This window comes from Schistocerca americana, chromosome 11, assembly GCF_021461395.2.
Source record: "Schistocerca americana isolate TAMUIC-IGC-003095 chromosome 11, iqSchAmer2.1, whole genome shotgun sequence".
Taxonomy (NCBI): Eukaryota; Metazoa; Arthropoda; class Insecta; order Orthoptera; family Acrididae; genus Schistocerca; species Schistocerca americana.
This window is the reverse complement of record NC_060129.1, coordinates 90374974-90447062: the sequence shown is the minus strand read 5'-3', so window position 1 is coordinate 90447062 and position 72089 is coordinate 90374974.

Genomic DNA, 72089 nt, shown 5'->3' with positions numbered 1-72089 from the left:
GTCACGCAGGGGAGATTCATCGACTTGAGTTGTATCCTGTCTACAGACTCCATTGCCGAGAGGGTGACCTTTCTACCACATTTGTACCCTATGCATACGACGTGCATGTCGAGCTCTAAGTTTGGGTACACTCTTCTTGGGTCTGCACCCATAGCTCTTTGTGCTGCCTGCAGCTGCATCGTGCTGGTAGTAGTGCTTTCCTGTAGTATTTGTTATGAAAGTCCTTCTTGTACAGGCATGGCACTGTTTATTGTACTAGCATGTGGGCTGTTGTCTAATACTGGGCTGCGTTGATTATGTCTGGTCAGCCCACTGCCACTGGTCGCCCAACATATCTTTCCGCTTCATCAGTTTGAGTAGGCCCCCAGATGAGAGAGGAGGAGAAGCCAATAGGAGCCTGAGAGACTTTCTTTTTTTGGCTCTCCTGGTCTCAGTGACACCATCAGCCATAATCTATTCTGCAAATTAGGTGCTGTTCCAACATTTTATATGTTGGGCAATTTGTACCAAATACACCACAGGTATTTTTGCCCCTATGCATGCATGGTACACAGACGCCTGGTTTATTGTAGTTCTTCTTAATTGGTCCTCAGCTTTGACTTTGACCATGCAGGCTTCCTGCTACAGTATTTGTGTATATGATCTATGTCTCCACAATTGTGGCAATGAGGTACCATGAGGTATACCAAGAGGTAATGTTTGATGTGTATGGCATGGAACCCTACCTAATCCTTTTCCAGAGCTGTCAGTTTCTTCCACAGGGCCCCTGAGTCCTCCATGACACGATGGACTACATGTCGGTCCCTAGGTCCTGTCCTCAATCTTAGCTTTAAATCTTTCATAAAGGTATTTATGCCCATGTCAGCTAATAACTTGTTTTTATCATCCTCTGTATCAACATCCCCTATGACTACATTTTTAGTTGCCTTAACTCTATTAATTTTAATTTTTTCTCTGACCAGATTTACTGTAGTGGCGAATATCTCCTGAACTTTCTTGACATCTTGGCCAGGCATTAGTCTTAAAAAGACTGCCGTGTCCGACCATTTGCAGACCTTGACCATGGTGTCCTCCATTAACTGGGCCTTTTGTCCTGCTTGTGCAACCACGCCAGCCCATGTTTTGACTGGTTGACTTTTTAGTCTTTCATTTTCCTCTTCTAGCTCCTCAAATCTGCCTTCTAACTTGGCATTTACAATTGCCCATGCCACCAGCTCATTTTTGATGGCCCATACTGCGTTCTGACTAATTTTACTTTTTAATATTTTGATTTAGGAACAGTGTTATCCTCGTACGCCTATCCATGATGCTATCCTCCATCGCCTGACCCAGGCCATCTTGTGGCGAGGGAGGGGCTAGCATTGAAACCCTTATGGGCGCACCAGAATCGCTTGTCTCTTCAGTATTCATCATTTCTTGGCAAGCGAAAAAGATTGGGAAACACTTCTCTTAACCTGGACCGACTCCTCTGGCATGGGTGGGGGGGACTGAACTGCAGCTCCACCACCGGCCTCGCCTGTAGACCGAGGACCCCTCAGCTGCCGGGTTCAGTGCCTTGTTAGCAGCACACTTGTCCCTTCAGTACTTGGTCACCGCCGATTTCACTCGTCCTGCATCGGCAAGTACAGCCCGCAGTCTGTAGAGGCGGACGCACCTCTCGCCCTTCGACCCCTACTGGCCTGAGCTTCCACCTTGCGGCCAACGACTCACTCCCACTCAGGTGGTGGGCTGGTCACGCAGTCGTTCGGGGGTGTGGACCCATTTAGCCTAACCCTGGCTGTGTTACCACCCCGTGGGCTTGGCGGAACACGCCTTGGAAGACAGAGGAGTGGCAAGGCACACTTGCCGACTTGGGGTAAGATTTCACGACAGCAAACCAGGCCACCAGCAGCAGAGACACAGATGGTGGCACATCCCTGTGTTCTGGGGAGCAGCAGCGCCGGGTGGGCGCAGCACGCCACAGCCAAGGCCAGCAATGGCCCACACCGGCCCTACACTGCCACTCAGCCCAGAACCCAAAAATGACAGATGTTGTGTCCCTTTTGCGCCGCTCCCCCTGTGCCATGCACCCTTTGCTTTCGCCTTGGGAGACTCGTAATGTCGTCCAGGACGTGAGGAACTGCAGCAGCCAGGCCGCAGGGTTCCGGAATCGTCGTTACACTTACCCTCATACCCTCGCCCAACTGCCGCACTCTACTCAGGAGAGACAGTAGGTGTGCTTCTCGTAACGCAGCTTTTCCTCCATCACGCACCCTCGGCTTTCGCCTCAGGATGGGGGCGCTTAACGTCCCACCATGACGGGAGTTTTACATCCTTCCTTGATATCTCCTGAAATTTTGCTCTGCGGTATGGGACCATCTGCTAACTGAGTTGGTGGAAGACATCGTAAAAGTTCAATGAAGGGCAGTGTTGTACTGTCGAAAAATAGTGGAGAATGTCATGGATATGATCTACGAGTTGGGATGCCAGTAATTTGTACAAAAATGATTTTTCTAATGGCGAGAACTTCTCACAAAATTTTAGTCACCACCTTTCTCCTCTGAATATAAAAGTATGTGTACGGTGCAGCTGTTTGCAAAATCACAGAAATACACTCGGAAAAAGTAAAGAACGTTACAAAACTAAAATATATTTAATACAGACGAAGAAAAAGATACAGGTAATTCTCAGAAGACGGACGTAGATGTTCTACATAATAATAAATGCGAAACACCATTCATGTCTTCCATTCTCTGCTGTGTAAGAGGCTGCAGACATCAGAATGTAGAGCAATAACTTTCACCAGAATGACGGTTATTATCTTATCCCTAGGAGACGATAAAGGAATTCGCCAAATTATTGCCGGCCGCTTTGGCCGACTGGTTCTAGGCGCTTAAGTGTGGAACCGCGTGACCGCTACAGTCGCAGGTTCGAATCCTGCCTCGGGTAAAGATGTGTGTGATGTCTTTAGGTTAGTTAGGTTTAAGTAGTTATAAGTTGTAGGGGACTGATGACCTAAGATGTTAAGTCCCATAATGCTCAGAGTTATTTAAACCATTTTTCAGCCAAATTATTAACATCACAACTTGTGGAAACAGCATTCGAGATAGGTCGGTAATGTACAGGATGTGGCAGCCACCGACCCCTTGTCTGGTAGCACAGTGGTAGTCAGTTGTTTCTGAAAACGACGATGGAGATATTTCTTGTGAACTGGAACATTTTTTTTTTTCAAAAATGAACATGGACGGAATGTCGAGAACGTATGACACAAGAACGTCATCGTCAGGAACTTAGTTGCACGTTGTAACGGAGTTTGAGGCCCAGAGCAGTTTTCGTGGCACATCATCAATTTTCCATCACTTTAATTGTTAGGTATGTCATGCTGTCGAACCACAAACTAGTGACCTGAGGATAAATGTGGTTACGATGAGACTCGATGAAGAATTTAGCCTCCAAGATAGTTCAGCAGTTTATGTGGTGGGGCAAATAAAAGTGGTCCACAGAACGGAGTTCCAGGGTAAAAAGAAACACAGCAGGGGAAAGGAAATACAGCACTAACCAAACTGTGGCAGATACCATGAGTGACCACCGTCCACCTCTTGGCACTTGTGGGTCCTGGTCATTCATTTGCTGAAGGTGGACCGAAGCTGGACAGCTGGGACTGCTGCAGTATCATCCCAAATGCTCTGCTGCAGTTCTTGAAGACTATGGGGGTTGTAGCGACACACCCTAGACTTGAGGGCTCCCCACACAAAATGACTGCACAGTGACAGGTCAGGTGAAATGGCTGACCTCCGCTAACAACTCTTTCACACGTGACTCATGGAACTGGATGGTTGTATGGGCAGCTGCTCCAGCCTGTTGAAACTGACTGTAGGTGTTTACCTCCTACGTTAGTGCTGCCAGAAATGATTTCAAAATGTTGGCAATGTAACGCCCCAAAGTGAGACTCTGATGAAAGGAGATGGGGCTAATAACGAGGCGCGCAGACGTTGCACACCAAACCCGATCGTTGTGATAATTCAGCTGTGTTTTTTGGAAATTATGCTGATTCTCTGCTGCCCAGAAGCTGTGATTCTGTGAGTTGACATAACCACTCGGTTGAAACTAGGCTCGTCAGACATAAAGAATGTATCCATGTCCAAGCCATTCATTGTTATCTCAGCTAGTCACAAAACTAGTGGTGCGAACAACAAACACTCAGTAGTGATATATGTGCAGGCCCAGGTAGAGTATTCGTCAGCATGATCGATGTGTCATTCCAGTCTCTTGCAACAGACGTCGGATTAATTTGGTAGGATATTAAAGCATTTTCTGCTGAATTACAATCACATTTCCTGGTGTCTGTGCATGTTTCAGAATGTTTTTGATAGTGTCTGAGGCCATTTTTGGACTGAACGTTGCGTGGCGTTTCTTGCTGGCACTTTGAGACCATTAAACTTCTCGACAAACAACTGATCACACCATTCCAATGCCTTTTTGTCACGTAACTTTCCACAACGGACACCAGCTGCTCTTCTGTGAGTACCGTCGTCTCCTTTGCACTGCTCCACTCGCACTGACACAGCTCGCACTGCGCTCTGCACTGGTCTGGATCACGTGGCCGGCACATACGTCACAGGGTGTTGTTATGTGCACACGTTCACGTCCAATCGTATCCAGTCGTCCGCGCCATTTTTATTTGTCCCTGCCTGTATATTACTGGGTTTGCTTGCATTTCACGTATGATGCCCAGACTGGAATGGAATGAGGTTAACTCGCGGCTCGAGGATGAAGTGAGATGGAACAGCTGGAAATTCATGTCGAGTGACTGAGAGATGGACACACTGAGACTGCAGTTTTATGTCGATTTCTTCCCCCAGGTTCCAGTTCTGGATTTCGCCCCGTATTACTGTGTCTGCCCATACCCCATGCCACAGATTTGTTACTTGCCGTACTTTTCCTATTATGTGAGACATTATTGACAAAATTCGTTGCAAGAGTCTGATGAGAAAGATAACTTTAAAGGTGAATATTATTAGTTTTTTTAAAATTTACCATCAGATCAAGGGCAGTAATGATATTGGATAAAGTAAATGAAACAAATTTTACATCTGTTTACTTACTGAATGGAAATAACTTGCATCCTCATGCGCTACCCCTAGTGTGACAGTATCGTGGTGCTGTTTTCCAGCAGGACAATGCTCGCCCACATATTGCGCGTGTCTCTGTGAACGGGCAGTGTCGTGTTGAAGTATTCCCTGACCCTGACGGAATGTGTGTGGGACAGCCCGGACGCCGGCTTCGTCCCAGTGTCAGCATCAACAGCTGTGCACCTGTTGCCCCAGGTGGGTACAGAGCGACTCCATGACACCCATCCCAGCAGAGGCGGTGGAACGTCACACTGATAACTGGGCTCATATGCCCACATCTCTGTGAATTTGACTCGATCTTGCAATTACGGAAGTTACAACGATTATCTCCCTATAGAGCTGAAGTTTCATTTCGTTTTCTCCTCCCCTTCTTGATATTTAATGTCTTTTTTGTCAGGTAGTGTATTTTATTATAATTGTCATTATTAAAAGTGTAGGCTTCTGTGGCACATTAAAAGTGAGTACAGATAGGGCGTGATACTAATGGCACGTAATATATCCAAGGCTGTGGCGAGAGGGCTAGAGACAGTAGTAAGGTACGACCTTTAGAACTGCAACCTGGGGGATGTAATAGATATAAATTTGTTTTGGGAAACACAAGGAATAGTTAAGGTAAGAGTGCTGGTTATCGCCTTATTTATTTAACTATCACGAAACTGGGCATGGTGTATTTTAAAGTACTAATTAGACCTTAAGTCTTAGATATAATTGATTTGCATATTCAGGGAGAAATAGTAAGGTTAACGACATGTGGTAACATCTACAACGACATCTACATCTATACTGCAGAAGCCGTCTTGCGCTGTGTGGCGGAGGGTACTTTGCGCAACGCTGTCACCTCCCCCTTTTCTGTTCCAGCCGTGTATGGTTCGCAGGAAGAGCGACCACTAATTAACCTCCTTCTGTGCTAAGATCTCTCTACTTTTATCTTCGTGGTCTTTTCGCAGGATGTATGTAGGAGGAAACAGTACGTTGGCTTCCAGCCAGTCTCACTCTGGCGTCTCTCTCACCAGCGACTATTTTGTGTGTTGTTCGCCGGCCGGAGTAGCCGTGCGGTTCTGGGCGCTACAGTCTGGAGCCGAGCGACCGCTACGGTCGCAGGTTCGAATCCTGCCCCGGGCATGGATGTGTATGATGTCCTTAGGTTAGTTAGGTTTAATTAGTTCTAAGTTCTAGGCGACTGATGACCTCAGAAGTTAAGTCGCATATTGCTCAGAGTCATTTGAACCATTTTTTTTTTTGTGTGTTCTTCCACTTCAAATCACTCCATAAGCATAGCTCCTAGATATATTACGGAAATAACTGCTTCCGGTGATTGTTTCGCGCTCATGTCGTCATACGATAAAGAGTCTTTCTGTTTACGTATTGCCAGTACATTACATTCGTTTATGTTGAGCGTCAGCTGCCACTCCCTGCACCAGGCGTCGATCCTCTCCAGGTCTTCCAGAATTTCGCAGTAATTGTTTTATTAGCGACTTCTCTGTATACAACAGCATCACCCTTGGAAATCTCATGGAAATTCTGGCGTTACCTACTAGGTCATTTATGTGATAAAAAATAAGTTATTTAGCACTATTTTGGACCATACTCGAAATTACTTTGACACCTGATGATTTCTCTGCGTTAAGAGTGTCATGTTGTGTTCCATTTGCTAGAAACTCTTCAGTCCAGACACACAGTTGGTCTGATAGTCAGTACGAACGTAAAGCGTGGTTATAATTACAGTGCAATTACTCGTAGAGGTCCAGTGTGGGCTGTAATTACCGTATGGTCACCAAAGTTGGTGGACATTCTAATGCCTTATCACAGAAATGATTTACGCTGGAAAAAAAGTAGTTCCAGTTTTGGCCATCAGGTGCAGATCTGGTGCTGTGAATGCTAGAAAGAAGTAGAGAAGTTTATCTTTCATTTTCTTTAGGGCCAGCAGCATAATGAATGTCTGGTAACGACATGATTATTAGAGCAGATGCACCGAATAGCTGCCAAAAATCAGTAATCTTTATTTACGATAGACTGTTTCGGCTCTATCGCATTTTCAAGTACGTCTAGATTGATGTGACGTCCATATTGCGTCGTTAGTGAACTGTTTTAACTGCAACTGTTTTATTAAGGTAATAAATGATGTCAACACGTTGAAAATAAAATGTTAATAGAGATGACAGTGGTTTGACATTTCCACTCTTACGCTGATATATTAGCCTCATACAAACAATGTAAAGCTGATTTGCACCGGGTGGGCAAAATCGGAATTCCGGAGGCAGCGTTAAGCAGATCCTTCATGGGTTCAACGACTTGAGTTGTTGTCCCATCTTGCATGAAAAGAGTGGTTTCCGCATTAATGCATTAGCATATCTACCAAATTTCGCTGCCATGGAATAATTACAGCCAGTACTCGCCTCCATGAGCAGATGCATGTCAATTATAATCCTCTGGGATATTAATTTCTACTGACACCCACTGTGCAGAACTGTGGTGCTGGAGCCAAGTGTGAAGTTTACAGGTTGTAATAAAACTAGCGAAATTATTCATATTCGGCAATTTCGGCTCAAATCGTCAAACCAAAACGTCAAGAAAAGTTGTTACGATGTTATTGTAATATATACTCTGAAACCATAAAAATGAAGTAATATGCATTACAAATTCATTATATTATATTAAAAAATAGTCGATCCACTATATCCATGCAGTACCCAAATGGCGAAAAATGCAAACATTTATAGAACACGCACGTGTATATAACTTCAGATGCTACTGATTATATATAACAAAAAAAATCATATTGGCGAGAAAGAACAAAATTAAGTATTTCACTTGTAATGCTGTATTATTGTGTTACATACTGTGGTGCTGCGTCACAAGTGGCACGTGTTCTTCCAGCAGCAAAACGCTCGATCACTCACTGAACATGTCACACAGCTCCAACCTTCCGCTGGTTATTCAGTTTCCTGAACAATGTACAAAACATAGAGGGGACACCACAAGCAAACGTAACCCAAAACAAGCCTTATCGTCTGTTGAGGGATCCTTATGGTGCAGGATGAAACAAAGCCCATTCTGTTTGCTCCTCCACTACGTCGTCACTAGAACGTGTGCTTCCAGCAAGACAACGCGACTGTACTCACTGCTTTCCACGCTCTGCTATCAGAAGTGTTCATTACTTCGGCTGGCGGTGACATACCCGACCAAGACTGAGTACCGTGCTGTGCGAAATCACAACCAAAAATTGCACCAGGGTAATGTTGAAATGATACAGTAGTGTGCTGTATACATCCTGTCGATTCCGCTGAAGATTCTGCAACACGTTTACTTTCAGCAAGACGACGCGCTTTTACTAGCATACTGCGTGAAACTGATTCTCCCTCCCACGAATTCCTAAGATTTTATGGCACAGAGATAAAAGATCAGTCTTTGGAATCAAATAGTCAGCACCTCTTAACATAAAATGTTTACGTACTGATTGTGGATGAGACGGCAGGAACCTTACTGAGTGTATCTGTAACCGACAGTCACATATCGTGGTGATTGAGGTAAAACGGAAGTCAGTAGGAGCATCCAGCCTGATCTGCTGCCTTTGGTACATTATCAGCTTTACCTCATCTCCCATACTCTGTTGCAGTGATACAGCCGACGTAATGCTCATTATGCCCCACCCTGAAGACATGCAATACCACTTTAATATATCATGCTATGCGGAAACGTAAGGTCAAACGAAGCTTGGTGTTTATTAAGGAGACGCTGAATTGTGGAGAACATAAGAAGCGTTAGCCTGTACAGACCCTGCCACACCGGTATCTACCAGCACGACAATGTGCCTCACTCATAGGTCCAGTTGTGCTGAAGTATCTCAGCAAACCTGGTTGTGACATCTAAGAGCTAATTCAGGTAGCGTGTCTTGTTCAGTTGTAGCCACAGGTAACCCATGAGGCTTGTTCATGGCACACAGAAGAGAGCAGGATACACCAGACCTGTTCCAACTCCATTCCTACAAAACAAGCTGATTTAGTCTTTGAACAGGACGACACCCATCTGCTCAGTTTTTGTGTTACACAGATCTGCTCTCCAAGGAGTTCATCTGACCCAGACATACTGATATATTGGCGTTTCATGCTGGACAGAATAATAAGCCAAAATAACCAGTGGTGTTTGGTCGGGAATCACACAATTCGCAAAGTACAACAAGCCTGGTCTGCTGCCTTTTGGACAACTATACTGGGATGTGTTGTTTCAGCAAGACAGCGCTTACTGACTAACTTTTTGAATCACACAGCCGCTCTAATGCAGATGTTCCTCATATCCTGTGTTACTGGTTAAAGGATCAGTTTCTAAATATCCTTTGTGGCCAACTGTAACTTAAAATAACCCATTTCGTCCGGTGAGGGAACACTAAACTATGGTGGATTCTTCCAAGCTGTACTACTGTGCTACTTTTGGCGGTGGTCTTTGAACAGGACAAGACATTTATACACTTTCACTACACTCCAATACGTACCACAGTTCCCTCGGTAGTAACAAATCAGATACACTCTCAGCCGCGTGGCTTGGGGAACTTAAACATGAAACGATCCTCCTGTGTCTGAGGAATTACTGAACTCTGCAGGTGTCCAGAGTGATGTCCTGCCTCTGCTGGGTGTTCCACAAGAACACCGGCCTTTCCGTAGCTTTCTGCGGTAAGTGGCACAAATTGTTCTAATGTCCATCAGCTCCACTGGCAATGACATGCAAGCCTAATTTTTTAGTATCATGTTTTAGAGGAACCATTAAGCAAACAATCACTAATGATTGATCAATGAATAATACAGCATGGTTAATGGTACGTGGTAACAACCTTAACGAATGTATCTACTGTTTTTTTTGGCATATTTAGCGAGTGTGTGTGACAGATAGATACCATTGTACGCACATTAATCTATCTTACTTCGTTCTCGAGGTTCCTACTTCAGACTTGCAACAGTTTCAACGTAAATGTAGCACATATTGGCACGAATTCCTTTTCTGTAAGGTTACCTAATTGAATTTCACGCCAGCCGCTGTGGCCGAGCCATTCTAGCTGCTTCAGTCCCGAACCGCGGTGCTGCTAAGGTCGCAGGTTCTAATCCTGTCTCGGGCATGGATGTGTGTGATGTCCTTAAGTTGGTTAGGTTTAGATAGTTCTCAGTCTAGGGGACTGATGACCTCAGATGTTGTCCCATAGTGCTGAAAGCCATTTGAACCATTTTTTTGAGAATTTCACGAAAACAACTTCGTCCTTCTTCCAAACACTGCGGTTTGAATGCCACAACCACCTCTGTTATTTCTGCGTATGCTCAGTCCTAGCACTCCTTCTGATTTTGCTCCGTACCCGCTGTCATGGGGTCTCCAGGTGCTGCAGCAGAAGCCTACATCTACATCTACATCTACATGGATACTCTGCAAATCCCATATAAGTGCCTGTCAGAGGGTTCATGGAACCACCTTCACAATTCTCTGTTAGTTCAACCAAGTATAGCGCGTGGAAAATTTCCGTGCGACCTCTGATTTCCGTTATTTTATTATGGTGATCGTTTCTTCATATGTAGGTCGGCGTACACTCCTTGAACATCCATATTCAGGTTCAGGTTCTTCCTGTCGTTCAAAATCAGCATATCTATACATTGAAACGTCGTGCATTTCTGTATCATCCCCATTACATTTCTGAATTGTTACGTTATACACCGAAGAGCCAAAGAAACTGCTACACCGGCCTAATATCATGTAGGGCCCCCGTGAGCTCACAGAAGTGCCGCAACACGACTAATGTCCGCATTAGATCTGGGGGAAATAACACCATGAATCCTGCAGGGCTGTCCATAAATCTGTGAGAGTACGAGCAGCTGGAGATCTCTTCTGAACAGCACATTGCAAGGCACACCACATATGCTCAATAGTGTTAGTTTCTGGGATTTTTGGGCCAGTGGAGATGTTTAAACTGAGAAGAGTGTTCCTGGAGACACTCTGTAGAAATTGTGGACGTGTAGGGTGTCGCATTGTCTTGCTGGAATTGTCCAAATCCGTCGGAATGCACGATGGACATGAATGAGGTGATCAGACAGGATTCTTATGTACGTGTCACCTATCAGAGTCGAATCTAGACGTATCAGGGGTCCCATATCAGCCAATAACGGCACACACCCAACACCATTACACAGCCTCCACTAGCATGAACAGTCCCCTGCTGACATGCAGAGTCCTCGGATTCATGAGGTTTCCTCTATACCCGTACACGTCCATCCGCTCGATGCAACTCTTACCTTTCATTTTCTTTGGTTGATAATACTAAGTTTATGACGCTAGTTAAGTCATTAGATGCAAGGTATTCTTCGGCTTCCTGGAGGACCCTGACAAAAAGACTTAAATTAAGGACGTTTTTAGCAACATACTGGCTGAAACAAAATATCAGTACAACGAAAAAACCAGACAATGTGGGATATTTCACTTTTTTATTCACTTGATAGCTAGTTTCGAGCCAGGACCCATTATCTTCCTTTTACGAGTTGCCACCCGCTCAGGATAGATATTATAGCGACTATGAGGCAGTAGAGCGACTGCTGTCAGGTACGTAGGTTGTTCTTGAACGTTAGCCAGATTATCCGAAAAACAGAACCAGAGGCGATTCTGATCGGCACGCATGAGAGGAATCAGGCATCACATCTGGATAAAGAGGTAGGACATCCTGGCCACCAATCGGCTTAATGGGAGTAACAGGAGAAAGTCGGTAAGAGGTCGTAGGAATGGGTGACTTAAATGGAACAGACAAATTTAGAGGCTTCGCAGTTTTTCTGTTGTTTAATCATTGCAGCACCAGAAATCCCAACGACTTCCCCACGCCTATATGTTTATGGAAGATGCTAGGAACACACACCAGCTATCTCAACTTCCTTTTTCGCACCATCGATCCCACCAGTAGAGCAGGAGTCAGCACTACAGTATATAACAACCAACAGACTCACTTCAGGGAGCGCTGTGTGAGGAGTAGATGGACCCAACTGCCCTCTGTCCTGTATACGACATCTCTTGTGTTGCACTGCAGACACAGCCAGTCTGCTAACAACAGCTTCACGACCCTGCAACGAAGTTCAAACTGAAAAGTCAGGAGCAGGTAGATGTGCATTCATCTGTTGCTCCATAGCATCTGGCCAAGACATGGCAACAATCTCGTGGGCAATAGAAACGAGATCAGCTAACACCAATTTTGACGCTGTCCCAAGGAGGACAAATATCCTCCACTAGCATATTAGATCAGAGGTGGCCACTTTAGGTGATGGGAAAGAACGTCGCTACTTCCTCATTACATGTTGTATGAATGCGGTACTCACAAAACTGTAGGTGGGAAGGAGTATTGTTCTTTACTACCATCTCCACTGAACGGCTCCTACTGTAACTCTGTGAAGGATATTGAGTGGACTAGCGTTCACATCGTATACGCCTCACATCACTCTAAGAGACCAAAGTAAACTGTTGTTACACACAAGGACACGAAAACGCTGAGGGAAAGCTGTCCAGGTATGCACGTTCTGTGGTGAGGCAGTAAACTGGCGACCCTCCCACCTGGTGCTCGATGCGGAACTACCCTTGGACCACGGCAGCAGAAATATCATAGAAGAATCTATACCTTATGACGTCGCATTTGCAAGTCAGATTTCACTGGTCAATGTGTTGCACTGGAACTGTTCACGATTTTCTGAGTGACTATTTACGCAACTTGTCTATAGAATGCTTTGGCAACAAATTTCTCTGAACATTATTCGACAGTAGTCATTCATTTGATGTTCACAGGGGGCGTTCATAGAAAATACCAGCTCTGGAAAATGAGACAAGTCAATTCCCAGGTTTGGAGGTGTGGAGTACTGTAGAGGGATACAGTTCCCATGTTTGGTCAGTAAGTAGCGACAGAAGTATCCTTCTGTTGTACACTTTTCTTGTATGATTTGTACTTGCAGTTTTCACCTTTCTTTACAGTCGAGGCGTAGTTCTGTGTATTTTAGTGAGTTAGTAATTTGGATAGCATATTTCCATGAGGCAGTAGCTATGAGGATGAAAAGTGGTTGTCTGTCTTATACAATTGCCTAGGTTTGGGAATGGCTAGATTCGAGGTGTGTCTGGTTAGCATGGTTGAGGTGGGATGGTCAACACATTGGAGGAAATGGACAGGATGTCTGAACCCGGCCGCTCCTAGTGTTTCCATAAACAGTACATCTTCTTGTCAATAAGAGTAGGGTTCACTTGGAACTTCTCCTTCATTGACTATGTTCTGCAACTTATCCACTACCTCAATAAGAGCAAATTTGTCATCTTTGCAGCTCTTAACCTTCTGACTACGTCTGTGTGTGTGAGTGTGTGTGCGTGCGTGTGTCCAGGGTGAGGGACTGGTGCCCGTACCACTAGTATAGACAGAACACTACCGCCTGTTACTGCTCCAACCCAGCGCAATGTATTAATTTTCATCGCTACAGTAGTCATTGCATTATCACATAATGGGTAAATAGTTCTTTATTTCTTTCTTTGTCACTGTGTTGTATTTCTATCGAACTGCAGATGGTACACCGCTTTACTGACTGCTGTTCTCATCTGAGAGTGCGTGCTTGCGTTTAGTTTTTGGAGCGAACGTGGAACGCCACACTCACGTTCAGGAGAAACTGGAACAGGAAATACGAGCTAGTCGCACAGAGAAATAAATGAAAAAAAATGTGAAGCTTCAGTCACAAACAAACACAGGAATAAGTGCCAGTGTCCTACCAACTATTTAATTGACATTCAAATACACTCCTGGAAATTGAAATAAGAACACCGTGAATTCATTGTCCCAGGAAGGGGAAACTTTGTTGACACATTCCTGGGGTCAGATACATCACATGATCACACTGACAGAACCACAGGCACATAGACACAGGCAACAGAGCACGCACAATGTCGGCACTAGTACAGTGTATATCCACCTTTCGCAGAAATGCAGGCTGCTATTCTCCCATGGAGACGATCGTAGAGATGCTGGATGTAGTCCTGTGGAACGGCTTGCCATGCCATTTCCACCTGGTGCCTCAGTTGGACCAGCGTTCGTGATGGACGTGCAGACCGCGTGAGACGACGCTTCATCCAGTCCCAAACATGCTCAATGGGGGACAGATCTGGAGATCTTGCTGGCCAGGGTAGTTGACTTACACCTTCTAGAGCACGTTGGGTGGCACGGGATACATGCGGACGTGCATTGTCCTGTTGGAACAGCAAGTTCCCTTGCCGGTCTAGGAATGGTAGAACGATGGGTTCGATGACGGTTTGGATGTACCGTGCACTATTCAGTGTCCCCTCGACGATCACCAGTGGTGTACGGCCAGTGTAGGAGATCGCTCCCCACACCATGATGCCGGGTGTTGGCCCTGTGTGCCTCGGTCGTATGCAGTCCTGATCGTGGCGCTCACCTGCACGGCGCCAAACACGCATACGACCATCATTGGCACCAAGGCAGAAGCGACTCTCATCGCTGAAGGCGACACGTCTCCATTCGTCCCTCCATTCACGCCTGTCGCGACACCACTGGAGGCGGGCTGCACGATGTTGGGGCGTGAGCGGAAGACGGCCTAACGGTGTGCGGGACCGTAGCCCAGCTTCATGGAGACGGTTGCGAATGGTCCTCGCCGATACCCCAGGAGCAACAGTGTCCCTAATTTGCTGGGAAGTGGCGGTGTGGTCCCCTACGGCACTGCGTAGGATCCTACGGTCTTGGCGTGCATCCGTGCGTCGCTGCGGTCCTGTCCCAGGTCGACGGGCACGTGCACCTTCCGCCGACCACCGGCGACAACATCGATGTACTGTGGAGACCTCACGCCCCACGTGTTAAGCAATTCGGCGGTACGTCCACCCGGCCTCCCGCATGCCCACTATACGCCCTCGCTCAAAGTCCGTCAACTGCACATACGGTTCACGTCCACGCTGTCGCGGCATGCTACCAGTGTTAAAGACTGCGATGGAGCTCCGTATGCCACGGCAAACTGGCTGACACTGACGGCGGCGGTGCACAAATGCTGCGCAGCTAGCGCCATTCGACGGCCAACACCGCGGTTCCTGGTGTGTCCGCTGTGCCGTGCGTGTGATCATTGCTTGTACAGCCCTCTCGCAGTGTCCGGAGCAAGTATGGTGGGTCTGACACACCGGTGTCAATGTGTTCTTTTTTCCATTTCCAGGAGTGTACTTATGTAACGATATGGCACATAAAATCTTGTCCACTAGCGTAAATTCACTTGTTTTTCTTCAAGACCAGACCATGATTTCCATATGTCGTCAAACATATGTCTGCAACCCCTTGCACTCGTACTTAGACTAAACATATTCCCCAGCAGGTGAGACATTTTAATTGACAATCAATTGCCCGGCATTGGCGGATAAATGCAATACTGCAGTTCCTGTGTTGTTCATAAATACGTTGGAATGTTTTCTCGGACATGCACGCGTCCGTATTTGCATGCATGTCCGAAAGGACATTACAGTGTACTTCTGAAGAACACAGGTAGAGCAGTATAGTACTGGCCCACGAAAAGCTCTCGTGCGAAACAAAAATATTGACCAATATTTTAGTCACACTCTTTAGTTTGTTTACGTCCGTAGGACATGTTTGTGGTCTGAGGGAAAGTCTGTATAGTTCTTTGTCATTAGTAGAACTGGAAATTATGAATAATGTGCCGCAAATTGACTTGCGCACCAGGATGTAACGTATGGATGGTAATATCTGTATGTAATGCTTTCAGGTGTACCTAGTGACGTAAGGAATTTCTGATACCTCCAACCATTCATTGCTTGCTTTTCCGATTTTTTTTTGCACTACCTCACACTTCCTTCGGTTACCTACTTAACGATTCCTTGATATCTGAGGATGTATCCTGTCAATCGATTCCTTCTATTAGTCAGACAGTTGCTCTATTGTTTCCTATCAGTTCGATCCTGTGCCTCTTCATTATATATTCTATTTCGCCATCTTATCTTCAGAATTATTCTGTATCACATTTCAGATTCTGCTACGATGGGAGCATGACAGTTGTATTTTCTGCTTGCCATCATCTGCCCATAACACCAACGTATGGAGGGCGTGTAGGCTAATGTTGCAGGGCCAGACCTTCTGACACTCATCTGCACTGGTCCCCTCTAACTAAAGAACAGGCAGCCCCCCTCTTCGGGAACCATATTTTGGTCTGGCTGCTGTATAGACGCCCCTTCCACGTTGTTGCATCTGCAGTATGGCTGTCTGCATCACTGAGGCACGCACGCCACCCCAGTCTTGCATAGCCTTGCTGCTAAACAGTGGAGGTGGAGGTGGGACTAGACTATTGTAGCCTACGCTGTCCAATATTTTCCTTGCTTCATAAATGACATGAGGGTATCACAGGCTCTCTATATTGTCCCTTGCACTGATAATCGCCGGGTAAGATTGTCTATACGTCTACTGAATCCTTTTAGTCTTCTGAGTCTTTCTTCATATTCTTATGTAAAATTTATAAATTACGTATTTGTATCTCAAGGTATACAGACAAAACAGAATGAAGCGATTACCAGTGGCTGTAGATATTCCGTACGGAGCAAATTTATTTTAGATTCTTTATAGGTATTTTGTATGAAGCCCTTGTCGACACAGACAGTATGCAAACGAGAACATTTCGTATCATACATTTAGATGCGTCTGTGGATGAATTGTCGCATCAGAAATGAGCGATTTGTGTTGTGTAATGGTTTTAGACATAGGTATTTCACATAACCCCTGGAAAAGAAATGAATTGGTGTCAGGGCCAGAGCTCTAGCGGGCAGGGAACGCAGTGCCGTCATGGCAAGGACGACGGATTCAACGTTTTGGGAGGTGCTGATCCTACAGTGTGCAGCGGCTTCCGATTCAGAGTTCTTGCATAACGATGGAAATTCTGAAGTTAATTTTACATTGTCTGTAATGCTTATCAATGTACTGGTAAGTGTTAGCTGCAGTCATGTGTCACCGCTGTAGTGATTTTGGGTTGACCCGTACGGTGGGCCCCAAACTGTACGGTCTCGGTCCGTGTCGCTGGCCTCGCACGCCCTGCATTATAACGCCCACAGCCGCGCTGTCGCAACCGGGACTCAGTTTGGAGCACAAACAGGATTTCAGCTGACCGCAAACCGCTAGCCGCCTGCGGTCACAGCTGGGATATGACGCCAGCACACTTGCCTGCTCTTCCCACACACACGCACGTAAGAAGCTGGAGTATTCCTGGCGCACATCCGCAGCGATCTCGTTACGCAAATACGCGTTCCTGCGTCAGTGGCTTGCCACTAAAGGATAAACATGTCCTTAAAAGGCAAGTGCGTCTATACTGTATGGAAGCCTGTCTGTAGCACATCCTGACACTTAACACTAGCTTTAAAATGGTTATGAATATTCCTAGTTAGGTTTGGAAAGTCATTTACCAGCTTCACTGACACATATGTAAAAATATGAAATATGCATTTGAGTATAATTAGTCCAGGACATTGTTCAGTTAAGCAAGTAGCACCAGTGTTTCTTGATCGTATCATATAATTGCAATCAGCAGAAGTAAATTTTATAAGATTGTTTTGAGAGACGTTGTACTCAGAAAATGGAAGCATTATATTATTATAAAGATTTTTAATTGTTGCGCCGGCCGAAGTGGCCGTGCGGTTCTAGGCGCTGCAGTCTGGAACCGTGAGACCGCTACGGTCGTAGGTTCGAATCATGCATCGGGCATGGATGTGTGTGATGTCCTTAGGTTAGTTAGGTTTAACTAGTTCTAAGTTCTAGGGGACTAATGACCTCAGAAGTTGAGTCCCATAGTGCTCAGAGCCATTTGAACCATTTTACTTGTTGCACCTTATCATATTTACCATGTTTTAAAATTTCACAAAGGTTCCAAAATTACTTTCCGTTTTATTTGTGTCCTTATCAAAATATCAAACCAGAAACACGAGCTTTTAACATATTCTACGTCTGTTGACTCATCAGTGAGAACAGTGAATTTAGTGTGTCTCAGTTTTCTTGGAACTTCGTTCTGCGTTGTTATGGCTCTCTCCTATCACATTGTTTACGATCTGGAAACATTCAGTTCAACGCAGTTGAGTAGCATCTGAAAGTTTAGAATCAGGGAAACAACTCTCGACTACGTCCTCCAGCTGATTTACTACAATCAAAAGAAGACTGTTCTGCCACGAATCCTGTCAAGTAAACATTGGATGATTGAACGGTGGAAACACGCTGTATGGAGTGACGAATCACGGTACAGAATGTGGCGATCCGATGGCAGGGTGTGGGCATGGCGTATGCCCGGTGAACGTCATAGGCCGGCGTGTGTAGTGCCAACAGTAAAATTCGGAGGCAGTAGTGTTATGGTGTGGTCGTGTTTTTCATGAATGGGGCTTACACGTCTTCTTCTTTTGCCTGGTACTATTATAGCACAGGCCTACATTAATCTTTTAAGCACCTTCTTGCTTCCCAATGTTGAAGAGCAATTCGGGGATGGTGATCGCATCTTTCAACACGATCGAGCACCTGTTCATAATGCACGGCCTTTGGCGGAGTGGTTGGACTAAAAAATCGTCTCTGTAACGGACAGGCCTGCACAGATTCCTGACCTAACTCATATAGAACACCTTTGGGATGTTTTGGAGCCCGTGCCAGGCCTCACCGACCAACATCGATACCTCTCCTCAGTGCAGCACTCCGTGAAGAATGGGCTGCCATTCCCCAAGAAACTTTCCAGAACCTGATTGAACGTATGCCTGCGAGAGGTGTCATGAAGGCTGAGGAAGGGCTAATACCATATTGAATTCTAGTATTACCGATGGAGGGTGCCACGAACTTGTGAATCATTTTCAGCCAGGTGTTCAGATAGTTTCTTAATGGAAAAAATAAAAGGTATTCATATGATGTGGGCTATAAACTGAAAGTAATAGCGTATGCAGAAGAACATGGAAACAGAGCAGCTGAGTGGCATTTCAGCCGTCCACCGTCACACCATCTTGGTGTGGGCTGTCTTCCAAGGAACAGACTGGGTCCTCTGGCCCAGCTGAATCAATCGTTGGCTGGAGATGGTTATGCTCGGGTATTTGGTGAACATTTGCAGCCATTCATGGACTTTATCTTCCCAAACAACAACGTGTCATGTCACCAGGACACAATTGTTCGCTACGGATTTGAAGAACAATCTGGACAGTTAGAGCGAACGATTTGGCCACCCGCACAGCTCTACCGCTCGTTCCTCCGCACCCATGACCGGGATACTCTCACCCGCCACTGGCAATTACAGCAACACATCTGGAAACTCCTTACAACAAAAAAACGCCGGGACTGCTCCAAAGGCAACACCGCCCCTGGTCATGATGGCGTCATCTACCACCACCTCAAGGAATCCCCCACATCCTTCCTGTCTGTCCTTGCTACCTTCTACAATGTCCTCCTCTCCACTGGATTTTACCCCGACCTGTGGAAGACTTCCCATGTCCTGCTGTTCCCTAAACCTAACATACCCCCCTCTGATACATCTTCCTATCGTCCCATCTGCCTCACCTCCATGTTCAGTAAGGTCTTTGAGACCATCCTCTCTCACCGTATTCACCGCCACCTTAACCAATACCACCTCCTTCCCCTTACCCAATGTGGATTCCGGCCTTCCTTCTCCGCCAACGACCAGGCCCTTAACCTTACCAATCTTCTTTCCCTCCAAATTAACTCCCGTTGCTCTGCTATCTTTGTTTCCGTTGATCTCCAGAACGCCTATGACCGTGTCTGGCATCCCGGGCTCCTCTTCAGATGTATGCTCTCCCCATCAACTTCATCCATCTCTTTGCTTCCTTCCTCTCCCATCGTCCCTCCTATGTGACTATCCACAGTTCCAACTCCAGTACTTTCTATCCCTCTGCCGGTGTGCCCCAAGGTTCTGTCCTTTCCCCTCTCTATCTCCTGTACACTGCTGATATGCCCAAACCTTCCCCACCTGTTCATCTTCTTCAGTTTGCTGATGACACCGCCATCCTAGCCCTTTATCCTATCCTTCAATAGTCCCAACATACCCTCCAAACCCACCTTGACCAATTCACCACTTGGTGCAACCAGTGGTTCCTCCGTATCAATCCCTCCATGACCCAGGCGATGATCATAGGCCGCACCACCTACTCCTTCCGCCTCCATGATTTCTACCTCACCATTTATGGTCGTCCTATCCACCTCACTCCTACCCTCAAATACCTTGGCCTCACAATCGACCGCCACCTCACCTGGACTCCCCATCTCCTTACCATCCAAAACAAACCTCACAACCGCCTCCGCCGCCTGATATTCCTGTCCGGCCGGACGTGGGGTCTGCATCCTTCCACCATCCTTCACACCTACAAATCCTTGATCCGCCCCATCCCCTGTTATGCCAGTGTAGCTTGGATTTCCGCCCCTCCCCGGTTCTATGAAGCCCTCCAAATCCTCGAATGCCTTGCACTCCGCCTCGCCTTCCACATCCACTTTCCATACCTCATGAGCATCCTCTATGACCTCATCCCCCTACCCCACCTTCTCCTTTTCCTTGAACACATCCGCACACTATGTATTGTCCGCCGCCTTGATCCCCCTCACCTCCAGGTGTCTCCCTTCCTCTCCACCCCCAACCAGTTGCCACACCTTTACCATTGTGTCCCACCCTCTCTCCATCTCCACACCATCTCAACTTCCACCGTCTACCCCTCCCAGATAATGAGCTTCGCCCTGACATCTACTCTTCCTACCAAATCTAACCCCATCTTCCTGCCTCCTCCTCAGGGCTCCCTCTCCTCCCCCTTCTTCCTCCTGAGCGGCTTCCCCCTCCTGCTTCCCTCCCTCTATTGTGCCCTCTTTCAGTGTCTCTAAACTCCCTCCTGCCCTGTCTTCCCTCTTCATCTCCCGCCACACGTATCTCCTGGACTCTTCATGTACCCACTGACACCCCTATTCTCTTCATCCTGCTGCTTCCCCTGCTGCCCCTTGCTCTCCCTCCTTTTCCATCCGCTCTGACCTTTCCCCCGGCAGGTCCCACCTGGCAGTTTTATTCTTCATCGTGTGTGCTACAAGTGGGTTTTAAGTATGTTGCTCTGGAGTTTTTTTTAATACTGTGGCCGACTTTTAACCTGTGCATGTCCATTCAGTGTCTTCTCTGTGTTTTAAGCATCGCCAACTGTGTTTTTTAACTTCCTGGTGACTTTTTTAACTGTCCCCTGTGAACGTCTCCTTGTCAGTCTAATTTTATCTCCATTTTCTCCCTTTGCTCTGTTTTATGTTCCCCTTTTTTATCGCCTTATGTATGTAACATTTTCTTCTTATTTTAGTTGTCATGTCGCTCGGCTGAAGAACGGCGGATTGTGCCGCTGACAGCCCTCCCCTGCCCATATGGGGCAGGGGAATGAAATCTAAATAAAGCAAAAAAAAAAAAAAGTGCCCAAACGTCAGCCAAGTGCGCAGTACATAGGAGGGTGGACCAAAGCGCGCGAGAGGCTGGTGTAGCCGACTCGGACAAGTCTGTTACAGTAGACAAATACATTGGTGACTAAGGAAAACTCACTGTACATCGATGCTTTCAGGTCCGTTAAGCATAAACTATCAAACCGATTACGTGACTACTTATAACAGGTCGACCAAACCGCCCTCACACCGAGGTGAAATAATGTTGAGGTGGACTGATACAAGAAGGTGAAAATGAGCGCTTATTTTTGTTTTGAAATGTTGGTTTTAGTCTATAGCCGCAGTTTGTTTATTTTGCCTCCCAGCTACCAGTTGCGGTACACACTACCATCCTCAAGCCATCCTCTGGCACGCATTCGTGACCCTCACTTCCGAAGTAACTGTCAGATTTTTGTATTTGACACGTTACATCTACTTGGGAAGTAAACGTAACCAGTAGCAAAATAAATAAACTGCTACTGAAGACTAAAACAAAAAAAATTCAGTATTGTATTCGTCGTTGTTCGACTGACAGTGTGTGAGGAATATGTATTTTTAAATGTAAATTGAGGTGGAGGGGGAAGAAAGGAAGCGGGTGGGAATGGGGTACTGATGTCAGCTGCATCGAGGCTTTATGCAGAATCAGCGGCGACGAGTGGAAAGTGTGTGCCCTGCCGCAGGCCGCCTCAGCGCCACTCTGCGACTGCTCTGAGTTATCTCCACCGCTTCTACAGAGAAGACCGACAAATACGAGAACCACCCAAAACAATACCGCTGAGGAGGCAAGAAACAAATGTAGAATTTGCCCTTCATAATTCAGGACACTTACAAAGCATTAATGTAGTGAAAGGAATGTACGGCCGACCTCTCCAGACTGGATGTGTTGGGTCAGACTAACTCCCAATAAGCGTGTCACAAGTGCTGATGCCGTGACATCACAGACGTGTATAACCGCGTGAGGCGTGCAGCGACACAGCAGTTTTCTACGGCAGGTGCTTTTTACGTCTGCTTATACCTGTCAGACGCTGGTTACGCCGTGATGAGTTTTCGGCACTGTGTATGATGGAACTGTTTACCAAACCACAGAAAAACACTCGATAAAGTACAGAATGTCAGAAAACTAAAATATATTTAATACTAATGAAGAGAAAGGGGCAGGTAATTCTCGGAAGACGGACATGGATGTTTTGTTCAACAAAAAATGCGACACGCTATTCATGTCTTACATTTTCTGCTGCGTAAGAGGTTGTAGACATCAGAATGTAGGGCATTGGCTTTCACCTGAATGACGGTCATTATCTTACCCCTAGGAGACTATAAAGTAATTCGCCAAATTATTTACATCAAAACTTGAGAAAACAGCATTCGGCAATGTATACGGTGGGGCCGACACTGACCCCTTGTCTGGTAGCCCAGTGGTAATCTGTGGTTTTTGATAACGACGATGGAGATATTTCTTGTGACCTTGAACTTTTTGTTCATATTTAACACGGAAGGAGTTTCGAGAACATACGACATAAGAACGTCATCATCAGAAACTTAGTTCCATGCTGTAACGGAGTTTGTGGCCCAGAGCAATTTTCGTGGCACATCATCAATGTTGCATCTCTTTAATTGTTAGCTATGTCATTCTGTCGAGCTACGAACTAATGATCTTAGGATAAATGTGTTTATGATGAGACTTGATGATGAATTTAGCCTTCAAGATAGCTCGCCAGTTTATATGGTGGGGCAAATAAAAGTGGCCCAGAGGACAGAGTTCCAGGGTACGAAGGAACACAGCAGGGTGAAGGAAATACAGTACTGACCTGTCTGTAGCAGATGTCACGAGTGACCACCGTCCACCTCTTGGCACTTGTGGGTCCTGGTCAGCCAGCTGCTGAACGTGGATTGAAGCTGGACCGCTGTGATTGATGCAGTCTCATGCCAAATGCTCTGCTGCAGTCCTTGAAGGCTATGAGGGTTGTTGTGACACACCCTAGACTTGAGAGCTCCCCACGCAAAATGATTGCACAGTGACAGATCATGTGAAATGGCTGGCCAGGTACGGTCGTGATGAGACTGAGACACATGACTCCTAGATTTGGCTGGCTGTATGGGCAGCTGCTCCATCCTGTTGAAACTAACTGTAGGTGTTTACCTCCTCCGTTAGTGCTGCCAGAAATGATTTCAAAATGTTAGTAACGTAACGCCCCGAAGTCAGACTCTGATGAAAGCAGATGGGGCCAATAACGTGGTGTGCAGACACTGCACACCTAACCCCATCGTTGTGATAATGCAGCTCTGTTTTGTGGAAATTATATGGATTCTCCGCTGCACAGAACCAGTGATTCTGTGAGTTGACGTAACCACTCAGGTGAAACCAGACTTCGTCAGACATAAAGAAGCTAATCACAAAACTGGAGGCACTAAGGGAACTCTGCTGGTTTTAATGCGCGAACAACAGACACTCAGTAGGGATGCATGTGCAGGCCCAGCTATATTCGTCAGCATGATCGACGTGTCATTACAGTTTTTTGCAACAGGCGTCGGATTGTTTTGATAGGACATTAAAGGATTTTCTGGTGAGCTCCATTCACATTTTCTGGTGTCCGGGCATGTTTAGGAATGTTTTATGACTTGTTCAAAACAGATACTGTCTGAGGCCATTTTTGGACTGAACGTTGCGTGGCGTTTCGTGCTGGCACTGAGACCATTAAACTTCTCGACAAACAAGTAACCACACCATTCCAATGCCTTTTTGTGACGTTACTTTCCACAACGGACACCCGCTGCTCCTCTGTGAGTACCGTCGTCTCCTTTGCACTGCTCCACTCGCACTGACACAGCTGGCCCCGCGCTCTGCACTGGTCTGGATCACGTGGCCGGCACATACGTGGTGTCTGCGTCACATTCACCTCCAATCGTATCCATTCGTCCGCGCCATTTTTATTTGCCCCTGCCTGTTGCTAGCATTTTACGTATGATGCCCAGACTGGAATGGAATGACGTTAACTCGCGGCTCGAGGACGAAGTGAGATGGAACAGTTGGAAATTCATGTCGAGTGACTGACAGATGGACATACGGAGACTGCAGTTTTATGTCGATTTCCTCCCCCAGGTTCGAGTTCTGGAGGTCACACCGTATTACTGTGTCTCCCCCTACCCCAGGCCCAGATTTGTTAGTTGCCGTACTTTTCCTAGTATGTGGGATATTATTGCCAAAATTCATTGCATGAGTTTTCGCGCTCCAGTTATTTTTTCAGTACAGTGGTTTACTTTGGTTAATTGTATGTTGCGAACAAATGAGATTAATTATTATTATACTGGAACTGGCTTCTTATTAAATGAACAGTTTTGTTACTGTAACTCAGTAGACGGCACAACATATCCACCTCTCCTACAGTTATCGTAAAAATGTTCTGAAATTATTTCTGTTGTCAAAAATAATGAAGTTACCGTACGGAATGCTTAAAGAACCTCAAACCTTGCAGTGGATTTTTCGTCAACATTAATTATTAATCAGTGCCATGGCTAACACTAGAGCGTAAGACTATCATTGTTAACCGGAAAATGATTTCTCTATAACTTTTACGAGCCCATAATTTTTGCTTAGCAAGGTTTCCTTTTGAAACATGAAAGTATTTTAACTTTGATACTGTTAAAGCTTACAATATTAGCAGCCCGCGTCCGCCTGTGAAACAGAACGTAAAATCTGCTGCTTTGTACTCCGATCTCGAACTGTTGTGAGAAATAATTTTAAATGCACTTTTCGCCTGACCGCTTATTGCCGTATGATTGCCCTTACTATCAGATCTGAATCTGCCGCGGCGGCGGCTCGCTCCGCCGTGTCTCAGCTCTGCACCGCAGACACGACTTAAAAAGCTGAAAGTGTCGCAAATAGATGTGTAAATTACCAGGCAAGCTTTCTAATAGTACCATACGAATTGTCATTAAACAACATTTAAAACTCGAATAACAAGTTCACACACCATTCTTTATACTCAGCGCCCAATAGCGTCCTGCTTACAATCTTGACAAATGAAAGCTAGCTACGTGTTAAACATAGCGTCACAGATTCCTCCTCTCTATGTGACTCCAAGAAGACGACAACGACAATATTATTCTTACACTACTACTTATAAAATGGCTGATTGTCATGAAATCTTTGAGTTTTTCTTTATTAATTCTTTTCTGTGGCGGTTTCAGAACTCGCCGACACAGATATTATTTCGGAAATCCACTACTTAATCCTTTACAAATACAAAATATATCATAATTGTCCCTATTCTATTACTATTCAGAGCTCACACACGTAATCAGTGCCTGTATATACATAAATAAAATTGTAGTTGCACAGTTATAAAGTATGTTTTACGTGGAAACGTTATAGAGTCTGATGTGAAAGATAACTTTAAAGGTGAGAGTGAATATTACGAGTTTACAGCAGATCACATGTGGTGGTAGTGGAGGTAAAACGGAAGTTAGCAGGAGCATGCAGCCTGCTCTGCTGCCGTTCGTACATTATCAGCTTTACCTCATCTCCCATACTCTGTTGCAGTGATACAGCCGACGTAATGCTCATTATGTCCCACCATGAAGACATGCAAGACCTGATTAATATATCATGCTGTGCGGAAACGTAGGGTGAAACGAAGCCTGGTGTTTGTTAAGGAGACGCTGAACTGTGGAGAACATAAGAAGCGTTAGCCTGCACTGACCCTGCAACACTGGTATCTACCAGCACGACAATGCGCCTCACTCACAGCTCCAATCGCGCTGAAGTATCTCAGCAAATCCGGTTGTGACATCTAAGGGCTAATCCAGGTTGCGTGTCGTGTTCAGTTGTGGCCGAAAGTAGCCCCTGAAGCCTGTTCACGGCACCCTGATGAGAGCAGTATACACCAGACCTGTTCCTACAAAACCAGCTGATTTAACCTTTGCTCAGAACGACACCCATCTCCTCAGTTATTGTGTTACACGGACCTCCTCTGCAGGGTGTTGCTCAGCTCACCTGTTGCAGACATGCTGATTTATGGGCGTTTCATGCTGGACAGAATAATAAGCCAAAATAACCAGTGGTGTTTGGTCGGAAAACACAGAATTTGCTAGATACAACAAGCCTGGTCTGCTGCCTTTTGGACAACTTTACTGGGATGTGTTGTTTCAGCAGGACAGCTCTTATTGACTAACTTTCTGAATCACACAGCTGCTCTAGCGCAGATGTTCCTCATATCCTGTATTACTGGTTAAAGGATCAGTTTTTAAACATCCTTTGTGGCCAACTGTAACTTAAAATAACCCATGTTGTTCTGTGAGGGAACACTAAACTGTGCTGGATTCCTCCAAGCTGTACTACTGTGCTACTTTTGGGAGTGATCTTTCAACAGGACACTTTCACTACTCTCCATTACATACCACAGTTTCCTCGGAAGTAACAAATCAGATACACTCTCAGTCTCGTGGCTTGGGGAACTTAAACATGAAGCGATCCTCCTGTGTCTGAGGAATTAACGAACTCTGCCGGTGTCCAGAGTGTTGTCCTGCCTCTGCTGGGTGAGTAGGCGACGATGTTCCACTAGAACACCGGCCTTTCTGTCGCTTTCTGCGATAAGTGGCACAAGTTGTTCTAATGTCCATCAGCTCCACTGGCAATGGCATGCTAGCCTAATTTTTGAGTATCATGTTTTAGAGGAACCATTAAGCAAACAATCACTGATGATTGATCAATGAATAATACAGCATGGTCAATGGTACTTGGTAACAACCTTAACGAATGTATCTACTGTTTCTTTGCCATATTTAGCGAGTGTGTGTGACAGAATAGATACCATTGTACGCACATTAATCTCTCTTACTTCGTTCTCGAGGTTCCTACTTGAGACGTGCAATAGTTTCAACGTATATGTAGCACATTTTGCCTCGAATTCCTTTTCTGTAAATTAACCTAATTGAATTTCACGCCAGCCGCTGTGGCCGAGCTATTCTAGCCGCTTCAGTCTCGAACCGCGGTGCTGCTACGGTTGCAGGATCGAATCCTGTCTCGGGCATGGATGTGTGTGATGTCCTGAAGTTGGTTATGTTTAAATAGTTCTTAGTCTAGGGGACTGATGACCTCAGATGTTGTCCCATCGTGCTGAGAGCCACTTGAACCATTTTTTTTGAGAATGTCACGAAAACAACTTCGCCCTTCTGCCAAACACTGCGGTTTGAATGCCACAACCACCTCTGTTACTTCTGCGTATGCTCAGTCCTAGCACTCCTTCTGATTTTGCTCCATACCCGCTGTCATGCCGACTTGACCAGGTCTCCAGGTGCTGCAGCAGAAGTCTACATCTACATCTAAATCTACATGAATACTCTGCTAATCCTATGTAAGTGCCTGTCAGAGGGTTCAATTCTCTGTTATTTCAATCAAGTATAGCGCGTGGAAAAAACAGCACTTATATATTTCCGTGCGACCTCTGATTTCCCTTATTTTATTATGGTGATCGTTTCTTCATATGTAGGTCGGCGTACACTCCTTGAACATCCACATTCAGGTTCAGGTTCTTCCTGTCGTTCAATATCAGCATAGCTATACATTGAAACGTCGTGTATTTCTGTATCATCCGCATGAAATTCCTGAATTGTTACGTTATACACTGAAGAACCAAAGAAACTGGTACATAGGCCTAATATCGTGTAGTGTCCCCGGGAGCACAGAGAAGTGCTGCAAAATGAATAATGTCTGAATGAGTTCTGGGGGATATAACACCATGAATCGTCCACGGCTGTCCATAAATCCGTAATAGTACGAGGGGCTGGCGATCTCTTCTGAACAACACGTTGAAAGGCATACCAGATATGCTCAATAATGTTCATGTCTGGGAGTTTGGGGCGAGTGGAAGTGTTTAATCTCAGAAGAGTGTTCCTAGAGCCACTCTGTAGCAATTGTGGACGTGTGGGGTGTCGCATTGTCCTGCTGGAATTTCCCAAGTTCGTCAGAATGCATAATGGACATGAGTGGCTGCAGGTGACCAGACAGGATGCTTATATACATGTCACCTCTCAGAGTCGTGTCTCGACGTACCAGAGGTCCCATATCACTCCAACTGCACATGCCGCACACCATTACAGAGCATCCATCATCTTGAACAGTCCCCTGCTGATAAGCAGGGTCCATAGATTCGTGAGGTTGTGTCCGTCCATCCACTCGATACAACTCTTACTTTTCATTTTCTTTGGTTGATAATATTAAGTTTATGACACTAGATAAGTCACTAGGAGCGAGTACTGTTAAATCAACGTTGTCTCGAAGTCACGGAAGTTATTAGCAACATACTGGCTGAAACAAAATATCTGTACAACGAAAAACCAGCCACTGTGGGATATTTCACTTTTTTATTCACTTGATAGCTAGTTTCGGGCCAGGACCCATTTTCTTCCTTTTACAAGTTGTTACCCGCTCAAGGAAGATGCGTTGCTTATAGCGATTATGAGGCAATAGAGCGACTGCTGTCAGGTACGTAGGTTGTTCTTGAACATTAGACAGATTATCTGAAAAACAAGTTGAACCAGAGGCTCTGTCTTGCAAATCTGATCGGCACAGATGAGAGGAGTCAGGCATCACATCTGGATAAAGAGGGAGGACATCCTGGCCACCAATCGGGTTAATGGGAGTAACAGGAGAATGCCAGTAAGAGGTCGTAGGAAAGGGTGACTTAAACGGATCAGACAAATTTAGAGGCGTCTCACTTAATCTGTTGTTTAATCATTGCAACACCAGAAATCCCAATGACTTCCCCACGCCTGTATGTTTCTGGAAGATGCCAGGACACACACCAGCTATCTCAGCTTCCTTTTTCGCACCATCGATCCCACCAGTAGAGCAGGAGTCAGCACTACAGTAGATAACAACCAACAGACTCACTTCAGGGAGCGCTGTGTGAGGAGTAGATGTACCCATCTGCTCTCTGTCCTGTGTACGACATCTCTTGTGTTGCACTGCGGACACAGCCAGCCTGCTAACAACAGTTTCACGAGCCTGCAACGAAGATCAAACTGAAAAGTCAGGAGCAGGTAGATGCGCATTCAGCTGTTCCTCCATTCCACCTGGCCAAGACGAGGAAACAATCTCGTGGGCAATAGAAACGAGATCAGCTAACGCCAATTTCGACGCTGTTCCCAATAGGACTTCAACCCAAATATCTTCCACTAGCAATTAGATCAGAGGTGGTCACTTTAGGTGATGAGAAAGCACGTCGCTATATCCTCATTATATGTAGTATGATTGCGGTTCACACAAAACTGTAGATGGAAAGGAGTGTTGTATTTTACTACCATCTCCACTGAACAGATCCTACTGTAACTCTGCGAAGGGTATTGAGTGTACTAGCGTTCACATCCTATACCCCTTCACATCACTCTAAGAAACCAAGGTAAACTGTTGTTATCTTCTGGCCAAGACGATGTGCTACACTCGAGGACACGAAAACACCGAGGCAAAGCTGTCCAGGTATGTGCGTACTGTGGTGAGGCAGTAAAATGTCGATCCTCCCAGCTGTCGCTCGATGTGGAACTATCCCTGGACCACAGCTGCAGAAATATCATAGAAGAATCTATATCTTATGACGTCGTATTTGCAAATCAGAATTCTCTGGTTACTGTGTTGCATTGGAACTGTTCACGATTTCCTGAGTGACTAATTACACAACTTGTTTATAGAATGCGGCAGACGAATGCTTTGGCAACAAATTTCTGTGAACATTATTCGACAGCAGTCATTCATTTGATGTTCACAGGGGCCGTTCATAGAAAATACCAGCTCTGGAACATGAGACAACTCAATTCCCAGGTTTGAAGGTGTGGGGTACAGTAGAAGGATGCAATTCTCATGTTTGATCAGTAAGTAGCTACAAAAGTATTCTTCTGTTGTACGCTTTTCTTGTGTGATTTTTACGTGAAGTTTTCACGTTTCTTTACAGCCGAGACGTACCCTGTGTATTTCCAGGGACAGCGGCGACAGTTCGTACATCTACCACAGCACAGGTAACAGAGCTCGTGAGACCAGACACCTCAACACAAACTGTTGTGAACCACCTATTAGCAATGACACTATGGGCACCCACACTTCTACCTCCTCTCCCACCCACACCACAGCATCGACTGGTGCCGCCAGGGCTTCCTTCACCTGGAAGAAGGAATGGCGCGCCCTGGTCTTCAGCGACAGCAGCAGATACTGCCTGCATCCAAGTGACGGTCGTTTGTGCATACGAATAAGAGCTGGTGAGTGCTACCTCAAAGAGTTTACACACTGGCCTTACCGTTCAGTTCCTGGAGAGGACATGCAGAATGTTGTTAAACCTGCTCTTTTGCTTTTCTTGTAACAGGAAGATGGTGTGTAGTTCCAAGAGGATAACGCTCGCCCACATACTGCTCATCGAGCTCAATGTGCCCTGTAAGACGTGTGGCAACTTCCCTGGCTGGCACGATCTCTGGACTCCTCTCCAGTCCAGCAGGTGTGGGGTATGATGGGACGACAAGTGACAGGTGCGACGTGTCAGGCGAGGACTCTTACACAACGACGTGACACCACGTATCCCAGGGCTGTATTCGCCACCTGTACGACCCACTGGACGACAGAGTCAGTGCCTGTGTTGCTGCCTGTGGTGGCTACGCCACTTGCTAATATGGATGTCTCAGGTTGGGTCGATGCCTGGTTCGTCCAAGCGTGTGTGCTATTCGTCTGTATGTGTTACCACTTCATGTACTCCATATGCAGTGTTGCAACAATAAATCTTGAGTGACCTATTAACTTCCAAAAGCACCATTTTTTTGTGGCAGTGTATTAGCAACCACGAGCGGCAAAATTTGCAGACAATAATCCTATACTATGAGATCATCAGCGTCCATCTTCCACCTCTAGTCTACGCTCGCCATAGACATTAAATCACGAGTAACTTGTAGTTATGATAGATAACTTCACACAGAAATGTCCGTGGAAGCCCTGTAGGCTTGTTCTAGCTCTACTACTGATGTGGCGACAATGGTTTTCAACTCATACACGGTGTGGGGTTACAAGCTCAGACGTCTAGGTTATAATAAATATGTTTTAAGGAAGAATAATTAGAAAATGGCAGTTCAAATTTGCCGAAACTAGTCATCACTGTACGATCAATTGCGATTTCGGCAAGTAAAGTTTTCGAATTAGAAGACTTCATCATTTAAAGCTATAGAGAGTCTTCTACAAGACTCTCTCTGTGCCAGGTAATCCAATAGATGTGACTTTAATTATAATGAATGTAATCCAAATCGAGATGTACAGGGCGAATCAAAAAGGAATTTGCAATTTTAGAATGATATAGAAATGTATTGAGATAACTTATAGAATCGTTAGGTGTATGATTATGCAGCAAACAACCTCCATGTACTTCAGTCCATCAGTGCCCCATTCCACCACCAGGAACGCCAGCGTTGTGCAGAGTTAAGATGGCTGCTTTCACTGGTGTGGAGCGTGCCCGCTGTGTGTTCTGGTTCCATGAAACGAACTCTGCAATAACTGTTCGGTGGTTTTATTAAAGACCGTGCGTATGTTCCTCCCGTAGCAACGAATTCGGCCGACCTGAAAAATTTAATCTACGCTGCTGTTGCTCAACTTTCACCCGATTTTCCGCAAGGAATGTGGGAAGGGGAAGTTGACTACCAGTGGGATGTGCCACATCATAATTGGTATTCGCATCGAAACGAAATGACACTTTTATAAGAAATTTGAGGTTCTTTACTACAAAATAACACGTCAATCGACTCTGTAAGTTATCTCAATATATTTATGTATTTCCAAAGCTACAATGTCCTTTTTGACACGCTCTTTATTTTCAGCGTCATCAGTGCGCAGTTTTCTAGAATGCTACTGTTGACCAAAAATAAACTCCGTCCAAATGCAACATCTTTGAACCTTAGCCTCAGCCACACTCTTTGGTTTATTTACACCCTGTAGAACAAGTGGGAGTTGTTGGCTGTGGCCAAGTTTGTGTATTGCTGTGTGATCAGTCCAACTGGAGAACATGAACCACGTTCTCCAGTGTGGCTTGTGAGCAATGGGTAAATTGGTGGATGGTAATTACTGTAAGTAATACCATCAAGCTGACCTTGCACAGTAAGTAATTCTGGATACCTTGCCACATTCTGCGCTTCTTTCTATCGTCTTATCTGTCCTTCCTTGAACTACATTTAGACATTAGAACAGTTATGCGAGAGATGACTGGTTTCGTGACATTCGAGGCGTGAAATATCTCATGTGGTAAACTAATAATGGGAGGCGCCGCCCAGGGAGGTCGGGCTCGAGGACACGATCTGAGACCGCGTTCCTCAGCAGCGTTGTTGAGGCCACAACTACCAATCATTCCTACTTCGCTTTTTTTCTCTTCTCAAAAGTTAAAAATTTTATAATTTTCGATTTGTAAATTTCTTGTATTATAATTTCGAGAAGTGATTACAGCTGTATGTTACACAAAAAATGACAAAAGACCTCCACGCGGCAGTGCACGGGCAGCGCTGCCCGTGACCTCAGCTGCGCAGCCAGACACCGCGGTGAGGCGGGGGCCGAGTGCACTGAGTAGAGCACCGAGGTCCGCAGAAAATTATCAGACGGCGGACCCAGGCTGTGCAAATGCAGGCTCGGAAAAGAAAGAAAGTGCAGCCTTTGCTGGAGTCACTCGTGCCGGTTTTCCAGGAGGCTTAGCACGATGCCGCAGCCGTGGCGGCTACCTCGGCAGTCAGCGCTCAGCCCCCACTGCCTGAGAGGACAGCGCCGGCCGCCACCGTCAGCTGCCGTCAGCCTCCGAGGCACCCACTCGGCCGCCAACTACGTGTTTTCACGCGGCTGCACAGACAAGTTGTTGTACTGCATTTGCGGCATTCTTAGTGGCCTTCCCTGCACGGAAAGCGAGCTGCCAGTAGTTTGTACCGCTCAGAAGCCGGTGAGACGACTTCTGGCGCCACCCAGCTTTTCAAAGGCTTTTTACAGAACATCCAGGAAGCAAGTAGATTTATCGGACTTCCTTGATTACAACTACCTCCGCGATTTTCCATGGCCAATTTCTAGAGATCGATTATAAACGAGACATAAACATGGAGCTACCTTTGGCGCCAAAAGTTATATAATTTACCTCTGATAATCCATTAGGACATTGACCTGTGCCTCAAACAAGACTATTTAAGGGTATGGAGACAACCTCATGAATACATATCAGCAGGGGACCGACCGTTCGAGGGGCTGGAGGCTCAGGAATGGTGTGGAGCGTCTTCAGTTGCAGTGACATGGGACTCCTGATATGTCTATATACAATTCTGATAGGTGACACGTACATAAGCATCCTGTTTCATCATCTGCATCCAATCATGTCCATTGTAATGTCCGACTGATTTGGGCAATTCCAGCGGGGCAATGCGGCAACCCACATGTCCAGAATTATTACAGAGTGACTCTACGAACTTTCTTTTGAATTTAAAAACTTCCGCTAGCCACCAAACTCCCCAGACGTGAGCATTATTGAGCATATCTTGGACGCCTTGTAACGTGCTGTTCAGAAGAGATGTCCACCCTCTGGTTCTCTTACGGATTTACGGACAGTCCTGCAGGATTGATGGTGTCAGCTCCCTCCAGCACTAATTCAGACATTAGTCAAGTCTGTGCCACATGAACCAATTTCTTTTACTCTTCAGTGCCTACATGTGTGCACGTGTATATGTGTGGATCTTTTTTCACCTACGCACATTATGTAAAGGCAAAAACCAATTAGAAAAGAAAAAGTGGTTGACTGGGAAAACAGAGTGCTTATTATTAGGTTTCAATTTGTACATGGAATTAAATGCAAATATGGCACATAATTAAACGGAAAAAGCAGATAGTTTATTAATTTAAAAATGTATATGGAATTAAATGTGAAATTATATATGTGATTAAATGGTATAAATGGTTCAAATCGCTCTGAGCACTATGGGACAACATCTGAGGACGTCAGTCCCCTAGAACTTAGAACTACCTAAACCTAACTAACCTAAGGACATCACACACATCCATGCCCGAGACAGGACTCGAATCAGCGACCATACCGGTCGCGCGGTTTCAGACTGAAGCGCCAGAACCGCTCGGCCACACCGGCTGGCTTAAATGGTATAGAAAATGAATATACTAAAAAATACACATCGATCATTTTTTTTACAAAAAAAGATTCTTAACAATATCATTGTTATTTCATAGAAAAGAACCTAATCACAACAAATGACTAGCCAGATCTAAATGACGAAAAAGGAGTATTTCCTTAAATCAATATTGTAAGATGTGGCTAGTTATTTACAGTGTACTGCATTACACATGTATTTTCTTCAAAAATAGACACCTTACATATCAGCACAAAGTAAACTTCAAGGTAAAACAATAGGAACTAAAAAAAATTATGCACAGTCACAGCAGCTTCGCAAAACACTGCCGCTGAGTTACAGTAACTACACGTTATTCAGCATTAGCATTAAAGTGCTGACTGCTGCGGGCCACACGCTGTGGCGTGCCACGCCTCTGGCTGGCCTCCAGCTGTGGCGCCAGCACTGCTGTGGAGGCCGTGGCTGGCTGGCTGGGTGGGGAGCTGGCTGCTGGCTGCTGGCTGCGGCCCCGCCTCTGCAGGTCTCCTCTGGAGGCGGGCTGGCGGCTCCCCACTCAGCCAGTGGCCACGTGGGGCCCGCGGTGGCAGCTCGCCACGGCACTGCCCGGCTGACACGTGCGCCACAGAAGCGTCTCGCGCCCAGTGCTGGGGACTTCCGCGTAAGCACTGGCTCATGGTACATTTATGTGCAGTACAATGGTGGGGATTGGTACGCAGTGAGGCAATAAGAACAATTTATTCTGTATTTTCTTTATTTACATATGTACTTTTTATGCTCATTGTGTAGAGCAATGATTTCCCACATGTTGCTTCATATGAGTCTACAAAATTCAGCTTGTATAGTATTCTGTCCAGCAAGTGCCTCAACATATGTATTAGTAGACATACCACCTCTGAATTCTACTTCACTGAACTCGATAGCAATAGGCTCTCCTGGTACAGCGAGAATAAATGCATTTATACACTGCTCCTCTTACATTCAGATACCAGCACCTCAGTCTGTCTGTAGCAGTCGCTAAGGTGCAGTATAAATCATCCAAATTCCCCACACTCGAATGTTTTATGTAAATGCGCATATCCCCTGAAGTTGATTCAGTCATAGGTTCCCTGTACATATGCACTGTTGAAACCCTCCTCCCACACATTTTAAAGTCAGTTGGTGATTGTAATGCACCGCATTCTGTTGTCATCTACTTCTTTGTATACTCCCTCATGCTGCACAGATAGTCCTGTGATGCCAAAAACACGTCGAAGGTTTTCTATTTCTGGACCTACACTGACGCTTTTAGATAGACTAACAGCCACAGTATATGTGTTGGTGAAAAGCAGTACACTTCTGCAACTTAACTAAGACTTGCCGACTTGAGGAACTTCTGATCTCTGTGTGAAATAGTTGAAAGACTGCAGGTCTGATAAATCTGGAAGATACTCTGTGGCTTGTTGCTGCATTCCAGTTGGAGTTCATTGGCCTGGTGTAAAAATACATAGGTATTGCAGAGTATGATTGGTTTTTCGGCCCATCCCTGCTGACTGCACTTTGTGACGTTCTTTTCACTACTTTATACAGAACTACAATGATCTTTATTGGGCGAGAACAGTGTCGGGGAGGGGAATGTAGGGGGATTGGAGAGGGGAGGGAAGGGTGAGTGGATGGGAAGGCGACATACGGATATGTGTCTGCTGTAATATGACACCGGAAGAAAAGTACTGACAGATCCTGAGGCAGCGATTTCGCTCGCAGTCCACTTTGGTCCTGTGATATAGTGCCTCACTGCAGTCTCTTAACGGATGAACGCAGAAAAGGTTTCTAGATATGGGAGTGGAACGCAAATTTCATAATAGCAGAACCCCTTACTTTGCACTCGACAGCGAGTGTTCATGAGAGACAAAGGTATTGCCAGGAGTGCGGCAGAACGTAATCTCACAGACAGGATGAGCTGATGATGCTGTAGTGTACAGGGACGTCTAAGTGTTGAGTGACTGTAGGATGGTACAATATGACTTAAGCAAAATTTCTAGTTGGTAAGATGAATTATAGTTAGAACTAAATGTAGAAATATTCGAATACAGAATTAGCAGCGCGCTGCTTGACATTCACGTCGATGAAATATTTAGGTGTGACGTTGCAAAGCAATGTGAAATGAAATGAGCATGTAAGGGTGCAGCGGAGAAGGTGAATGCTCGACTTCGAGTTGGAGAATTTTAGGAAAGAACGGTTCATTTGTAGAAGACAGAATATAGGACACTAGTACAATCCGTTCTTGAGCACTGTTTGAGTGTTTTCAATCCGCACAAGGTCTTATAAAGGAAAGACGTCGAAGCAATTTAACTGTGCAGCCAGAGTTGTTACCTCCAGGATCGAACAACATGCTAGTGTTATGGAGGTGGTTTGTGAACGAAACTAGGAAGCCCTGTAGCGAACACGATATTATTTCTAGGAAAATTATAGAGGAAATTTAGAGAACCGACATTAGAAGCTGACTGCAGAACGATTTCACTGACGTTAACGTCCATTTCACTTAAGGAGCACTAACAGAGAAATTTGGGTGTCTGTGGAGTCATGGTGAAGAAGTGGGATCTAGAGAAGATAAGATCCAACAAAGAACAAATTAGAGAAATGCTGTCACTTGAGTTTCTAAACACATTAAGAGACAAAGAACCACCTGATAATGTCAACGAGTACTGGAACATGCTGAAAGAAGAAATCATTAAAGCAGGACAGCAAATATAGGATATGTAAAAGGGAAAAGGGAAAAGAAATGATAGGTCACACAAGAAATGATTTCGAATGTGGAGGAGAGAAGAAAATTTAAAAGCAAGAACACTGAAGATGCAAGAAAGATGTAGCGAAGGTTAAATAATGAACTGTAAAGAGAAACATAGCAGGCTAGGAAAAAATGGCTAAGAGGAATGTAATGCAATCGAAGAACTGGACAGGAAGGGAAGATACGACTTACTGTACAACAGAGTAAAGACTATGACATGGGATTAAAACAGAGCAGGAAGTGCTACTATGGAAAGTTTGAGTAAAGACGAAGAGGTAGTGTACAAAGATCGTGACGATGTCCTCCAGCGATGGGAAGAATATCTAAAAGAGCTATATGACACAGATCGCAAACCAGAAACTGTGGAACTTGAATTACTCAACAGTGTAAATGATGACCAGAAAGTAAGGCCCAATCATCATAATGGAAGAAGTAATGTCTGGCATAACTGCAATGAAAAATGGTAAAGCAGTAGGTACAGATACGGAGAGAAATATTAAAATGCTAGAAACAAGATGAAATAAGGGAAATATTGAGGTTATGAATAAAATATGTGACAGTGGTGAATGGCCTGAGAACTTTCTGACAAAACTAATGATTCCATTACCGAAAAAAAAGGAATCAAGAAATGCAGTGAGCACGGGACAATCAGCCTCATTTCATATGCAGCCAAAATGATGTTAAGAATAATTAATAAAAGACTTTAAAAATTAATGGAGGAGAATCTTGGCAAGGAGCAGTTTGGCTTTAGACGGAATACGGACACCAGAGATGCAGTGGGGCTCCTACGACTCTTGGGAGAAAGGTTTATTGAAAAAGGAAGAGACCTCTAAATGTGCTTCACCGATCTAGAAAAGGCATTTGACAATGTGGCTTGGGACAAGCTGGCGACTGTAATGAGAGAAAAGAGAGTGGACTGGAAAACCAGAAGACTCATTATGTCTTAATCAAACAGCCTCAGTTAAAGTGAGAGGAGAAAGTACAAACTGGATCGGACTAGGAAAAGGGGTAAGACAAGGATGCTGTCTGTCACCTAACGTTTTCAATCTCTACTTGGAAAATATGATTGCCCAATGCACATTAGATGAAAAAGGAGTAGAAATTGAAGAAGAGTAGGGTGTTTGAGGTTTGCTGATGACATGGTCCTTCTAGCCACAGGGGAAAAACAATTACAGGATTTAGCGGACACCATTGACGCCATTATGGAATGAAAATTAACACAAAGAAAACAAAAGTATTGGCACTAGGAGAAAATAAAGAAATAAAAATTATGCTGAATGGAGAAATATTAGAACAGGTGCTAAATTTTAAGTATCTTGGAAGAAGGATAGACACCGACTGGAAGTGCACCACAGAAATGAAAAAAAGGATAGCAATGGTAAAAGAGGCATTTTATAAGAAAAGGAGAGTTTTCTGCAGCAGTGTGGACAGAGAACTCAGGAAAAGATAAAATGTTTTGTATGGAGTGTTCTTCTGTATGGCCTGAAACATGGGTTTTGAGGAATAAAGACCGAGAAAGGCTGCAGGCTTCTGAGATGTGGACATGGCGGAGTATGGAAAGAATAAGTTGGATGGACAGAGTTATAAATGAAGAGGTATTGAGATGAGTGGGAGAGAAAAGACAGTTGCTAGATGTAATAAAGAGAAGAAAAAGAAATTGGATTGGGCATATATTAATAAAGAATGACGGACTGATAAAAACAGTTGTAGAAGGTTATGTAGAAGGGAAAAGGAAGCGAGGAAGGAGGAGATTTCAGATACTGGATGACGTAATGGACGGTACAACATAGAGCAGCCGTAAGAAGGAGGCAATGGATCGCAGAAAATGGAGATGCAAAGGACCTGCTAATATAGCAAAAAACTGATGGTGATGGAGGCATAAAGAGAGTCGCTTTTCCCTCTCTGTATTTATGAGCGTAACAGGAAAGAAAATGACTAGTGATGATGCAAGGCAACTTCCACCATGCACCATATTGCGACTTGTGTGGAGTTGTAGATGTACATCTGCATCTACACCAGTACTCCGCGTGACACCCGGCGGTGTGTGGCGGAGGGTTCTTCTAGCATCACTAAGTGACAGTCTCTTTAGTGGGCTTGTCGCTTTGTCTAGGTGTTCTGCAAACAAAATACAGTCTTCCCTACAAGATTTTCTATTCGATCGTTCCTATTTAAGTTGGCCCTAATTGTAATACCTTGGCATTTAGCTTAAACGGCACCCTTTCGATTTGTGTGACTCATCGAGTAAAAGAAATTTAACGGGTTCCTTCTAGTTCTCCTGTGGATGACATAACACTTTTCATTATTTAGAATCAAGTGCCACTTTACGCACCGCGGCGGTACACTCTCTAAATCATTTTGCTATTGCTTTGATCTTCTGATGACTTTACTAGATGGTAAAAGACAGCATCATCTGCAAACAATGGTTGTTCAGATTGCCTCCTAGATCGTTTTTATAGATTAGGAACAGCACAATGACTACAACACTTCCTTGGGGAAGGGCAGATACCACTTTTGTTTTACTCGACGACTTTCGCGAACTCTCACCAGGCAGACAGGAATACGGCGGTCATCCGGATGAGAGGCGTCACGTCACGCTTCCCGTGGTTTGGCCGTCCTGCGGCAGACTTCCGCTGCGCGCGCCGTCATATTGAGCGCGCGCTCCCTGCGACGCGCTCTGCTTCTGTTTGCTCCTCAGTGTCGACAGCGGACAATGCTGCCGGCGGGCGTAATTGCCACAGTGGCAGTTCTGCTTGCAGCAAACGGGACCTACTCGGTGCTGGATTGCTTCTGTTGGCACATGGACAAACGCTCGGATATCAGTGCCGGTGAATTGGTGCTATGGTCGCAGTACTGTGACCGTTCCGGTAAGTGCTCTTTCGTGCTGTACGGATTCATAAGACGTTATGCACAGTCCACTTATCAAACACTCACAGGCGGCTTGGCTTACATATGCTGTTATTAAAAATTATACGTTTTCTGCCTGACAGTGAAGGACTGCGTTTATTATGAGGACGCTCAGCTAGGTATCCACTCTTAAGGAATACGTATAGAAATGACATTGGTGTAACAGGGTGACGAGAACTGAAGGAAAGTGATGGCATGCAACCGATTGCGAAACAGCCTGTCGTGGAGCTTATCGTAAAATTGGCTGTCCTTTAAGGCGTTGCTGCAGGTAGTGTTATAATATGTTTCATACACACTGAAAAGACAGACATCTGGAGGTTCCAGGTGGTACGAACTGCTATGTCATACAATTTCCAGGAGCGGTAGCTTGTTCTTTAGGAGTATGATTTCTATGCGCAGCCTAGGAATCAAGAAAAAACACCTATTTTGACGAGCTATTGGCCAAAAGCAGTGATCATACAATAGCTGTAGTTCTCTTACGGCTGTTCTCCCACTCTTGTTTGCTGTGACGTAATTATTCCCTACGACCCTTGCCAAAATTACACACACGAGAAAGAATCAAAGGACGCAGAGCAATAAATAGCGTTCCAGCCAATTTACCATCTGGTTAATCAGTCGGCATAACTGTATACGAATGCGAATTGATAATAGATGATCTTGATTGATCTGTCTTGGTACCTCTAATTTCCAGGGTCCCTTTCATGTACGTTTCCTCTTCAAATGCCGATTGGCTGCAGTTGAAAACAAGTTCCTTACTCAACGACGGGGTAAATTTGCTTATCTCATCTACAAATATTTCGGTCGATCCTGTAGTTTGCTGTGCATCGTAAAGTTGACGCTTTCTTCGAAATTTCATTATCTCACGTCTACTTCTGTAGCACTGTTTGACGCCATGCAAGCATCTACTGCTTCTCTTGAAATCTCTATAATATATGTCGAGTATCCTTGAAACGCGCAAACACCAGTTTTTGTGACAAGTGCGCCTTGTCCTCCGTTGAATATCAGTAGTTTTCCTTACACACTAACGGTCATATTTCAGCTGACTTGTTCAAAATTTGTTCGTAATTGTTCTTTTGCTATGCTGTCTGCGATTTTCCAAGTACGTAATTATGTTTAGTATCCGCTCCTGTCCTTCACTACGTTTGACTGGAAACGGGAGCTGCGGCCCTCTGTCCGACAACGACGATGAACTACAGCACACCTGTTTCAGTACAACTTTCTAGTGCCGTGCACGTATCGCCATCACTGCACTCCTCTTGTAAACTGTTCGCACGACACCACGCATTCCACTGACTCATCCGCCACTTCTTTCTCACTCAACGAAATTTCTTGACTTCCTTTCTGATCAAATCTCGACTTTGGCTACTGTTACTGAAGATATAACGCAATGTTTGCTTTGTTTATCGGCGCCATTGCTCTGCTTTGTAACAACAGCACTAGCACTGTAGCACTGTCGTGAGTTACTCGTCAACTAAGCAGTTCAGCCACGCTCCGTAGCCTCGTGCTGTCGACATCGTTTGATAGCTCCAGTCCCGCCCCCTGTTGGCATCTGCAGCCAGTGTTGTGTTAGCATCGTGGGCAATATGTGGGCCGCCGAACGCTGTCACATCTGACATGCAAGTGCATGTCCAGCTTGTGTCTTTACCCGTAGCTTACAGCAAACATGGAAAATAAAATGGGTTATTGGTAGGAGTTGACCAGGAAATCCAAATGTTACTTTTACAAATATTTACATTAAAAGAGCTGCAGCATGCCTTACTTCAGCTTTTCCACCTTTGCTTTACTTCGAGCTGAGGCAGCGGCTTTTGTACTTCATAGTTCTCTTCTAAGCTATAAGGTGTGTCACCTAGGGAGATATACCCCCGCAATCTCACTCCTCTACAGTAATTTTTATTTTGTGCTGAGATTTTCTTTTCCGCCAGTGTATTTCTAGCGACCTTTGCCCTCGCTCCTCTCTGCTGAAGTAACGATCATCAACTTCCGCACGGAGGTTCAGAAGAGAAAGTGAACCTCATCAGTCCCCGGGTAATGCTTTCAGACATACACTTGCTATTTGAACAAGTTAAAATATCACACAATAAAAACTAAAGATGCAGAAACAATGATCACATACGAGGCAGAATCGAAGGACGATTGTTTCATTACATACAACCAGCTGTTTTCTGGGCCTTATAGAGTTTCCAGACTTATAGAGATTCCAGGCTGTGGCTGGAGTGTGTTCCCACGGCCGGAGAACGCGAGCGGCCCGTGGCGCGAGTCGCCCAGTGCGGGGGTGGGGGCCGTGGCCCGCTGCGTGGGAGGCCGACCTGCCTGCAGCCAGACGCGCAGGCCGGGGAGTACGTGCAGGAGGCGCGCCAGTCGGCCGTAAACACAGTTTCGCTTAATCACAATAGGAGTAGTTTCCTTTCGTTACGGTGATTGTCAGGGAAAGTCCCTGAGGCATTGGCCGTAACTATGGCATTATTCCAGTACGGGAAGCTTCAAGTATCGTTACACAGTTGACGGGAACAAGCTCTCGCGAGAATACATCACAGGTTACGGAGAGCGCCAAGTGAGTCAGTCGGCCCTCAGACACGACGAGGCGGAGGTCTCCGTGTTGGGTCAGGAGCGTGGACTTCCCTCTGTACGAGTCAGTTACGTTCATTGATATCAGGTGTGCATTACTCGATCGTTCACAGTGGTTAATTACAATAGACACACCGCAATGGCATCCCGATTTTTCGGTTAACAGTAGCAGCTGCCCACAGTCACATCAGAAGCGACTGTTTGTATGTTTACAGGCCGGTAGCCACACCGATTGCGAGACGCGTTATCTGAATTAGCAGTCTCACTGGGCAGATAGGAAACTTTTAGAATGCTTGCTGGCGATATTACCTCACCGCCGATGTTCCCTCAGCTGGACTCTCTTTCGCGAAGTGGATATGACGGGTGTAGCCACGTGGGCTCTTTCTTTACAGAGACATTACGCTTTCTTCTTTATTTCTCAATTTTGCAGTCTGACTCATAGCTGGTGTTTTCACGCATTTCCTCAAAAAGACGTGAGTCGCTCTCGCCAGAGGGGATGAGCAGGCAGAATATCTTTTGTGTCTCCAGAGATTCTGCCGTAAACTTTCTTGCAGGTGAGAACAGATCGGCACTTTCAGTGCAGAGCCACTCTCTGCCACTCAGTGCCTTCATTGCTGCTTCACTTGTGGCGAGGAACCGTATGTCAACCGCACTTAAATTGTCGACCGATATGCAAATTCGATTATTTCTAAAATGATCTCAACATTTGATGAGTACTTAGCTATTACATTTGTTTTCTCCCTGCTCCGTAAGTGCTGAACGTTCGCACACAAGTACAAGGGGACAGAAGTGCAACTACTGCCTCGGAAGTGTACAGAACAACGAATGGTAGCGCCTCTGCTACTTACCTAACGAGATACCCTGGGTAAACACTGCTACAGCTAAGAGGAAAATACAGCTCAGAGGCGGATCCCAGAGATTAAAGCGAGAGGAGAGTAGTATGCCGATTACATCATTGGGAATTCCAGCTTTTCTGGCTGCAGTTATTTGACTGTGACGCAGTACTTGGCAGGTAGACTGTGATGAGACAGGCTAAGTGTGCGGCGCTCCAGGGGATGAGAGTACAGAATGCCTGGGGTCGTCATTCACGGCCGAGCCTGGACTGGAGATCTGAAGTCACCAGGAAAGGCTCCCACCGGCTGCCGCTCCAGTCTGGAGCGCCCTGCCGCCTGCAGTCCGGCTGCCTCTCGGTCAGCCTGGAGTCTCCTCTCCAGCCCCGCACTGCCAGCTCTGACACCAACGTAAGACTGTATCTGCTCTGGCGTTCTGCAAAGATCTATGAGCACGGGTCCATATGTCTTATTCCCAATCTCGCCAATCAAACCAGTTAACGATAAGTGTGATTTTCACTTAAATATTACTGTCTGCGCCTAGCCAGGTACATCGCACGTTCCTGTGGTAGCGGTGCTAACTCTGTCAAGCTGGGGCAGAACAGCATGGCTGGCATGCGACATTAAATTATTTTGTTGAAAGGATGTCGAAAGTATCGCAAGCGAGCTGCCTCAAGGACTCAGAAATGCAACAGCTGAGATCAGTGTAACCAATTACGTATTGTATACCGAGTGGCTCCCCGTGAGATGGGCGAGAGTGCAACGTGGCATTCTCCGCTCTGCTCAGGGCCTCGATGCACGGACCGTCCACACCGATGCTGCAATCAGAACTTCGGGTCATACGGAATGACGGCACAGCGTCCAGTGTTGTACTGTCGGCGCAGCTCTGCCCGCTTCCTCGTCAAGGGGAGCCGCAGCAGTGGCCGCCGTGCTGACAGTCAGCTGACTTGTTGACCTTTTGCTTGTAAAAGTGTGCAGCACACCTCACGCCGTGTCGATTATCGTTGGCTGCAGCTCTCTTAGCGTTTCAGTTTCAGTAGCTGCTAGTACTGATGTGCATATGAGTAGCCCATGGAAGCTCGTGAGTCAGAGTGCAGACCTCGAGGTGACTGAAGAACGTTTTGCAGATTGGTCACCGGGGTTCGCAACGTGCGGCGGCCTGAAGCAGCCGCCCCCCGCGTGGTCAGCTGCGCAGCGCCTGGCAGACCGGCTCTGGGACTCCGGACTGCCGCCGCCGCCAGCAGGTGGAGCGGCGGAGGGAGGGGGGTGCGCCGGCGCCCTGGCGCAGATCCGCCGCCTCACGTTGGACGAATCCTGGGAAATCGTCGAGGAGCTCAACTGCCGGATCGCTGACGACTGTATCGACTCCTGCTCTGTACCGAGGTATGTAGCCCACTCGACGCCATTACTACTTACCTTACAACTAATTATTTCCTTAAATATATTCTCAATGCTGTCACCTACTTTTCCTATTTTGCGATACTAACTATCTGTCAATAAGGGCACATTTGGGAGACCCAAAGAGGAAGCGCGCTAATACGTTCTGGCGCCGCCTCTTCTGTTGACACTTTCCACCGAGCAGTCAATGGAATGTGCCTCGCTGTCTCCGCATATAGCTACAGCAGACAGTAAATCATCTGATGATGACAGTCAAAGACTGAAAGCGGTAACTAACAACAAAAGCTTTTCATCGAGACTGCTTGCCTTACTAAAATTGAATTTATATCCCTATTTCCCAACCGTATTATCAAAAATCAATAAAAGTACAGCGTCGTTTGAGATGACGACAGCTGTAGCTCGATATCGTTGTTACTTGTAAATTAGTTCAAAAGTGAACAATAAACACTGCAACTGGCTAAATTAATTACTTTTCGAAAGAAGCAATTATAGAGCCAACACCCTGCACCACCTGGCTTACATATGCTGTAGAGTAATCCTCAACAACATTTGCTGTATATACGTAATTAAAATCTCTAACATGGCAGCAGTCAGAAACAGTAAAATTATGGAAGCCATAGGAATCGTACAGCCAACCAGTGGCACGTCACATGTTTATTCACACTTTTACCTTGCTTTACTGTTCATTAAGCCATGTGGCTATACCTTAGCATTTATATCGGTCATTTTAGTGTTGACTGAGCTTTATGACCTGTTTTCTCTTTTCACACAATAAGTTTACACACGTTACTACTTCTTCCAAGGAAGAAATGTTTATATCTGTTTAAACCTAGGTAAGGATTCGAATAAACTTGTGAAGTACAACTAGCTGGTGCATGATTCCCATTCGTTCCATACATCATTAACTTATAGTAAGACAGTCACATGCAAGCCAACTTTTGCTCCAAGCATCATGAAATGGCATCACGGTATTACCGCCTCTAGCCTCGAAGACTTCGTCAACTCGGCGGGGAAGAGAGTGCCGGAAGTTTCTTCAGATACGCAGCATCTGCCCGAGGCCTCCCACAGACGCATCAGATCCCCTCAGAGCTACCAGTGTGTGGGGATGTCGGCTGCCACGTCTCAGCTGCTGTTCCAGACAGTACCGTACAACGTCTGCGGCTCTGAGACCGGGTTGTCTAGTGGTCGCCTCGATGTGCGGTAGGGCGCTTGAGTGTTCGTGAAACCGGGAGTGTATGCACGCAGCCCTGGGAACGCGACTGTGTGTGTCATCTTCTATAACGCAAGTGTCCAGAGAATAGGGCAACACTTCGTCACCGAGAATGTTGAAATAAACGTGCTAGTTCAGGTTCACACTGACCGTAGTGACTGAATCCAAGTCGCGGTGATAGTAACACCCCTATGACACCATGGAACCACCAGTGGCTTGAACTGCATCCTCTATAGGCCGTCGATCCCATCGCCACCTCCATAATTTCAGAAGAGGCGAAATCGCGCGACTCGTGTGACGCACCTCCGCCCAGCCACTGTCCGTCTCTGTGTGGTTTGGCCCACTCAAGACGCGCAGCTGTATGTGTCTGTGTGAGCGGCGGTCGCTGACTCCAAATGTCGAGCCTGTGCAGCCGCCTTCCGAACGATTGCTAGGCAGCTGGTTCAGACGGAGCTGCTTTGCCAGGCATTGGCTATTTGCGTCTCGTTTCAAACCGATCGCCAGTCACTTGGAGTGACACTCGTCAACAGCCCTGTCGGCTAGGATCTTTTTACGCCACTGCCTCACATCACTACGAGTGGTTCACCATTCGTTGCAGATACTTGGACAGTCCACATTGATAGACCAACAGATCGTGTAACTTTACTAGTGGTGTGGTCATGGACATATGGAAACGCAAAAATTCCTTTCTGCCAATTCTCGACATCTCCACGTCGACGCAAGTGACCGCCCTGATCCCACGCGAGCAACTGGCACGTACACACCGCGATTGTCACCTCACCGTCACCACTGACGTCAACGGTGGAGCGTCACGTGACCGCCTGGTTCCTCCCCTGCAGCACGGCATCCAGCCCTCCAAAGCGACCTCTGTGTTCAATTAAGTGGAGGCATAGCATTTCGTCTGATGAGATTAGTTCATACTTTCTAGAAGGTCTGCGTTTTGTACACTTTTAGCCAACACTTAATTCGTCTATGATAAGCATCAGGTGGGAAATAACTTTGTAGTTGGCGACTTCAAGCACACTTTGTTCGTTTTTAATTTCACTCATAAATGGTGTACCATAATCGGTGGATTACTTTCATTCTACAAAAGACATATCGTTTTACGATCGCCACCCAAGTGTTGTTATTGCTGTTAGAGGCATATGTGTACTGTTCACTGAACATACGCAAATTTCCAATCTTAGTTCCTCATTTGCATATAATGCCACTTTAATATCATAAAGGAAAACGTTCCTGATGTTCTGCAACTACTATTTACATAATCACGGACTAGGATTCATATTCTTATGCTGAGATATGATGGGTTGCGATTAAATTCGTAACATCTGCACAACATTGGTAAAATGTTTCCGTTCTGACATTATTTTCATGCTATGTCAATCATCGAACGATAATTCATTTACTTAGTGTTATTTTCTGTCAAATATGGTTATGTCTCCGTCATACACACATGAAAAAAGTTTTGCATCACCCCAGTTCCCAGAACTGCTGAAGATAGACGTTGATTGTGGATATTGTATCACAGTTACAGTCTCTTCGACTGTTCAGAGATGTCACTAAACCCGCCCAAAGACGTAAACAACCGTGCATGAGCAGCGCTTATTAGACGGAAGGGATCCGACAGTTCCAGTCGTTCCACCAGGAAGGAGGTACACGGCTGGTGTTGTCTGTAGTTCAACCATGCCTAGACGGTCAATACCGCGGTTCGATCGCGTCCGCATTGTTACTTTGTGCCAGGAAGGGCTCTGAACAGAAGTGTCCAGGCTTCTTGGAGTGAACCAAAGCGATGTTGTTCGGACATGGAGGAGATACAGGGAGACAGGAACTGCAAATCACATGCCTCGCTCAGGCCGCCCAGGGGCTACTACTACTTCAGTGGATAACCGCTACCTACGGATTATGGCTCGGAGAAACCCTTACAACAACGCCACTATGTTGAATAACGCTTTTCGTGCAGCCACAGGACGTCCTGTTACAACTGAAACTGTGCGCAATCGGCTGCATAATGCGCAACTTCACTCCCGACGTCCGTGGTGAAGTCCATCTTTGGAACCACAACACCGTGCAGCGCGGTACGTGACCCACCAACCAATCTGAGGGATCTACGCCGATTCGCCGTTGAGGAGTGAGACAATCTGGACCAACAGTGCCATGAAGAACTTGTGGATAGCACGCCACGACGAATAAAGGCATGTATCAATGCCAGAGAACGTGCTACTGGGTATTAGAGGTACCAGTGTGTACAGCATCTGGACCATCACCTCTGAAGGTCTCGCTGTATGGTGGAACAACGTGAAACGTGTGGTTTTCTTGACCAATAAAAAGGTGCGGAAATGATGTCTATATTGATATCTATTCCAATTTTCTGTACAGGTTCCGGAACTCTCGGAACCAAGGTGATGCAATCTATTTTTTGATGTGTGTATTAAGTAGTGAAAAACATCTCAACATATCCATATCTTACTAAGCGAGCTAATAAGATTGATGAAACGTTGAGCTGTCACATTCAAAAGGGTAATTAGATTAGGAAGGAAGACTCTAAAGCAGTAGATGATTTGTCCTATTCAGGCAGCAACATAATTGTTTGCAGCCGAAGTAGACAGGACATAAAATACAGACTGGCTAGGGCTTGGAAAACATCTCTGGAAGAGAGTAATTTGACCTTTAGGCAGTCATTTCTTAAGGTACTTGTCACGAGTGTAGTCTTGTATGGAAGTGAAACATGGATGGTAAACAGCTGACACAAGAAGAGAATATGAGGTACTGAGATGTAGTGCTAGAGCAAACTGCTGAAGAATAGGCGTTTAGATGGTTTAATTAAATAGAAGATACTGAATCGAATTAGAGACAGTAAAAAATATGCCACAACTTGACTGAAAGAAGGGATCAGTTGACAGAACACCTCCTGGGACGTCAGCGAATCGTCCGTTTGGTAATGGAGAAGTAGTGTGGGGAGAAAAACTTGTAGAGGGACACCGAGTGATGAGTACAGTAAACAGGTTCAGATGAATGCAGGCTGCAGTAGTGGAGGGGCTCGCACAGGATACTGTAGCATGGAGGGCGGCATCAAACCGGTCTTCGAACTAACAATGACAACGACAAATAACTACGACAATTGTAATGATAACAGAAATAACGTTACTTCTCGCTAATCTGAAACCTGAATCTTGCTGACAGACGGAAACTGTGTGTCAGGCCGACACTCAAACCCAGTCCTCCTCCTTCTGCGGACACTTCTCACACCAACTGTAGTATCGAGATATGAACAACAATGTGGGCATTGTCGGTCCGCCTTGATGCAAAATATTTTTGTTGTTCATTTATTTATTTATTCATGCCCATGTTAGTTTCAGAGACAAATATCGCCATCAATGTAAAACATGCAGAAAATGGCACAGCTATAAAACGGTGTAAAACCTTATTACATATTTACTGTTTGTTTTTTAAATATTGTGTTCTGTGGGTACTTTCATAATAGCTTATTTATTATACATTACAGCGTTGTTTTAAGATTCTTTTTGGTGTTTGGGGCATATTTTCTGTGTTTTTCTGTTGCCGTTTTTCTCAACATAAATCATATCATTTGCAACTGTGTGAGCGACTATTAGTAAACAAATACGAAAACGTGAACTTACGTATGTCAGCGTTATGCAGTTGGGACTACGGTAGTGTTGAGGATACAGTTTTGGTGTGTACTTGGTTGTTACATAGTTTCTCGTGTACTCATGTTCGCTGGACGGCTTGCAGCTAGTTCTATACACAGAAAAACATAACCGTCGCACTTCTTTCATAATGCATAACGTTACGCCAACTTGCCGCTGGCGTGTCTCGTGAGAAATGTATCACACGTTGCAAGAAGGTTATGAAAATTTAAGCGAGAGTTCTGACGACTTTCGTTCCTCATTTATGTGTCTCTGTCTGATGGGCGAGTGGTTCTTTTGCAAGTGTTTGCTTTCTGTTGTGTGTCGTGCGTCAGTTCTCTCAGAGCAGTGAAGATTGTGTCGTTGAAAAGTGTTGTTTCTTCGTTTATTACGTTTTTCCCTTCCACTATTGCTTTTTGTATATAATAATTTTCGTCTGTTGTTGTTGGTATAAACAGAAAACCTTCTGGGATAGAATAAAATGACCAACCTAAGTGATTATCCAAAACAAAATTATCAAAGGAACCCAGAGACATTAATAAAAAGCATCACACGCATCCTCACACAGAACCAGACAAAAAGAATGATACAAAGGAATCCTAAAGCTCCACTCGTAACAGGCCTCCCAAAGGTCCACAAACTTCTCATTCTAGTCAGGCCAGCGGTGGACTTCAGAGACACACATGTACACATTCCTAGAGAAAACATACACATACACAAACAACAGAAGCTTCAAAACGCCAGAAGACATAATAGAGAAAATTAAGAACATCCCCCCAACAGCAAAACTTGTATCTTCTGACATTACATCCATGTACACACACATACTCACAGAAGAAACTATAAACACTGTAGAACAACAGCTAAAGTACAAGAAATTCCCAGAAAGACAAATAAATGAAATCTCATCCATTCTTAGTCTAATCATTGAACAAAACTATTTCACTTTCAGCAACAACTTCTGTTTGCAAAAAGAGGGGCTAACCATGGGATATCCCCTGAGTGGGAAATTAGTAGGCATATTCTTGGATCGTATAGAGAACACAATATTAAACAACTTTTTAAAACAAGATGAGTACAAAATAATTGACTGGTACCGATACCAGGATCACATATTTGTCTTATAGATGAAACACAAAACAGTTGAAGAGCTACACAGTAACATCAACACAGTACTACCTCAGCCTCACTTCACAAAGGAAAGAGAAAAAAAAACAAGAATCAAAATTTCTTGAATCTTACAGTTACAAGAAACAAGCACCAACATTATTTTTCCATCTTCAGAAAACCCACATCCACAACCACTGCTACCCATATCTCATCCAACCACCATACATTCAGTAAATATGCCAGCTTTGCACCCATGCTCCACAGGGTAAACAGAACACGTCTTAAACTGAAGGGTACACACGGGAACTAAATATAATCAAACACAGCCAGCCGGAGTGGCCGAACGGTGCTAGGCACTACAGTCTGGAAACACGCGACCGCTACGGTCGCAGGTTCGAACCCTGCATCGGGCATGGATGTGTGTGATGTCCTTAGGTTAGTTAGGTTTACGTAGTTCTAACTTCTAGGGGACTGATGACCACAGCAGTTAAGTCCCATAGTGCTCAGAGCCATTTGAACCATTTACAATCAAACAAATTGCTGTTGAAAATGACTACAAAACAGATACCATAAACAAGCTCAACAGCAAGGTAAATATGAAACATTAAAATAGTGGTCACCCACTCAAAAGCACAAGCAAAGAATTTGAAAACCAACTGGCCAAACACACAGACAACAGAGCAGACCACATCACTTCAGGAAACGGAAACATATGGTAGACACTGACATACAGTAATAAAATATCACATAGAACTGGAAACATCTTGAAAAAGCAAGGGATCCCAATAACATTCTAAACAAACAACATAGTTCATAAAAGACTAAGACCAGACAAAAGAATCTCAAAAAAATTCAGCATGCTGGAATATACCAGTTCACATGTAACTGCTATCAGGCCTAACACATAGGAGAAACAATCAAAAATATCCGAACGAAGTACACAGAGTCCTAAAAAGTGACAGCACATATTCCACTTTCGCAAGACACCCAATGAACAAAAACTGTACCTCTACTAATATCGAAAGTGATCTACACATAACAGAATGCACACACACGCAAAAAGACATAAACGAAGAACAGAAGTCGTCAGAACTTCCGCAAAAATTTTCGTAGCGTCCTTGTAACATGCGATACATTTCTCGCAACACCTGCTAATGGTAAGATGGCGTAATGTTTTGGATTATGAACGAAGTGCGAAACTTACGTTTTTCTGTGTGTTAAATTAGCTGAAAGCCGTGCCGCGAACGTAAGTACACGAGAAACTATGTAACAACCGAGTACACATCGAAACTGTATCCACAACACTACGGCAATCCCAACTGTATGACGCTGACATACATAATGTTTTTGTATTTGTTTAGTAATAGTCGCTCATACAGTTGCAGATCACATAACCTATGCCGCGAAAAACGGCAACAGAGGCACACAGAAAATATGCCCCAAACACCAACAACAATCTTAAAACCCTGCCGTACAGTATAATAAATAAGGTACTATGAAAGTACTCACGGAAAACAGGATTTATAAAACAAACAGTACACATATAATAATGTTTTACAGTGTTTTATAACTATGCTATTCTCTGCATGTTTTAGATACAAAGACCCCATGACCCATTAATGATGGCAACATTTGTCGCTGAAACTAGATTTGGGAATAAATAGCTAAACAACAAAATCGTTTTGCATCCAGAAGGACTCAAAGTTCCCTTTTTTTGTATGCAAGCACCATCTGGAAGAGTTCCAAATAAAATTATTCTATGGAGACATGATTCACGACTTGTATTCACAGCTTCAGTTTCGACATTTTCTTTTCTCCGGCACCTCGTTCTCGGAATGATAAGATGTCAGCCACGGCATTTTGGTAAGCATGTTCCTGTCTTGGAAGAGGCGTATGAAGAGCTGGAAAGAAGACAGGACGACAGGCAACTCCTACAGATAGCTAAAGCAAGAGATAAGGCGACCAAGGACATAACATCAGTGAGGCCGATAAAGAATAAATCAGGTGTAGTATTATACGACCTTGAGAAAATCCTGAATAGGTGGTGGGAGTACTTTCAAAGACTATTGAATGAGGAAAATGTATGAGAGAAGTTTGAGTAAGGAGATATAAATGAAAGAATGACCCAAAGTATAAGTAGGAAAGAAGTCCAACATGCGGTGAAGAAAATTAAAAATGGGAGGCCCTAGGAGCTGACCAAATCGCAATAGAAGCATGGAGAAGTCTGCAAGAACAGGGTACTGATATTCTCTGGGATCTAATGCAGAAGATCTGGAAAGGAGAAAGAGCGCCACATGTGTGGAGAAGCAGTGTGCTTCTCTATAAGGGCAATTATAGAGGGATAAAAGTGATGTCCCACATAATGAAGATCTTGGAAAGGATATTTGAGAACAGGGTGCGTCTAGAAACTGACGTATGTAAAGAACAGTTTGGATTTATGTCGGGAAGAGGAAAAACCAACAAAGGATGCGAAAAATCTATATATTGACCTGCAAGGAGAACAACTGATGATCAAGACATTTAAATACCTAGGCTCTTACATGAAAAGTAATGGAGGACTGGAGGTCGAAATACAGCAGAGTATAAATAGTTATGGATGAACTGGAAGAAACTGAGCTGAGTACTGTGTGATAAGAAGGTTAGCTGCAGAATGAAAGGAAAGTTTTACAAGCCTGTGGTGAGGCCTGCGATGCTGTATAGTGCAAAAACTTGCCCAATCACAAAAGTCCAAGAGAAAAAGATGAAAGTGGCTGAAATGAGAATGACAAGGTGGATGAGTGGGGCGACACGAAAGGATAGACTAAGGAAAGTGTACACCAGGGGAACAGTGAAAGTGGAGCCCATAGGGAAGAAGATCCAAAAAAGTAGGCTGAGATGGTATTTACACGTGCTTAGAAGAGGGGAGTACTACACGGGGAGAAGAGTTGAAGACCTAGAAATCGAAAAATCAAGGAGACGAGGAAGACCGAAACTGAGGTGGAAAGACAAGGTAGCAGCGGGAGAAAAGATGGCTCAGAGAAGAAGCACTGGATAGGAATTTATGGAAGAGAAGGATCCAGCAAAACAACGCCGACCCCACATGATGCGGGAAAAGGCTGATATGACGATTATGAGGATGACAATGATGTTCCTGTCATTTGTTTGGAATGATCTGGGCAAAGAGTAGGAAGCGTAAGTCACAATAGACGGATCAGGTATCCTTGTTTGACAATCAGTTTAGGAGCTTTTCGAATCGCTGCTTCTAACACTATGACCTTGTATACAGGATGATACTGGCTGTGTAATTCCCACGAGATGTTCTGATTATGTTACTTCGTGATCTTCCTAAATTACTTCAGGCAAATGCCCAGGTGATTCCTTCCAGGACCTCACGGCCAACTGTCTGCTCATCCTCGTTAAACTAGACTTATGGGTGTCCACATGCCTCTATATACATGTTTTCAGTTGTCAACCTGTGAAGCAACCGATGCCCAGTTTTCATCAAAGATGGATCCTCGAAGGAATAAAATTGCACTACACCTGCTCACGAACCGGGACGAGGGTGCTCAGACCGGCTGATGGTGCCAGAACCCTCTCCACACTCGTCACGTGAGCTCGCGAGGGCCGCCTTCCAGGACTGTGGCGGTACAGGCCCGAGGAGCGACGGCTCGGCCATGTGTGGGCAGCATGACGAGGGTCACGGGCAGGCGTGTCGCGGGGAAGCTGCGGGGCTCCTGCTGCACATGTCGGACATTAATGATCTGGCAGACATAGTTAACAGTCACTGCACAGACGGTGTAATTGTCTGTACCAAAGTGAACATGGTCAGTGCACACTGTGCAAGGAGCGCGCCTAGAGACGGAAGTTACCAGGTTTAGGCCATTCTAGGAGGCCAAACTACTAATTGAAGATGGCAACGGAAGGGGGGCGATTCATATTAACTGATGTTGGTGGCCGTTCGTGGAACGTCTCCCAAGAAAGACGTCTGTTCTGCTCGAGGTCTAGATCACGAGAGAGAGAAGCAACCGTGTTCTGCATTGTAGAGTGCTCCAGTGTCCACACACGTGACCTGTATCCCACACACGCTACTGGGCAAAACCGATGGCGTGAATCCACTAGCAGTCTCAGCACAGGGCTCAAGGCGTCTCTTGTCAGCGGCTTCAACTGGACAGAACTGCCACAGACAGGCAACTTCTGTCACGTAGGGACAGCGTAAGTTGCTCTGGGAGAAAACTTGTAAAGATTTCATTGGGACTTTGAAGTAAATTCTTTAAACCATTTCACTAAAATATTCCTTTACTGGCTATCAGCACGTCCAAAAGTACTACCTCAAAGCAAAAGCACCGCATGTACCTAATCACATCTGGATAAGATCTTAACCTTCGAGCTGGACAGTGTCATTTATCACAAATTTCTTTCTATATGCATTGTTAACTGTCTTACGCATTTTCGAGAACCACTTGAAACTTTTCACGTGTAAGCGCTATTCTCCCATGCCTTTTGCTAAAGAAAGCTGCGGTCTGAGCTTCAACTTAAGGTAGTGGATGTGCTTTTTCTTTTTCTCTCGTCCACATGTCACACGCCGTCCTCTTTTCTTGGTGGCAGGCTACCCAATTGTTTCAACCCACGGATCTTTGAATTTCTCTAGGAAAGTTGCTACGTTGACAGGAAGTGAAGCAACCTTATCTGTTTTGACTAGCTGAAGCCTCGCAAGGGAAAATGCTAAGTCTTTCAACGAAAATGCTCCTTTTCTGGATTTACCTAATTTGCGTCGAAAATGATTTGAGCTCTTATTCCAGCTATATCGATTACAGAATAGGATACGACCAGTGGCCATCTTCTGGTGACCCATGCTATGGAATACGCTCTTCCCAGTTGATCGACTATGTAGACCCCTCCATTTGTGACATTGTAATAACTGCCTTATTGCTACAAGTTTATCGGTTGTTCTCCCTTCTTGTCTTGAGCTTTTGTCGTCAAAACGGATGCATCGTAAAAGGAACAGCAGTCTTCTATAGCTCATCTCATCTCCCGTAATCTCCATATTTCTGCCATCTGCTCTCCACAGTTTGACAACATTAGTGTGGCTGGCTTGCGTAATCCCAGAGAGGTAAAGCAAACCCAGTAATGCCATTATTTCTTCTTCTGTAGTGTTCTTAGCATCCGTTTCTCTTGAATACTGTACACTTTCTTTCTTAGACTGAGTACAGAAGAGTGTATACTTAATATTTTGTCAATCGTTTCCGGCCTAAGTACTGTCCATTTCACTTATGACCTTTCTGGATACACTTTCTGACCCAGGAAATATTTTTAGAATAATCTTTCTTTTTGTCTTTATGACTACATTAGCGCATAATTGATTCCATTTTCATTTTTCTCTTTCCTAATAAAAATATAAACAGCGGAGAGCGACTGTTCGCGGTCATCGTATGAATTGTGTTCCCGTTCGGGATCCGAACCTCGGTCACGTCGTGTGGCAAACTGTTCCTCTTCTTCCTCAGCGTCATCGACAGTTTTCTTGCCTAATTCGGTGTCGAACCCTGGATCCTCGTCCAGGCAGGCTCCTCGTTGTCGGCCAGCTTTGTTGTGGCCTGTACAGGGTGGCAGGGCCCGCTTGTGGACGAAAGGTAACGAGATGAGAGAGAAAGGAACGGCACTTACACGACTGGGCGCGATGTGCACCTTGTATTCTAAGACGGCACACGCGTTGTTTATTTTACGTTTCTGCTGCTCACTTGGACGTGTGACAACACAACTTACCACTGAGCTGGCTGAAGCTATAATGAAGGTATAGGTACGGCTGGCAATTTTATAACAACAATGCATTTTTTTATTTATTATGCAGAGAATTGGACAAGACAATGCCATTTGCGGGTGGCGCATTTTATGCATAGTCGCGCTCAATCGAGAGTTAAACTGCAGTGAAAACTGAAAACTTCCTTTACTTGTTTGTAAACGTAAAACTGTGCACTTAAGAAATAAGCAGATAATAGTTATCCTACACCTGCCATACCAGTGAGTAATATTTGGAATCAGTCGGTTTACAGAAACACGTAGATGCACGAAACACAGAAACCTGTACTGGTAGTCGCAAATATTCCCTGAGAGCCTACCAGTAAATAAAAGTTATTTGAAAACGTCCTGCCTTCAACAAAACGCCGTTTCTTCTTTTTCACCCATACATGTTTCGGGGAAGCTTTACCGTCATGAGGGGTTCCCTTCATTTTTCTGTCGAACAAAGAATATATTCAAACTTCCTGGAAGATTAAAACTGTGTGCCGAACCGAGACTCGAACTCGAGACATTCGCCTTTCGCAGGCAAGCGCTCTACCAACTGAGGTACCCAAGCACGACTCACGCCCCGTCCTCACAGCTTTAATATCGGTACAGCCATACTTATAAGGGAAGGCATTCCGGTGACTGAAATCGAACGACTAGAATCAGGAAGAGCCGTAGGCATAAAAGTTTTCGATATGACCGTACTTAACCTTTACGCCCCATCAGGAAATTCCCATAAATTGGATGGTGTGATGTTTTTGCAAGATGAACTAATTTATTTATTGAGGAAAAATCCGTGTTCTCTTATATTAGGTGGACAATATTAACTGTGTCTTAAACCAGAAAGATCAACAACCCAATTTCAACTACTCGCCACAGTTAAAAAAGTTAGTAAGTGATCTACAACTCAAAGATGTATAGGAACTTCAGCACCCGACATCAGTCGAGTTCACGTATATAACCAGCCACTCCCGCAGCAGACTAAATAGAATTTACGTGCCACCAAATTTGCAAAAATTTTTATTAAACGTTGAAACAGTTCCCGTGTATTTTAGCGATCACAGTACACTTTTAACTTGCTTTAATTTAAGTGTACAGCCAACCCGTCGATTCAGAGGGCAATGGAATTTGAATATATCTGTCTTAACCGACGAAGAACTGGAACAGGAAATATGAGTAGGAATTTGAATATATCTGTTTTAACTGACGAAGAACTGGAACAGGAAATAGGAGTAGCGTGGACTATGTGCCTCCGCACAGCAGACAAGCGCCCAACAGTCATTGACTGCTGGACTAGGAGAGCTAAACCAAGGCTGCTGAAAGTTGTCGTGCAGTATAGTGTAGCGAGGCGCAGGGAGTTGAGGAACACGATGGAGTTTTATTATAAAGTTTTAAGAGACTTATATCAAGAGGCACATGATGACGTAATTCGTCTGAATGATATCAAAAAATAAAAGCCAAATTATTAAGCAATAAACAGCAACAGATGGAGGGACTAAAAATTAAATCGAAAGCCACATCAGTAGTAGCTGATGAAGCTGGTTCTCTGTATCACTTGGTGCGGCATGCTGAAAACAGACGCCAAGGTTTTATTGCTGAAGTCCAGACGCATACTGGTACAAGGCTCACATGCCAGAAAGAAATACTGGACCAAGTCCACAGGTACTGTGACAACTTATATGCCCCTACCACAGTGGACGATGCAGCTCTCGAGGACTTTCTCACTATTTTAGGTCCACAATTGTCGGGAACAGAAAACGCTGACATCCTGCCACCTATTACTAAAGATGAAGTGCATGAGGCAGTGCGTAACTCACCTCTCAAAAAATCTCTGGGACTTGGTGGCCTCCCTGTGGATTTTTATGCCCGCTACTGGTCTATAATTGGGGACAAGATCACTTCCATGGCGAATGTGGTCCTGACGGGAAAAGCGGTCCCTGCAGAGTTTAAGGAAAGTAAAATAGTACTGATTCCTAAGAGTAAAGGCAAAACCAACTTAAACAATTTTCGGCCTCTTTCGCTACTAAATTCTGATTACAAAATAATTTCGCGTATTATCAACAAAACACTCCGTGCCTTTTTCAACGGCAAAGACGAGGTCGCACTAATTACATGGCGCACAGGAGCGAAGTGGCCGGGCAGACGGTCCAGTATGTGCTACTGCAGGAAAAACCCTCTACCTCGCTCTTCGCTGGGGTTTGTAGAGTATGGAAGTGGAAGTTGATTTAGATGTTACCAACATGTTATTTTTGCAGCCTTGTGACTGAATATTTACTTTCGCACAGGAAAAGATAAATTTCACGAGCTAGGTTTCTGACGCAAAAGCGGTAGTGCATGATATAGAAAAATATACTGTCCCAAATAATTTATGATCTCAAGCACATGCACCCTTATTTATTGTGTAATTACTGGTTCCGTTTCCTTACAGTTTGCATCCTTCAGCTCTACCTTTAGTTGCCCACGTTAAAAATGGTGTTACAAGCAATTTGAGTGAGTGAGGAGCAGGAGTTTGAACTTTCTTCGACATACAAGACTTTATTATTTAAACTTTTGCATATCCCGTTAACGTTAGTAACGTCTTCACACTACGACATTCAGTAAACATATAACTGAAGATTTCCGCTGCTCGCCTGGCATTGTCCTCATTATATACCAGCGTAATTTGATGTTATTCTCAGATATGTACATACTACTCACACAGCTGATACAATCAGCTGGTCTAATGACATTTCTCAAAATATTGCAGTGTTCTCTGTAATTATCTCTAGTTGATGGCTCTTGATACTGCTGTATTCCTATGTAATATTATGCTTTTAATATGTGTTATTCTGATGTGTTGTGTTTTACACGCTTGCTGTTTGTCACTTGTAAAAATGGACATCTTTTTCCTGGAAAATATGAAACGAACATATGTGAAGTATTACATCTTACATCCAACCTGTGGCCACCGGTGAAGCCTCAGGAGTTGACTGAATGACTTCGCCACAGCTGGGTAGGGGCTCATAATCACAGCCGGCCGCGCCGTGCCACAAGTCAAGGCCGGTTCCCACTAGAGCGCGGCAGCGCGTTGTGCGGCAACGGCAGCGGCAAGCGTTTTCTGTGTTGACGTGGCGGCTCGCGGAATTGGCGTTCCCACCTGGAAGCGGCAGACGCTAGCGGTAGCCAGTGACGGACGGCCACTGAGGTACGGGGCGGGACCCACTGAAACTCCTGGTGCGTTTGAAAAACTATATTTTACACCTACATGGAGGAAAGACGAAGTTGGGTGAAGACATACCAATTTTTCATTTTCTGTACAATGTACTCTTTCACATATTCCATTGTGCATGTTTTCTCATTTCACCATAAACAGATTTCATGACTACCATTCATCATTGTTCACTAACTAGCACATTGCTTAAGAATCATGAAAGAATAATACATATTTGGAACAAAGTTTTCGAAACCAGATTTTAAATTATAAGACATTTCCCGGTGCAGACGCAAACCTACAATACTTTATTAGTTACGAGCTGCAGTTTACAACTAAAGAGACAGTAAACGGTAGCAAATTAAGGAAATGGAACTTGAATAAGTCAAGACCCACAGTTTTTCGATAATCTTAAAGTTAGTGTAATGCAACGACTTACTGCAACAGAGGAAGGAATCCGCTAGAATACGAATGGATATCTTTGAGAGAACAAGTGGTGAATGCAGCAGAGTATGAGAACGGGAAGAAGGTATAGTAGAAATCGTTAGATAAATCGTGAAATATTAAATCTGACAAGAGGGAAAAATATAGAAATGCAGCAAATAAAGTAGGCCATTGGAAATAGAAATGTCTAAACATGACGATGACAGAAAGTCCAAAATTGCAACGTGATTTTGCACTTGGAAAACATAAGGGAATGAAAATGAGAAAGAACAAAGAAAACTTTGCTCAAAGGAGAAGCAACTGTCAAGAACTCATTTGGCAAGCCAGAACTAAGCAAATAAGAGAAGGCTAGATAGTGGAAGGAATATGTAGACAGGAGAGGGGGAGGGGTTGTACAAACTAACATAAGCACAATGTTAGATTCCTGTGAGATGTCTGAACACACAAGGCAATACTGATCCTACCACTTAACTAAGTCGACACACTGAAGAACAGCGAAACTGTGTTTATAGCATTTGCGTGTTTAGAGAAAGGTTTTGACAATCTTAATTAAAACATTCTTTGAAGCTCTGGAGATGTCATCGATAAAACACAGGGACACAAGATTATCTACAACTTGTACAGAAACCAAACTGCATTTCTAAGACTTCAATGACTTGAAAGGGAAGCAGTAATTGAGAAGGCAGAAGAAGAGAGGATATAAAATGAAGACTGTGAATACCAAGAAAAGCTTTCTGAAAAAGAAAATTTGTTCGTATGGAATACAAATTGTAATGATTGGGTACTATTTTACGAAGCTATTTGTGTGGAGTGCAGCCTTGTAAGTGAAACGTGTGCGATGAACAGTTCTGTCGAGAAGACAATGGACGCTTTCAAAACGTGGTGATCAATAAGAATACTGAAGATTAGATATGAGGATCGTATAACTAAAGAAGAGGTATGGAATTAAATAGAGTAGGAAGAGGAAATTACGGCACAACTTTGACTACAAGAGGGGTAAGTTGACAGGACATATTATAAGGCGTCAAAGACTGAGGACAAAGGGGTTGGGTGATAGTATTCTGATAATAATCATTTGTTCAAATGCTATTCTACTATTATATCTGTTAATGTAAGCAGTGAATTTAGTCTTCCATGCACTCCTCCACAAAACATTTAAACCAAAACTGAAATCAGCTGAACACCAAACCTTTCAACCACTGTCTGACAACTACTGCATTCACTTTCAACTTTCTATAACTATCACTGGCTAGCCCCACACATATACAGATATAAGGAGAACAGAAATAAACAAACAATTTCAGCATATAATTCTTTAGGTTGGCAACATGTACATAAACAAACCAAACAGGAAGGGGCATGAGGTGAACACACTGTAGTTACGACTTCAAATCAGTGTTTTCGGGAAAATGTCTACAGCTAGTGACAGAAGAAAAAAGAGCGAACATGAAAATGTGCTTATGTTCCATAATCTAAGTTTTAGTTCAACCTCCAGCATGTGACCAGGTGAGGGGAAACGTATATGTCCGCCAAAAACTCGATTCACTGTAAGTAATCGGTTATGCATTTAAAACAAAACTGAATCATTCTAGATTCCACCGAAAATGCCTTAAAGTAAAAGGGGAAACGTGTCTTGAACCAATGAAGTACACTCGATAAAGAAAAAAAACGTTTGTTACTTACTAAAGGAAATAATCAATAGCTGTAGATACTTAGCAAATTACATCTTATGACATACCAGCAAATTGGTTTCTGTTTAACTTCTCATTCCACACGCTATTAAATGCTGTTTGAAAAAAATCATCTATCCCTTCTGAAAAACTGTAGTTTCTTTCATATCTCGGTAGATAAACAGATTTTGGATATCTATCATGCGACGAAATACATGACTTTTTACAAGTTATCGTTTGAAAAAACACGCTTTTAGATTTCTTGAACCGTTTACGAAATTTGCAGTTGATACAACCACATGGTTTACAACGAGCAGGACGAAGTATCGGTCGCGTCGCGAGCGACCCGCGCGCGGTCACCGCACAGCCCGTCCGCCGACGTATCATTCAATATCTCAAGAACGGTGATAGTTATCGTTCTGCTCCCAGCTTTAAAAGCAATTTCAATATGTTGACTAAATTTCATACGCAATAATGTATTACTTAAAATGAACTGTACGCAAAGTCCACGCAATGCGTTTTTACCTCTGCACACTCATTAAAATTTCGTGTAAAGGTTTACGCAAATGCGATACAGAAAGTAACCACGACGAATATCGAAAAGAAATTCGGCCCTTTATCGAGAGAAGATATCAGGCTGTAACATGACCAAGAATCAAATTTTTCTACCGAATAGTTTCCTTGGAATCGGATGATAAGTATTTCATAGCTGTCGCCGCGTTCGCGCCAGCGGTTCGGCGAAAGTTCTTGTGGCCCGGGGTTGCGTACCTGACGTCACGCTCAGCGCGTTCTGTGATTGGCGGCGCGCCCCCCTGGGGCGCCTCACGCGGCAGCGGAAGCGGTTCGACATGGTCAAACCGCGACGCAGAGCCCGCCGCGCCTTGCCGCTGACGCCGTTTCCATGGCAACCACGCCACTGACGCGCGGTTTTGACGCGCGGCAGCCCTAGTGGGAACCGGCCTTCACGCGTGCAGCGTGTCTGGGCCACGGGCGGCGCGGGCCCGGCCTGCCTGCCGCTCGGCTCCGCTCGGCTCCGCTCGGTCCCTCTCGGAGGCGCCCGGAAGAGCGCGGCGCTTCATCCGGCGTCGCGTTGCGGCGTGGCGTCTTTCGGCCGGCACAAGTCTCTCCAGTTCGGCAGACTCGCGCTGTCAGCGCTGTTTACCCTTCGCTGTGTGATCTCGGTATGATGGAGGTTCACTGGGCCAGTGGCTGTTTGCACGAAGGAGGCAGTTGAGCGATCTACCGTCGCGACTCTTTAAAATGAGTGGCAGTGACAGATGAGAGCGAAGAGGTTTCCCAATTCATATACGTTGCAGGTAGTGCATATCTACTGTGAAACGGCATTAGATGTACATGTACATGGATGCTCTGCAGATCACACTTAAGTGCCTGGTGGAGGGTTCATCGAATGACCTTCACAGCAATTCTCGATTATTGCAATATCGAACAGTGCGACGAAAAAACCAATGCCCATACCTTCCCCTGATAGCTCTCGTTTCCTTTATTTTATTACGACGATGGTTTCTCCCTAAGTATATCTGCGTTAGCAAAATATTTTCGCATTCGAAAGAGAAAGTTGGTGACAGAAATTTCGTGAGATGATTCTGTCGCAATGAAAAACGCCCTTTTGATGTCCACCCCAAATTCTGTATCATGTCAGTAACAGTTTCCCCTATTTCTGTGTAATACAGAACGTGCAGCTCTTCTTTGAACTTTCTAATGTACTCCATTAATCCTATCTGGTGAGGATCCCACAGCGTGCAGCGGTACTCCAAAAGAGGGCATACAAGCGAAGCGTAGGCAGTCTCTTTAGTAGATCTGTTACATTTTCTAAATATTCTGCTAATGAATCGCAGTCGTTGGGTTGCCTCCCCCTCAACATTATGTGTTCTTCCCAATTTAAGTGGCTCGTAATTATAATTCCTAGGGTTTTAGTTGAATTTGCGGGCCTTAGATTTAGTGATTTATCATGTAACCGAAGTTTGACAGATTCCTTTTAGCACTCATATGGAGGACTTCATTATCTAGGATCAATTTCCACTTTGCAAAATATACTGATATATTTTCTAAAACGTTTTGCATTTTTTGATCTCAGATTGTTCCTCAGACTGTTACGAAATCATTTATATAGATAAGGAACAGCAGTGGGCCTATAACACTACGTTGGGGAACGCCAGAAATCACTTCTGTTTCACTCAATGACTGTCAGTTATAAGGAACTGTGACCTCTCTGACAGGATATCACGAACCCAGTTAGCTAACTTAGATGATATTCCATAAGCACCCAATTTTGGTACAAGCCGCTTGTGTGTCAAAGGCCTTTTCGAAATCCTTGTCGATAGCACTCAACACTTCGCACTTCACAAGAATGATGTTTTTCAGAATCCGTCTTTACTGTGTGTCAGTACACCGTTTTCTTCGAGGTAATTCCTTGTCCTCACACGCAATATATGTTCCAAAATCCTACTGGATATCCACGTTAATAATATGGACATGTAATTTACTGGATTACTCCTTCGACTGTTCTTGAATATTGGTGTTACCTGTGCAGCTTCCCAATCTTTTTATACGGATCTTTCGTCCAGCGGACAGTTGTATAAGGTTGTTATGTATGGAGCTGTTGCATCAGCATACTCTGAAGGAAACGTAATTGGTATACAGTACGGACCGGAAGACTTGCTGTTATTAAGTGATTTAAGTTGCCTCACAAATCGGAGGATATCTGCGTCTAGGTTACTCATGTCGAGAACTGTTCTTGATTCGGATTCTGGAATATGCAGAAAGATTTTAAACATTTGATTGGCAATGAAACAGGATAAAATCACGAATGTCGACAAACGAGATTCCTTGTTTTGTACATCAAAAAGCACTTTGTGCCAAATTTGCAGGCCTTTGGCTCATGGCGAAATTGGAAGAAAGCATAGTATAATTGCTGAAGTCACACGCATCTTCCGTTTTCAGCTGCAACGGTTTTCAGTGAAACTAAACGATTCCTATGGAGACTTCATATCGTACTGCAAAGTACGTAGGTTATGTCGAGAGGCATACCTGGAACGACTTAAAACTTGCTAGCGTTTAATTTTTTGACGGAAAATGGAATGCGGGAACGAAAATGAAAACATGTGTAATCTAGTGCAGATTTCACATTTTAACTGGACTTGACTGTACACTGCCCACAGTAATGCACTGCAAGGTAACTTTTCCTCATTTGATGGGGATGCATTTAAAAAGAAAATCGCGTTTCTGGAACGGACACATTCTGACAAAGACAGTGAATTTCCCTAAGATCACTGGTGTTAAACAAAATACGAAGTTTGAAGAATACGTTGTTGCCTAGAAAGAATTACAAGGGTAGTTTTATGAAGTTTTTGAGGTTTTTAAAAGTTTGTTTACATTAGCGCTTCATTGCGTATTAATACAGGTTATGTATCATCAGTGCTCTTGTGCCAAGGTATCCTCTTCCTTTGTGAAAATTTTTCTGTCAAAACATGTCTAGCAAATGTGATGCTTGCTGTAGAAATCTGCAGGCGGGGATGTGAAGACTGTGTAGATTATGGTTTATTGGGGCGAATGTAGCGGCGAGGAAACTGGGTAGATAAGACGCTCTCCATGGCAACGTACGTTATGTAGAAAGGACAGAAAAGTCGCTGAAAAGGAGGCAAAAATTTGTGCCTTTGAGGCTGAATTAGAAAATGAGGACTTGGAATTATGTAGGCTAAGGGAAGAAACAGGGACGGGAAAGGGAGAAGCAAAAAGAGAAACTGTTGAAAAAACTTCGAAATTCAGTTAGTAAATCAGTTTGGCTTGCTATCTGAAGTAGTGGAGGAAGGGCCTCATCCAGATGTAGTTGAATGTATTTTGAAGCAGAATATTACCTTCAAGAAAAAAAGACATGTAGGGATCAAATCAGAAAAGGAAAAGAAAAATATTGCTTCTAGTTAACAGTCAAGGCCAGGAGCGTCAGGAGGAATTAGGTGCAGCGTACCAGCTCACAAGTTTTGTGAAAACAAATGCTAGGAAGATGGAATTACAGTTGGAGCAGCAGGAAACAGCCTGTAGTATGAATCCAAGGTGTACTATTGCGAGAGACTTGGATGAAATAGGAACATGAACTGGCCACACAAATGTGGTGTCTGTGGAGGTCTTTCAGTGCCATGTTCGGTCCTGCGGAAACACTGCTGTAAGGCGTGTTAACACTCTGGCTTGCTATCGGAAGTAGTGGAGGTACGGCATGTTCCAGATACCCCCAAAACCTGACACACGCGATGTTCCTGTTGACACTACTGGTAGGTGAGGACACACTACGCATGGCCTGCACCTAAATAGGAAGGGGAAAGATAAGTCAGCTTCTCTATTAGCAGACACTGTAAGGGGGAGCCTCAGTCACACGAGGCTGACCCCTGTGGTTAATGGGACCAGGTAAACAGGTTTTTTATGTTAAGGTCAAGGTCCAAACAGGCAACACTCAAGAAAAATAGAATAACAGAAGCTTCATGTACAGTAAATAGGGATGAAGCTAAGGGTAGTATCAACTTACTTCATCAGAATATCAGGGCAAAAAAAAATAAAGTAGATGATCTGTTAGCATATGTAGATGACCTATTACGCTGTCCTTCAGCCAAAAACAGGAAGTTGTTAATCTGTGATGATTTCTAATTAAACTTTCTAACCAGTTCAGATGGGAAAAGTTGAAACATCCCCTTTGAAAAATTATACAAGACTGTGCTAAACTGACACACAGTATTTTTAGCGCAACGCAATGTGACTTTCAAAAATCCCTACAAAAGAATGGCCCTGAATAACATTAACCTATACCTTTCACAAATCACTTACATCACCAAAAATCTTTGTTACTCGAACTACTGCAATACAGCGAGCGCCACTACTGCCAGCTAAATAAAAGATTCAAACTACAGAAGGCACTAACTACTGATAGGCATAGTTAGCAAATGAAAGATTTTAATAGAGAACAAACAATGTATTTACCTTAATAGTCATAATATACACTCCTGGAAATGGAAAAAAGAACACATTGATCCCGGTGTGTCAGACCCACCATACTTGCTCCGGACACTGCGAGAGGGCTGTACAAGCAGTGATCACACGCACGGCACAGCGGACACACCAGGAACCGCGGTGTTGGCCGTCGAATGGCGCTAGCTGCGAAGCATTTGTGCACCGCCGCCGTCAGTGTCAGCCAGTTTGCTGTGGCATACGGAGCTCCATCGCAGACTTTAACACTGGTAGCATGCCGCGACAGCGTGGACGTGAACCGTATGTGCAGTTGACGGACTTTGAGCGAGGGCGTATAGTGGGCATGCGGGAGGCCGGGTGGACGTACCGCCGAATTGCTCAACACATGGGGCGTGAGGTCTGCACAGTACATCGATGTTGTCGCCAGTGGTCGGCGGAAGGTGCACGTGCCCGTCGACCTGGGACCGGACCGCAGCGACGCACGGATGCACGCCAAGACCGTAGAATCCTACGCAGTGCCGTAGGGGACCGCACCGCCACTTCCCAGCATATTAGGGACACTGTTGCTCCTGGGGTATCGGCGAGGACCATTCGCAACCGTCTCCATGAAGCTGGGCTACGGTCTCGCACACCGTTAGGCCGTCTTCCGCTCACGCCCCAACATCGTGCAGCCCGCCTCCAGTGGTGTCGCGACAGGCGTGAATGGAGGGACGAATGGAGACGTGTCGTCTTCAGCGATGAGAGTCGCTTCTGCCTTGGTGCCAATGATGGACGTATGCGTGTTTGGCGCCGTGCAGGTGAGCGCCACAATCAGGACTGCATACGACCGAGGCACACAGGGCCAACACCCGGCATCATGGTGTGGGGAGCGATCTCCTACACTGGCCGTACACCACTGGTGATCGTCGAGGGGACACTGAATAGTGCACGGTACATCCAAACCGTCATCGAACCCATCGTTCTACCATTCCTAGACCGGCAAGGGAACTTGCTGTTCCAACAGGACAATGCACGTCCGCATGTATCCCGTGCCACCCAACGTGCTCTAGAAGGTGTAAGTCAACTACTCTGGCCAGCAAGATCTCCGGATCTGCCCCCATTGAGCATGTTTGGGACTGGATGAAGCGTCGTCTCACGCGGTCTGCACGTCCAGCATGAATGCTGGTCCAACTGAGGCGCCAGGTGGAAATGGCATGGCAAGCCGTTCCACAGGACTACATCCAGCATCTCTACGATCGTCTCCATGGGAGAATAGCAGCCTGCATTGCTGCGAAAGGTGGATATACACTGTACTAGTGCCGACATTGTGCATGCTCTGTTGCCTGTGTCTATGTGCCTGTGGTTCTGTCAGTGTGATCATGTGATGTATCTGACCCCAGGAATGTGTCAATAAAGTTTCCCCTTCCTGGGACAATGAATTCACTGTGTTCTTATTTCAATTTCCAGGAGTGTATATAGCAGTTTATGACATCCAGTCTTACAAATTTCAAAACTCCGCCATCTCTCTCCCCACATCCGCCACAGCTGGCGGCTCACCTCCAACTGCGCAACGCTACACGCTGTTCACATCCAGCTGCCCAACACTACAATGGCAGACAACAATGCAAACTAGCCACAGACTGCACACAGCACAGCCAGTGATTTTCGTACAGAGCGCTACGTAACGTTACCAGTAAGAAAACATAAACAGCCTACATACATAGCCCCCATGCTCCCCACAAAAAATTTTACAAATTGTTTTGGGCATTGGCCAATACAGATTTGAAAAAATTTTTCATAATTACAATAACAAAGAAATCAAATGCACACACTTATTGATACAATGTTGGTCAAAAGCTAAAATTTTCTCACAGTCCATAAAGACAGTCGTGATCATCCATCACAGTAAAATTGCAGTGTCTTTTTCTCAATGTCTGAGCAGTAAAAGAAAATGCACACAGAAGTAGTGGATTTCCATGCAGTCTTGAAGAAGTAGTGTTGTCCTTCCAACGGAAGGACAGTGCTGACTCTTAACATGCAGACAGGTAATGGTGCACAACAGAGCAAACCCACAGCAGAGTCAGTCGAAGTTTTGAAGAATTGGTAGGTAAGTCATCACAGAGTAGACCCACTGTAGTCCTGGTAGAGATTACGATATTGGTGGGCCATCAAAGATGCAGACCCACTATAGTCCTTGTAGAGATAATGGTATTGGTGGGTCATCAAAGATGCAGACCCACTGTACTCCTTGTAGAGACGGCCAGCAGCCATCTGTTGCGACTGTGCAGGTGCACAATCACCATCGAAGAGTCTTGCGGACAATATAGTAAGTCCATAAACCACCACTTGTGCACTCACAAAGTTTTTTGGAATTGTCCTTAGAACCAGCAATGCTGTTATCCAGTCCCTTGCTGAATTATTAACACATGTGCAAACACTAACAGTCCCTATTTCTCACATATTGTCCATATACAATGACCAACAGAAACGTGTGCAGTGAAATGTAACTTACAAGTTACTTAATTTGATAAACTGGTGTCAATTACAATTTTATAACATAAGAAAACAATAACAAAGGTACAAAATACATCATTAAAGTACATAACAATACAGATAACATTTGTGGTAATGCAGGCTTTACAAAAGAATAGAAATAAACATGTACACCAGTGTTACAAGAATTATGACATAAGTACATGCATAAAAGATCACAATAACTTTTGAAACATCAACATGAGCATTACAACAAAACAGAATAAATAATATCTAAACATCCTTACAAAGAAAATAACATATTATTAATGCAAATTATATTTGAGTATAACAGTATTCCTCATCATAATGAATGTACCTTAGTACTAGAAAAATTCTACAACATAAATCGTATTAGCTAAACACATAAAGACAGGAAGAACACAAATATACAAGAGTACACAAACACATAGCGGAATAATACAAAAGCAAAGACAGGATTCGTTTTCAGTGTGACATTTGGTACTGCAGTCCAACCCAAAACTTCGTTCTGTAGATTTTTCCCCTTATTTCAACATTTGTTTCCACCAAAAAAAATTCTATCCAAGCATGCTTTCTGTATTCTGTTCACATCCTCTTTCAAAATTCTTTTTTGGCCAAACCATTTTCTTATAGCTTCCCAATGCATTTCTTCCAATTCATCACAACTCGTTATCACATATAGAATACCCCATCTTAAGCTAACTTAAATCTACTGAGCTCAGATGCTAAATTAAGAGACAATGCAATGCAGCAGCACAAAACAATTAAAACAAACAGTAATGGCAAAAAAAATGAAAATTGGCAAAGCTAGGAGCAGTAAATATAAATTTGAAGAGCAAATGCAACATTATCACTAATATGAGCCAATGTGCAGCAAAACGAAAAATAAATCATTAGTAAAACGGGCTTCACAGAGTAATACAAAGTGAAATTTAGTAGCACTATGCCTCGCAAGCAGCAGCAGCAAATGCAATATTACAACTAATATAAGGCAATGTGCAGCAAACAATAAAAATAAATCCATAGTAATACTGGCTTAACAGAGTAATACAAAGTCAAATTCAGTAACATTACGCCTGGCAAACAGCAGCAGCAAATGCAGTAACTTATATCTAAACATAACAAAGCTCAAGCAGAAAAAATATTACAGTAAAAATGTCCATGTTTAATACCTATGTCACATCTTAACACTAGAGTGATGCATCACGAGAACTTACACTAGCAGATAAGTTACCAAATCGTAAAAAAATTATTTATGCAATTCCCGTGAAGGGAAATGTCTATTTATGTGCCCTCGTTTTCTTGGAAGTAGATCATAAATTTCTTATTGACTGGATCTGCAGGCATAAAATAACTATATTAGTACATCTATTAAATTTTATTTTAACCAATGCTGCAGTGCAGCTAGAAACTAGATATTAAACAAAATGAGCAATCACTCCATTAGAAAGACAATAGATGTAAACTGTTTCTCATCATTTCATTAGGCATTTTAGAAAATATCATAAATTAAGAGCTCCACAGTGTAATCATATGTTTTCAAGTTTGAGCGTATCGTATTTGCAATGCTTTCGACAAAGAAATGTCAATAGCGAGGATAATGGCCTCTTTTTTTTTTACTCCACCTGTGCCTCTGAAAGGCACACACTAATGGCTTTTTTTCCAGGTGACTGTCGCACAGCTGGGTGCTTACAGAGACCTACCTTTCTTCCCGAAATATTTACGGCAGCAATTTCCGCTACAGTGGCAGTCTCCTATAAAAAAAATTTCACAGGTTGAGAATTTGCGTTAGAAATGTGTAGAAACAAAATCCTATAAATATAACGGTACCCAAAAAGTTTTCGTCGGCATTGTGGTACATTCACACATTTACACATATTTCATAACTCTTAAAGTACGATTCTTGGTTTCCAACATCCTTTTTCACAAGTCAGATCTCCTAACCACTACTCATTAGTCCTTACCTTATTACACATATACATATTCGTCGACACTTCTTCAATATTTCATCATAATAAATATGTAGCATAATCTAATTCCTCATATATGGCAGCATCATCTTATTGATCATAAACATATCTCAACAGCATAATACACATCGCCGTTGTAATAATATCATAACATCTCAGTCAATTCTCAAAATCGTTGTAGCCCATTTAGACGTTCTATTACTGCTTACTATAGTTGCTCTTAATAAAACGATGTCACATATGGAATTTACACTCTTAGACAAAAAAAAGGAACACTCCATGAAGGAAATATCCGAAAGGTACAGAAAGTAGTAGTTGTGCTGTACATGAACAGACAAACAAGTGGATGACTTCTTCAAGAGGGAAGCTACACAAGTTAAGTAATTCAGTAATGCGTCCTTATGTAAACAATCTTAACATTGATTTACAGAGTTGTTGAATGTCTCCCTGAGGAACATCATGCCATATTTTGTCCAAATGCTGCGGTAGATC